The sequence below is a fragment of the Aegilops tauschii genome, chromosome 5 (assembly GCF_002575655.3).
Source record: "Aegilops tauschii subsp. strangulata cultivar AL8/78 chromosome 5, Aet v6.0, whole genome shotgun sequence".
Taxonomy (NCBI): Eukaryota; Viridiplantae; Streptophyta; class Magnoliopsida; order Poales; family Poaceae; genus Aegilops; species Aegilops tauschii.
This window is the reverse complement of record NC_053039.3, coordinates 474,798,316-474,870,404: the sequence shown is the minus strand read 5'-3', so window position 1 is coordinate 474,870,404 and position 72,089 is coordinate 474,798,316. Positions and strand designations below refer to the sequence as shown.

The window sequence follows — 72,089 nt, the reverse complement described above, 5'->3', positions numbered from 1 at the left end:
GTCGTTGCTAACGCCGTGTGCGGCCACCACTTCCTGAAGATCGTGGGCTACTCGCGCACCAAGGAGGTTCCCAACGGCGAGCGCATCGACTCTAGCCCGTTCCAGCTGGGAGGCCGCACATGGCGTGTTCGTTACTATCCCAACGGGAAAAACTCCGAGCACATCGATTACATATCTCTCTTTCTCCGCTTGGATGATACCGTTGCCGAGGCCGAGGCCGTGAATGCACAAGCCAAGTTCAGCTTACTCGACCAACATGGGAATCCTGTGCCTCCCTATATCCAGCGTACCCTCACGAACAACTACGCTGTGAATATATCTTGGGGATACGGCATACGGGAAGTTCATCAAAAGGGAGGAGTTGGAGAAATCAGAGCATCTCAAGGACGATTCCTTCACTGTCAAGGTCGACGTCGCTATGCTGGGGTTGTTCCACGGGCAGGAGACGCCATCCATCGTGGTACCACCGTCTAACTTGCATCGGCACTTAGGGGATCTCCTAACAAGCAAAGCAGGCGTTGATGTCGAATTCCTAGTGGGCGGGGAGACATTCTCGGCGCACCGGTATGTGCTCGCGGCGCGCTCTCCCGTTTTTAGAGCAGAGTTCTTTGGTTCGATGAAGGAGGGAACTACCACTGAGGCCATACGTATAGATGACATTGAGGCACATGTGTTCAGTGCTCTGCTTACTTTCATGTACTCGGACGCTTTGCCGGATATGAAGCAACAGGAAGAATATGACATGGCTCAGCATTTGCTTGTTGCAGCAGATAGGTATGGTTTGGAGAGGCTGAAGCTGATTTGTGAATATAAACTGAGCAATCATATCTATAGGAGCACCGTGGCGGCCATCTTGACATTGGCGGAGCGGCACCACTGCCATGGGCTCAAGAAAGCATGTTTGGCATTCCTTGGCTCGTCAGCGAATCTGAATGCGTTCATGGAGTCTGAAGGTTTTGAGTTTTTAACCAAGAGCTGCCCCGGTCTTGTAAAGGATCTCCTCTTATCCAAGGTTGTAGCTTGTTGACTCGGGAGAAGAAAATGAAGGGCCTGGACATGACGAGGTTTTGATGCATGTATGTATGCCAGGTGCAATTCTATCCAGAATGTTACTCAAGGCTCTGGGTGCTATCTAATACTACTCCACTATTTGTAGTCTCTTTTTTGTTTGGACAGGATGTCTTTTATGGAAAATTATTAAGGACATGCATGTGCGGATATAGTAGTTGTAGTTTGCCGATTGTATGTATGATCGCTTGTTTTTTTTTCTCGCCTACGCATATAGCTTTGGTTTATATGACTTTGCTAGTTGCCGCATGTTTTGGTGTGTGTGTGTTGTGGGCTGCGTGCATCCTAATTATACAGAGGCCGGTTGTGTGTTAATAAAATCCATCCTTTATCGAAAAATGACTCTCTCCAAAATATTACTGGAATTATTAACCAAGAACCGGGTGTGCTAATTAAATGGAAGTTAAGTTGAGAAGATACAAGTCTTCTCAGCTAGTAGCCCTCTATTTGTCTTCATTGCTTTGTACAGTTGCTCGGATCATGTACCGTCGATCTGCGCACAGATTCGGAAAATGGTTTATGTATGTAGACTGTTATGTTAGTTGTTCGTTATTGTGTGTCATGCATTCCTATATCATGTCGGTATACCTGTTCGTGTAGGGTCGGATACATGTTCTGTGGGGTTGCCTGATAGTGTAATACATATAATCGAACATAAAGACATAGCTCGGGCGAGCAAAAACGATTCATTCTTGTTTGTTCTTCTTGGTTCCTGTTTAACTTTATCTTTCTGTTTTCTCCAGTAAGAACATCCATCTTTGATCATCATTTGGATCGAAGAAAGAGAAGAGAACATCTGCTTTTCTTAAGTATCAAAGGCCTATAAAGATATCAACAAACCGTGCAGTGTATTTACTAAAAAAATCTAAAGTTTTTTTTTTCTGAAAAGGTTCGTTTTCTTGTATATTTTCCTAGCATTCCTGCTTCTTTCAGGACAACTTTTTTTTGCGGGGTAAAATGGTGTGTATTACTCAAGAGCAAACAAGTTCATCCCTACACAGACAAGGGATATAGCCGGTCTAGAACGGAGCCAAACAACAGTGCGGTTATCTGATCTACCAAAGTTTGCTAGGAGATGACTAACATTATTTTGCTCTCTAGGGACATTAGTAACTACACACTCTCTCTGACCAAGAAGACTCTTGATTTCAGAAACCACCATGGCATATATGGACCTGTTATAATCCGTAGCGGAGATCATCTCCGCCGCCACCTTGCTATCACACTCTAAAATTATTGGGAGTTCCGTCCAACGCAAGTCCTTCCATGCAACCAACAAGCTTAGCATGTAGGGCGTCGGGAGAAGACCGCAGGGAGTGACAAGCTGAGAAAATGATCGCACCATCTTGGTCATGGAAGATCATACCGACGCCCACTGATTCATCATCCAAAAACAGCGACCCGTCGACATTCAACTTGGTCCATCCTGCAAGCGAAGGCATCCACTTAGGGGCGGCTGGTTTAGGTGTTTTCACATGCGACGATGGTTGTGCCATCACTTCCTCGTTGACCACCATCTTCCCTTTAAATCTGAAGATTCAGTAAGGAGGTCACATAGCTCTGCAAAAAGCGTATGGACGCTTCCACCGGTGGTGCCGGTTTGTGAGGGGCAATTTCGTTCCTTACAAACCAGCACCTCCACATCACCATCAGCAGTCGTTGCCGGTCGCCATCAGTCAGGTCCGCCATAGTATGTAGGAGCCACTCCGGACCAGTATTGCGCATGGACTATGTTGGGTATGCACCACACCTTCTCCATAGCTTGCCAAATTTCCACCGCACGTGGACACCTACAGAAAGTGTGGAACATGTACTCGCGCTCAAGTCCACATAACGGGCACACGTCAGTTCCCTTAATATGGTGTTCGAACTTGTTAGCCGAAGTAGCCAGAGAATTAGTCGCCACACGCCAATGGAACACACACACCTTAGGAGGAGCAGAGCACCTCTATATTGATGCCCAGACGACACGTCGCCCATCCGGTGCCCTGCTCGGCACGATTGAAGAAGGATGGAGCTTGTTCTCGAGCGCCAATTGGTACACACTACGCACGGCCGAAGATACCGTTGCATTCAGGCCCTCATGCAAGGATGTCGTCGCCTAATCCCAGTGAGGCTTTAATCTTCATAATTTCTTGCACATCAACTTGGAGGAAGAACTGCCGAAGCAGCCCTCCTCCCCCCGCCACACACCATGCTGATCAAGCAACTCGTTCACACACCGGAGACGACGCCGTCCTTGGGGTGAGATAGGTGGTCGCCCTGTTGGATGAGGTATCCAAGAATCTCGCCAAATTCTGACTGAGGATCCATTACCTATGTGCCACGCAAGCCCTTTGTTTCAGAAGCTCAAGACCGTGCGCAATGGACTATCATGTTTGGAACGCATTGCTACTGAAGAGTGTGTCCTCCATGCGCCCATGCAGGAAGTAGCAAGCCGTCAACACACGAGCACAGGACTATCCGGGAACGCCATGATCCTCATGGCCTGTTGTGCGAGCATAGCTTGGTTAAATAAGCAAAAATCTTTGAACCCCATAACTCCTGAAGCTTTGGGCCAGAGTAGCTGATCCCAAGACTTTGAGTTTTCCACTTACTTCCCCCACCAATAGCTTCGAAGCATCCATCCTAGATCATCATGTGTGCAGCGAGGGAACTTGAAGACACTCATCAAAAAAGAAGGAAGAGCTTGAGCCACAGCTTGTATCAATACTTCTCTCCCTGCTTGAGACATTAGTTCACCCCACAGGATGATACGCTTTGTTAATTGTTGCTGCAAGTTCTACAACTTCCCTTTAGAGGTACGGCCACTGGGGGTTGGGAGTCTGAGATATTTCTCCTCAAAATGCACATTTGTTACATCAAGAGTTTGCATTACCGCCTGCTTGTCTTCTTCCCTACAACGATGACCAAATAAGATCGAGCACTTGGCCGGACTGATCAATTGTTCAGTATCACTAGCATAACTTTGGAGAGACTGCTTGACATAATATGCTTTATCCCCATTAGCTCGAAAAAATAATAGAGTGTCATCTGCAAACAAGAGATGTGAGATACCAGGAGCTTGAGGGCACACTCTAATCAGAGTAATTTTGTGAGCTGCAATTCCCTGTTTGAGAATAACATCTAGACCATTAGCGACAAACAAAAACAGAAATTAAGATAGAGGGTCTCCCTGTCGTAACCCGCGGGATGGTGCGAATGAATCTTAGAGGACTCCATTAAGTTTAACTAAATATCTCACCGAGGTGATACACCTCATAATCCATCCCGCCCATCGAGGAGAGAAACCCAACTGTTGCATCACTCACTCCAGAAACACCCATCCACTCTGTCATATGCTTTCGGGAGATCAAGTTTATAAGCACAGAAAATTTGCTTTGGATCTTTCTCCTACTTGATAGAATGGATACACTCGAAGGCAATCAATGCATTATCTGTAGTTTACCTGCCTGGGACAAAAGAACTCTCCTCTACGGAGACAAGATCATCAAGATAGGGTCGCGGGCGATTCACCAAACAGTTAGCAATAACCTTGTAGATGACATTGCACAAACTAATGGGGCAAAATTCCATGATCCATAAGGGGGTTATCTACCTTACGAATAAGGACGATGGTGGTCGTGTTCACCCCTTCTGGAATCACTCTTGTGACAAAGAAGAGCTCGATTGAATTAATAATATCCTCAATGAACCTGATTCTAATAATTATATAATAGGTTTATTTATTTGTTAAACTTCACAACTAATAATATCACAACAAACCTGATGTGCAATTATATTGATTAATTGGAAAATGATTCTAGTAATTGCATTTTCTTAAAACAACTGTCTTCAATCATTGGTATTGAAACTTACTTTGAAAGTGAAAAGTTTGAAACCACAATGTTTGCACATAAAGCAAAATCTATCGGGGCAAAGGATTCATTCAAGAAAAAGAAATTAATATTAAACTTTTGAAATTGTTGTAAAGAATGTAGAGTTTTCCTTACCTAGAACCATTATGCGACATATTTCGAATGGAAAGTTTAGGGATCACATAAGAGATACTTTCCCACAAATGGTAAATTTTTATTTTTATAGTTTTGAAGTTCTAATTATAGTTTATTTACATTAGAGCCTATACTATTTTTCAAGGTGAGACAGTCTGTAACTTAAGAACTTAAGTTGAGGCATGCTAAAATAATTAGTTAGTGGAATATCAAGACAGATGATATATTGAGAGAATATATTGAATTTATAGATAAAGTCTTCCCGTTGTTAAACCAATCTTGCATGTGTTGCACCAAAAGAATGTCTACCAGATGTTTGTGAAGGAAATATGCCCTAGAGACATTAAATGTTATTATTTATTTCCATGTTCATAATTATGTTTATGTTCTGTGCTATAATTGCAATGTTTCTCAAGACTGTATATCCAAGAGGCTTAGAGGAAAACTCATGCGTATGTGTGGAATAATAAATGGTAAAATAGATTCCTAGTCTTGCCTCTAAGAATAGCATTTTTTTTTCCTGATCATGAGCATAAGTTAGTGTAACAAAGGTTGCCAAAAACTTTGAGGACACAATGTTAGAAGAACACTTGTGTTGTACACACCCAATTGATTGGTATACTTTGAGATCACATCGTCACTGAGTTATAAGTATCTTTAGAGCGTTAACGTATGCATAATTCCTTAGACCATGAGAGTATTTAGTACCTTCATGTCTGACAGTGTACTTTGGGTTATGTCAAATGTCACGCGTAACAGGGTGATTATAACGGCAACTTTCAGGTGCATCGAAAAAATATGACAAGGTTCTTGATAGCTCAAGATTAGGATTTGCTCATCCGACGATGTAGAGATATTCTTAGGGCCTCTCGGTGTGACGGTATCCATCATTGTCTGGCCAAACACAACGTGATTTGATCACGGGGATGCCGGGACACGGGAACAAGAAAATAGAACAAGATCGGTAATGAGGAAACTGGTATAGTGCATGAGTTGTTGATTCACGGGGATGTCGATACATCTCACCTCGGGTTTTGTAACATATCATGAAGCAAAAGGAAGAGCATACGGTAACTACAGGTGTCGGTGTCAAAACCGGCGGATCTCGGGTAGGGGGTCCCGAACTGTGCGTCTGGGATCGATGGTAACAGGAGACGGGGGACACGATGTTTACCTGGGTTCGGGCCCTCTCTATGGAGGTAATACCCTACTTCCTGCTTGATTGATCTTGATGAATATGAGTATTACAAAAGTTGATCTACCACGAGATCGTAATGGCTAAACCCTAGAAGTCTAGCCAATGTGAATATGGTAATGTCCCTCTATCCGGACTACGCTCTCCGGTTTATATAGACACCGGAGAGATCTAGGGTTACATGGAGTCGGTTACATAAGAAGGAATCTTCATGGTTGGTCGCCAAGCTTTCCTTCCACGCCAAGGAGAGTCCAATCCGGACACGGGTACAGTCTTCGGTCTTCATGTCTTCACAGCCCATCAGTCCGGCCCAAAGGATAACAGGCCGGACGCCCGAGGACCCCTTAGTCCAGGACTCCCTCAGTAGCCCTTGAACCTGGCTTCAATGATGAGGAGTCCGGCGCGCAGATTTGTCTTCGATATTGCAAGGCGGGTTCCCTCCTTCCGAACTCCAGAATACTCTTCGGATGTAGTAAGTATATCCGGACCTGTGCATATAATTGCAGAGAATACAATATTCCACGAGTCCAATTTGCTGACAACTGTTTATGACATCGTATCACGCCTGCCCGGTTACTATTCCCAACCGTTGGCTAGCACGTCGCCCCACGTCTCGGGACACGGTTTTACTGGCACGTCTTGTCAAAGCAGAGATCGTGTCCCCTTATCCACGGGACTTTCATTAATGCAGGCGTGGGTAACCCAACTGTCCCCTGGGTACAACTCTTTGGGGATAGGTAAGTTTCGAGACCCAGGTGGAGACGCTCAGTATTTGGGGTCTTTATATAGGGACCCAGACTCGTCTTTTCCTTTTGTGCTTGCTTCTTCCTCAACCCCAGCCACGTCGAGTTCTAACCCTCGGGTTCCAATCACCACCAGCCCCAATCACGTCCGGATCCAGCCGTCCAGGCCGGTGGGTGGCTTCTTCTGTCACGCAGGAGGATATTGTGCAGCTCCGCGCGGCGAGGTATCTCACCCCGGAAATCCTTCACCGGCTTCCCGCAGAGGGGCAGGTTATTCCTACCCCCAAATCTGGCGAGAGGGTAGTATTTGTGTCCCACTTCCTCCACGGGTTAGGGTTCGCGCTTAACCCCTTCGTCCGGGGGCTCATGTTCTACTATGGGCTAGATTTTCACGATCTGGCCCCGGACTCTATTCTTCTCATCTCGACATTTATCGTCACGTGTGAGGCCTTCCTCCGGACTCCTCCTCACTTTGGTTTGTGGCTCAAGACCTTTGACGTGAGGCTGCAGGTGACAGAGGAGGAGCAGGCAGAATGCGGCAGCGTCATAATAGGCAAGCTTACCAGCGTGGTTTGGTTTGAAGGATCTTTCGCTAAGTCCTCTGACCTATGGCAGCAGGGGTGGTTTTATATCAACGAGCCGCGTGGCTCCAGGTGGGCGGCTATGCCTGCATTCCGACCCGGCCCTCCAACTCAGCTTACTTCATGGATCAATAAGGGAATGGACTGGGGATCCGTCAATGAAGTGCAGACCCTGCAAAGTCGCATCCGAAGCCTTACCGAGAAGGGCGTCAATCTTGTGAATGTCGTTCAAGTGATGCTAGTCCGCGGGACCCTGCCATGTCAGCGGTGGCCTCTCCGTATGTGGGAGTTTAATCCAGAAGGGCGGCAGACTCTTCAGCACTTCTTCCGCACCACGCACGAAGGAATGTGGAAATTATACTTCGGGGAACGAGAGCAATGGTCGGACACCACCGAAGATGTTGGCCTTGACTGCAATCATCCGGACACTTCGGTAAGTATTCAATCTCCGAATACCTTTTATTCAAGCATCTCTTGACAAGATACTGAACAATCCGTCCTTATGCAGGACTGGATAAAGAAAGCGGTATTAATCTGGTGTCCGGCGCCCCTTCCCGAAGATTCTGTGACCGCCCTGCTGGCGAGAATGCTGACTCCGACACCGTACCAGGCGTCTGCAGGGGGAGGCGAGAACAGGGAGACTAGAGGTGATCCCCGCTCTGAGGATAAATTAGACGCTGTGTTCGGGGAGACCGAAACCCTTTTGCCCAGGGGCAAAGGTGCAGCGGAAGCCCTCCACGGCAAGAAGAGGGCCGCTTCCGAAGATCAGGAGGGGAAACCTTCCAAGAGAGGAAAAACGCCATCGTCGGGCGGCTTGGGCCAGGCAGGCGATGTTGCCATAGAGCTTTATAACGAGGACAAACCTCTGGCCAAACCATAAGTGAAGCTGGGGCACTTTAAACATACCTCATTCTTTTCCTATTAGTAAAGTAATCATCCGACATATGTACATCCATGCAGGTTAAAGCCTGGTGTTTCTCAATCGTCCTCCTCCTCGGGAGACCTTCTTCCGGAGATGATGGAGAGTGACACGCCTTCTCCGGCCTCCTCGCCCAATAGGGCAGATGATTCTGAGGTATCATCCTGGAGGGCTCTTCCCGATCGACAAGTACTGCAGGAAACGAATAAGGCGTTACCCGAAGGTGGTGCCTCTGTCACTCAGGGTTCGGGAACCAAGAATGACGGCCCCGAACTATCCGGTTTACAGCCGGAGATAGTTCTGGAGGCGAGTAAGCGGATTCCTTCAAAGGAATGCCGTACTCCGGTGGCGGTTTCCGAAGACCCAAGAGCGCCGGAAATGCTGACGGACATGCTGCGACAAGCGTCCATTTCAGAGGAGCACCGTGCCTTGATGGTTATGGTGGTCGAAAAGGTTCTATCCGCGAAGAGCGGATTGAACGAGGCCTTCACGAGCCTTCTAAGAGGTTTTGAGGTTTGTGATGTAATTTTGCCAATTGAATAATATTGACAGAATGCACTTGTTGTATATGTAGTAGCCCCTGAGGCTCGGATTGCCTTCCGAAGGAAGCGATCGGAGGATCAAAAAGATATGCTCAGGTAGTAACCTTGATTTAACTTGGAATACAGGCTGCCTCCCCTCCTATGGCTGCCCGAAATACGGAAGTGGCCGAACTGCAGCGAAAGCTGGATATTGCGGAGGATGACATTGCATTGATCAACAGGCGTCTTGACGACTCGCAAGGTATATAGTTCGAGCATTCCTTACACCAATGTGCTTGACGCTGAAAAGAGTTTTATATAAAATGTGCATGAATGCAGATGGTGCTGCCGCCATTGAGGCTCTTCGGGCGGAGCTGGCCCGGGCCAAGGAGCAGGCCCGGTGTAGTAATGTGGCTGCCGAAAAGGCATCGGCTGATCTAAGAGCCGAACAAGCAGCTCGGCGCCAAAGTGAGGAGAAAATATCCGCACTGGCGCTTGAGTTGAAGAACGCTGCCGGCCGCTGTGAATATCTTGAGAAGGAGGATAAAGCCAAAATGACCGAACTTGATAAGGCCTTACGAGAGGTGAGTGAAGCTCGGTCTGAATCCAGGGCTGCTCGTGAAGAGATTCGGTAGGCTAAGGAGATAGCGGCCGGTAAGCCCTTTTTGCTTCAGACTAAGTGTGGCGACCCGGACTATGCTCAGCTGAACAAGGTCTGGAGTTCTCCGGCGGAATTTTTGGACTTGCCGAGGAGTTCTTCTGATGCGGCGCAATTTTACCAAGCACAAGAGGGGTATGCAACGGAGAAGCTTTTCCGGTCACAATTTGTTGGAAATATGCCCTAGAGGCAATAATAAATGGTTATTATTATATTTCTTTGTTCATGGTAATTGTCTATTATTCATGCTATAATTCTATTGTCCGGAAATCGTAATACATGTGTGAATACATAGACCACAACGTGTCCCTAGTAAGCCTCTAGTTGACTAGCTCGTTGATCAACAGATAGTCATGGTTTCCTGACTATGGACATTGGATGTCATTGATAACGGGATCACATCATTAGGAGAATGACGTGATGGACAAGACCCAATCCTAAGCATAGCATAAAAGATCGTGTAGTTTCGTTTGCTAGAGCTTTTCCAATGTCAAGTATCTTTTCCTTAGACCATGAGATCGTGCAACTCCCGGATACCGTAGGAGTGCTTTGGGTGTGCCAAACGTCACAACGTAACTGGGCGACTATAAAGGTGCACTACGGGTATCTCCGAAAGTGTCTGTTGGGTTGGCACGGATCGAGACTGGGATTTGTCACTCCGTGTGATGGAGAGGTATCTCTGGGCCCACTCGGTAATGCATCATCATAATGAGCTCAATGTGACTAAGGCGTTAGTCACGGGATCATGCATTGCGGTACGAGTAAAGAGACTTGCCGGTAACGAGATTGAACAAGGTATTGGGATACCGACGATCGAATCTCGGGCAAGTAACATACCGATTGACAAAGGGAATTGCATACGGGATTGATTGAATCCTCGACACCGTGGTTCATCCGATGAGATCATCATGGAACATGTGGGAGCCAACATGGGTATCCAGATCCCGCTGTTGGTTATTGACCGGAGAGGCATCTCGGTCATGTCTGCATGTCTCCCGAACCCGTAGGGTCTACACACTTAAGGTTCGGTGACGCTAGGGTTGTAGAGATATATGTATGCGGAAACCCGAAAGTTGTTTGGAGTCCCGGATGAGATCCCGGACGTCACGAGAGGTTCTGGAATGGTCCGGAGGTGAAGAATTATATATAGGAAGTCAAGTTTCGGCCACCGGGAAAGTTTCGGGGGTTACCGGTATTGTACCGGGACCACCGGAAGGGTCCCGGGGGTCCACCGGGTGGGGCCACCTATCCCGGAGGGCCCCATGGGCTGAAAGTGGAAGGGAACCAGCCCTTAGTGGGCTGGGGCGCCCCTTTGGGCCTCCCCCCATGCGCCTAGGGTTGGGAACCCTAGGGGGGAGCTTCCCCCTTGCCTTGGGGGGCAAGGCAACCCCTTCCCCCCTTGGCCGCCGCCCCCCCTTGGAGATCCCATCTCCCAGGGCCGGCGCCCCCCCAGGGGCCTATATAAAGGAGGGGGAGGGAGGGCAGCAACCTACAGCCTTGGGCGCCTCCCTCCTCCCCTGCAACACCTCTCTCTCTCTCGCAGAAGCTCGGCGAAGCCCTGCCGGAGAACCGCTACATCCACCACCACGCCGTCGTGCTGTTGGATCTCCATCAACCTCTCCTTTCCCCTTGCTGGATCAAGAAGGAGGAGATGTCGCTGCACCGTACGTGTGTTGAACGCGGAGGTGCCGTCCGTTCGGCACTCGGTCATTGGTGATTTGGATCACGGCGAGTACGACTCCGTCATCCACGTTCATTGGAACGCTTCCGCTCGCGATCTACAAGGGTATGTAGATGCACTCCCTTCCCCTCGTTGCTAGTACACTCCATAGATGCATCTTGGTGAGCATAGGAAAATTTTAAATTATGCTACGATTCCCAACAGTGGCATCATGAGCCAGGCCTATGCGTAGTTACTATGCACGAGTAGAACACAAAGCAGTTGTGGGCGTTGAGTTTCCCAATTCTTCTTGCCGCTACTAGTCGTTTCTTGTTTCGGCGGCATTGTAGGATGAAGCGGCCCGGACCGACCTTACACGTACGCTTACGTGAGACAGGTTCCACCGATTGACATGCACTAGTTGCATAAGGTGGCTAGCGGGTGTCTGTCTCTCCTACTTTAGTCGGAACGGACTCGATGAAAAGGGTCCTTATGAAGGGTAAATAGAAATTGGCAAATCACGTTGTGGTCATACGTAGCTAAGAAACGTTCTTGCTAGAAACCTACAAACCACGTAAAAACTTGCAACAACAATTAGAGGACGTCTAACTTGTTTTTGCAGCAAGTGCTATGTGATGTGATATGGCCAGAAGATGTGATGAATGATATATGTGATGTATGAGATTGATCATATTCTTGTAATAGGAATCACGACTTGCATGTCGATGAATATGACAACCGGCAGGAGCCATAGGAGTTGTCTTTATTATTTTGCATGACCTGCGTGTCATTGAATAACGCCATGTAAATTACTTTACTTTGTTGCTAAACGCGTTAGCCATAGAAGTAGAAGTAATCGTTGGCGTGACGACTTCATGAAGACACAATGATGGAGATCATGATGATGGAGCTCATGGTGTCATGCCGGTGACGAAGATGATCATGGTGCCCCGAAGATGGAGATCAAAGGAGCATGATGATATTGGCCATATCATGTCACTATTTGATTGCATGTGATGTTTATCATGTTTTTGCATCTTATTTGCTTAGAACGACGGTAGTAAGTAAGATGATCCCTTATAATAATTTCAAGAAAGTGTTCACCCTAACTGTGCACCGTTGCGAAGGTTCGTTGTTTCGAAGCACAACGTGATGATCGGGTGTGATAGATTCTAACGTTCGAATACAACGGGTGTTGACGAGCCTAGCATGTACAGACATGGCCTCGGAACACACACAATACACTTAGGTTGACTTGACGAGCCTAGCATGTACAGACATGGCCTCGGAACACGGAGGACCGAAAGGTCGAGCATGAGTCGTATAGAAGATACGATCAACATGGAGATGTTCACCGATATTGACTAGTCCGTCTCACGTGACGATCGGACACGGCCTAGTTAAACTCGGATCATGTTTCACTTAGATGACTAGAGGGATGTCTATCTGAGTGGGAGTTCATTAAATAATTTGATTAGATGAACTTAATTATCATGAACTTAGTCTAAAATCTTTACACTATGTCTTGTAGATCAAATGGCCAACGTTGTCCTCAATTTCAACGCGTTCCTAGAGAAAACCAAGCTGAAAGATGATGGCAGCAACTATACGGACTGGGTCCGGAACCTGAGGCTCATCCTCATAGTAGCCAAGAAAGATTATGTCTTAGAAGCACCCCTAGGTGAAGCACCAATCCCACAGAACCAAGACGTTATGAACGCTTGGCAATCACGTGCTGATGATTACTCCCTCGTTCAGTGCGGCATGCTTTACAGCTTAGAACCGGGTCTCCAAAAGCGTTTTGAGAAACATGGAGCATATGAGATGTTCGAGGAGCTGAAACTGGTTTTTCAAGCTCATGCCCGGGTCGAGAGATATGATGTCTCGGACAAGTTCTTCAGCTATAAAATGGAGGAGAACAGTTCTGTTAGTGAGCACATACTCAGAATGTCTGGGTTGCATAACCGCTTGTCTCAGCTGGGAGTTAATTTCCCGGATGACGCGGTCATTGATAGAATCCTCCAGTCGCTTCCACCAAGCTACAAGAGCTTTGTGATGAACTACAATATGCAGGGGATGGAAAAGACCATTCCTGAAGTATATTCAATGCTGAAATCAGCGGAAGGGGAGATCAGAAAAGAACATCAAGTGTTGATGGTGAATAAAACCAGTAAGTTCAAGAAGGGCAAGGGTAAGAAAAACTTCAAGAAGGACGGCAAGGGAGTTGCCGCGCCCGGTAAACCAGTTACCGGGAAGAAGTCAAAGAATGGACCCAAGCCCGAGACTGAGTGCTTTTATTGCAAGGGAGGTGGTCACTGGAAGCGGAACTGCCCCAAATACTTAGCGGACAAGAAGAAGGCCGGCAACACCAAAGGTATATGTGATATACATGTAATTGATGTGTACCTTACCAGTACTCGTAGTAGCTCCTGGGTATTTGATACCGGTGCGGTTGCTCATATTTGTAACTCAAAGCAGGAACTACGGAATAAACAGAGACTGGCAAAGGACGAGGTGACGATGCGCGTCGGGAATGGTTCCAAGGTCGATGTGATCGCCGTCGGCACGCTACCTCTGCATCTACCCACGGGATTAGTTTTAAACCTCAATAATTGTTATTTAGTGCCAGCTTTGAGCATGAACATTGTATCTGGATCTCGTTTAATTCGAGATGGCTACTCATTTAAATCCGAGAATAATGGTTGTTCTATTTATTTGAGAGATATGTTTTATGGTCATGCCCCGCTGGTCAATGGTTTATTTTGGATGAATCTCGAACGTGATGTTACACATGTTCATAGTGTGAATACCAAAAGATGTAAAGTTGATAACGATAGTCCCACATACTTGTGGCACTGCCGCCTTGGTCACATTGGTGTCGAGCGCATGAAGAAGCTCCATGCAGATGGACTTTTGGAGTCTCTTGATTACGAATCATTTGACATGTGCGAACCATGCCTCATGGGTAAGATGACCAAGACTCCGTTCTCCGGAACAATGGAGCAAGCAACCAACTTATTGGAAATCATACATACCGATGTGTGTGGTCCTATGAGTGTTGAGGCTCGCGGAGGATATCGTTATGTTCTCACTCTCACTGATGATTTAAGTAGATATGGGTATGTCTACCTAATGAAACACAAGTCTGAAACCTTTGAAAAGTTCAAGGAATTTCAGAGTGAAGTTGAGAATCAACGTGACAGGAAAATAAAATTCTTACGATCAGATCGTGGTGGAGAATATTTAAGTCACGAATTTGGTACACACTTAAGGAAATGTGTAATAGTTTCACAACTCACGCCGCCTGGAACACCTCAGAGAAATGGTGTGTCCGAACGTCGTAATCGCACTCTATTGGATATGGTGCGATCTATGATGTCTCTTACCGATTTACCTCTCTCATTTTGGGGCTATGCTTTAGAGACTGCCGCATTCACTTTAAATAGGGCTTCGTCGAAATCTGTTGAGACGACACCATATGAATTATGGTTTGGGAAGAAACCTAAGCTGCCGTTTCTAAAAGTTTGGGGATGCGATGCTTATGTCAAGAAACTTCAACCTGAAAAGCTCGAACCCAAGTCGGAAAAATGCGTCTTCATAGGATACCCTAAGGAAACTATTGGGTATACCTTCTACCTCAGATCCGAAGGCAAGATCTTCGTTGCCAAGAACGGGTCCTTTCTGGAGAAGGAGTTTCTCTCGAAAGAATTGAGTGGGAGGAAAGTGGAACTTGATGAGGTGATAGTCACCCCTTCCGAACCGGAAAGTAGCGCAGCGCGGGAAAATGTTCCTGTGGTGCCTACACCGACAGGGGAGGAAGTTAATGATGATGATCATGAAGCTTCAGATCAAGTTACTGAACTTCGTAGGTCCACAAGGACACGTTCCGCACCAGAGTGGTACGGCAACCCTGTCCTGGAAATCATGTTGTTAGACAACGGTGAACCTTCGAACTATGAAGAAGCGATGGCGGGCCCGGATTCCGACAAATGGCTAGAAGCCATGAAATCCGAGATAGAATCCATGTATGAAAACGAAGTATGGACTTTGACTGACTTGCCCGATGATCGGCAAGCCATAGAAAACAAATGGATCTTTAAGAAGAAGACGGACGCGGATGGTAATGTGACCATCTACAAAGCTCGACTTAAGGGGTTGACTACGATGAGACTTTCTCACCCGTAGCGAAGCTGAAGTCCGTCCAAATCATGTTAGCAATTGCCGCATACTATGATTATGAGATATGGCAGATGGACGTCAAAACGGCATTCCTTAATGGCTTCCTTAAGGAAGAGTTGTATATGATGCAGCCGGAAGGTTTTGTCGATCCTAAGAATGCTAACAAAGTATGCAAGCTCCAGCGCTCAATCTATGCGCTGGTGCAAGCATCTCGGAGTTGGAACATTCGCTTTGATGAGATGATCAAAGAGTTTGGGTTTACACAGACTTATGGAGAAGCCTGTGTTTACAAGAAAGTGAGTGGGAGCTCTGTAGCATTTCTCATATTATATGTGGATGACATATATTGATGGGAAATGATATAGAATTCTTGGAAAGTATAAAGGCCTATTTGAATAAGTGTTTTTCAATGAAGGACCTTGGAGAAGCTGCTTATATATTAGGCATCAAGATCTATAGAGATAGATCAAGACGCCTCATTGGTCTTTCACAGAGTACATACCTTGACAAGATATTGAAGAAGTTCAGTATGGATCAGTCCAAGAAGGGGTTCTTGCCTGTATTGCAAGGTGTGCAATTGAGCACGGCTCAATGCCCGACCACGGCAGAAGATATAGAAAAGATGAGTGTCATCCCCTATGCCTCGGCCATAGGGTCTATTATGTATGCCATGCTATGTACCAGACCTGATGTAAACCTTGCCGTAAGTTTGGTAGGAAGGTACCAAAGTAATCCCGGCATGGAACACTGGACAGCGGTCAAGAATATCCTGAAGTACCTGAAGAGGACTAAGGATAGGTTTCTCGTTTATGGAGGTGACGAAGAGCTCGTCGTAAAGGGTTACGTCGACGCTAGCTTCGACACAGATCTGGATGACTCGAAGTCACAGACCGGATACGTGTATATTTTGAATGGAGGAGCAGTAAGCTGGTGCAGTTGCAAGCAAAGCGTCGTGGCGGGATCTACATGTGAAGCGGAGTACATGGCAGCCTCGGAGGCAGCACAGGAAGCAGTCTGGATGAAGGAGTTCATTACCGACCTAGGGGTGATTCCCAATGCGTCGGGCCCGATGACTCTCTTCTGTGACAACACTGGAGCTATTGCCCTTGCGAAGGAGCCCAGGTTTCACAGGAAGACCAGGCATATCAAGCATCGCTTCAACTCCATTCGTGAAAGTGTTCAAAATGGCGACATAGATATTTGTAAAGTACATACGGACCTGAATGTAGCAGATCTGTTGACTAAACCTCTCCCTAGGGCAAAACATGATCAACACCAGGACGCAATAGATGTTCGATTCATCACAATGTAACTAGATTATTGACTCTAGTGCAAGTGGGAGACTGTTGGAAATATGCCCTAGAGGCAATAATAAATGGTTATTATTATATTTCTTTGTTCATGGTAATTGTCTATTATTCATGCTATAATTGTATTGTCCGGAAATCGTAATACATGTGTGAATACATAGACCACAACGTGTCCCTAGTAAGCCTCTAGTTGACTAGCTCGTTGATTAACAGATAGTCATGGTTTCCTGACTATGGACATTGGATGTAATTGATAACGGGATCACATCATTAGGAGAATGACGTGATGGACAAGACCCAATCCTAAGCATAGCATAAAAGATCGTGTAGTTTCGTTTGCTAGAGCTTTTCCAATGTCAAGTATCTTTTCCTTAGACCATGAGATCGTGCAACTCCCGGATACCGTAGGAGTGCTTTGGGTGTGCCAAACGTCACAACGTAACTGGGTGACTATAAAGGTGCACTACGGGTATCTCCGAAAGTGTCTGTTGGGTTGGCACGGATCGAGACTGGGATTTGTCACTCCGTGTGACGGAGAGGTATCTCTGGGCCCACTCGGTAATGCATCATCATAATGAGCTCAATGTGACTAAGGCGTTAGTCACGGGATCATGCATTGCGGTACGAGTAAAGAGACTTGCCGGTAACGAGATTGAACAAGGTATTGGGATACCGACGATCGAATCTCGGGCAAGTAACATACCGATTGACAAAGGGAATTGCATACGGGATTGATTGAATCCTCGACACCGTGGTTCATCCGATGAGATCATCGTGGAACATGTGGGAGCCAACATGGGTATCCAGATCCCGCTGTTGGTTATTGACCGGAGAGGCATCTCGGTCATGTCTGCATGTCTCCCGAACCCGTAGGGTCTACACACTTAAGGTTCGGTGACGCTAGGGTTGTAGAGATATATGTATGCGGAAACCCGAAAGTTGTTTGGAGTCCCGGATGAGATCCCGGACGTCACGAGAGGTTCCGGAATGGTCCGGAGGTGAAGAATTATATATAGGAAGTCAAGTTTCGGCCACCGGGAAAGTTTCGGGGGTTACCGGTATTGTACCGGGACCACCGGAAGGGTCCCGGGGGTCCACCGGGTGGGGCCACCTATCCCGGAGGGCCCCATGGGCTGAAAGTGGAAGGGAACCAGCCCTTAGTGGGCTGGGGCGCCCCCCTTGGGCCTCCCCCCATGCGCCTAGGGTTGGGAACCCTAGGGGGGAGCTTCCCCCTTGCCTTGGGGGGCAAGGCAACCCCTTCCCCCCTTGGCCGCCGCCCCCCCTTGGAGATCCCATCTCCCAGGGCCGGCGCCCCCCCAGGGGCCTATATAAAGGAGGGGGAGGGAGGGCAGCAACCTACAGCCTTGGGCGCCTCCCTCCTCCCCTGCAACACCTCTCTCTCTCTCGCAGAAGCTCGGCGAAGCCCTGCCGGAGAACCGCTACATCCACCACCACGCCGTCGTGCTGTTGGATCTCCATCAACCTCTCCTTTCCCCTTGCTGGATCAAGAAGGAGGAGATGTCGCTGCACCGTACGTGTGTTGAACGCGGAGGTGCCGTCCGTTCGGCACTCGGTCATCGGTGATTTGGATCACGGCGAGTACGACTCCGTCATCCACGTTCATTGGAACGCTTCCGCTCGCGATCTACAAGGGTATGTAGATGCACTCCCTTCCCCTCGTTGCTAGTACACTCCATAGATGCATCTTGGTGAGCGTAGGAAAATTTTAAATTATGCTACGATTCCCAACACAATTTGGCGCATCAAAGCGCCCTCTATTGCTGAATGAACAGATGTCCCAATGGGCCGTGCTTCATAGGATATCCGGTGACGCCATGAAGAACGTCATAATCCGGTTGTGGCCAAATGAGCCTGTTCCAAAGAGCTACTTTGGCCTGGTGCGGCGTCTTGTTGATGCGGTGCCGCGTATCGACGCTGTGAAGCGGTCGGCGTGCATTGAAGGTTCACGGATGGCCTTTGCCCGAGTCAAGACGTTCTGGGGGAAGATGAAGGCCGTTGATGTTGCGGCGAAGAGTCCGCCCAAGGGCAAGGACCGCTATGAGCCGGAGCATTATTTTGAAGACGTCCTGGAGGCCTCCCGCTTGATAGAGGATCAATGCTCGAAAGACATAATGTTCGAGTGATGTGTATAAGGGTTGTGACAGACATCACTATAGTTAATCTAATTTTGTGTGTTGCTCGAAAGCTTGTATTCCTTCTGTGCGGCCGTTTTAATGTAATCTGAAAGTTTTCCAGTCGTCGGCTTCAGCCCCCTCATAGGAAGTACGGGGGTGTTCGGAAAAGCATTTAATCACTCTTTATCCAACGTCTTGCTCCGTGAAGGAGGTGATAATGCGGCGAACCAGGCAATCGGACTACAGGGCGTTAACACTTTCACTTAGCCATAGGAGTTTTATGGTGGGGCTATGACATAGCCCCTGGTATGTATACGGCGTATGGTGCCTTACATATTTTGATCTAAAAAAGATCCCTCGTATGACACGGAGAATCGCTAAAGATTCGAATAAGTCATCAAGTGGTTGACCAGCTCTCACCGCATCATGACAGTCAGTTTTCGGCTTTCTCTACTGAGGTGCTCATCTGGTTTAAGCCAGGGCACAATCGCAGTAGTTCTCCCTTTACTACCCTAGCCGATAGAGTGGAACGTAGGGTAGCAAGCACAGGAGCCGGGCAACCCAACTATTGACCCAAGACAATGATTCGGAACTGATGCATATAAGGCCAAACTTGCGACGCCGAAGTACGCTATAGAGTTGTTCAGACTTTTACTGGCAACTCATTTGTTCCCATACCGAGCCCCTGGCAGACTATGCCGAGGTGCATCTGTAAAGCAGCCGTTAAGGCCGTACTCATTGTTAAAAGAGTATGGAAGATTAGTTCGGATAAAGTATACTGGGAGTGGAGCAATATGCCAATGATAAATTCATATAAAAAACCACAAACCCGGCTATTTGACATGCTCGGGGTCGGGAACGGAGGAAACAAAGCATAGTACAGGCTCAAAAATAAAGAGTACGGTCTACAAAAAGTTGTTTTGAACCTCCTGTCGCACGTCTGCGCCGCCCATCCTCGGTGAGGGGAATCCTTAACGGAAGTAGCCCCCTTAGGTGAGTGTACGGATCCGAACTTCGAGAGAGTCCGTTGTAGGTGTTGTCCTTTTCGTCACCTGTTTTTAAGAGATAATAAAGAAATAAAAAAGAAAAGCAGATAAAAAACGTTACGGGAGTGCTTGCAGGTTTTCCGTATTGTGCTTCCGCCGATGCCCATGGTATCTTGAGTGCGTAGTGATGTACGCGCGGTGTAAATCTTGCTGGTACATGAGGTGGGTGGCGGAAGCCGAACTGCTATTTCCGTTCCGGGAGTGGTCGAACTTCGGAGGGAAACTGTTTCTGGTCTCTGGTGTTTGGCTGGTGAGCCGGTCCGTCGTCTTTATCGCCTGGTGGCCTCCTCCCTTTGTGTTCGGCGTTGAGCTTGCCTGCCTGGTTGAAGACCCAACAGTTTTTGTTGGTATGATTAGCTGGCTTATCAGGGTGGCCGTGGATCTGGCAAGGTCGGTCCAATATCCTGTCAACGGTGGATGGTTCGTCTTGGTTTGCCTTCACTGGCTTCTTCTGTTGACCGGGTTTTGTATTGTTAAATCCAGCGTTGACCGCTATGTCGCGTGATCTTTCATTGTTATTGCGACTGTTGTGTTCGGTTCGTCGTGGCTTGCCGTTGCCGTCTCGGATTTCGGAAGTGCCCAGGTCACCGGCATTGTTGCTTTTACGAGCGAGCCAGTTGTCTTCTCCCGCACAAAAGCGAGTCATTAGAGCGGTAAGGGCTGTCATGGATTTGGGTCCTTCCTGGCCGAGGTGACTGATACGTCTCCAACGTATCTATAATTTTTTATTGCTCCATGCTATATTATCTACTGTTTTGGACAATATTGGGCTTTATTATCCACTTTTATATTATTTTTGGGACTAACCTATTAACCGGAGGCCCAGCCCAGAATTGCTATTTTTTACCTATTTCAGAGTTTCGCAGAAAAGGAATATCAAACGGAGTCCAAACGGAATGAAACCTTCGGGAACATGATTTTTAGGAAGAATATGATCCAGGAGACTTGGACCCTACGTCAAGAAACAAAAGAGGAGGCCACGAGGTAGGGGGCCCGCCCCCCCCCCCCAGGGCGCGCCCTCCACCCTCGTGGGCCCCCTGTTGCTCCACCGATGTACTCCTTCCTCCTATATATACCTACGTACCCCCAAACGATCAGATATGGAGCCAAAAACCTAATTCCACCGCCGCAACCTTCTGTACCCACGAGATCCCATCTTGGGGCCTATTCCGGAGCTTCGCCGGAGGGGGCATCCATCACGGAGGGCTTCTACATCAACACCATAGCCTCTCCGATGAAGTGTGAGTAGTTTACATTAGACCTTCGGGTCCATAGTTAGTAGCTAGATGGTTTCTTCTCTCTTTTTGGATCTCAATACAATGTTCTCCCCCTCTCTCGTGGAGATCTATTCGATGTAATCTTCTTTTTGCGGTGTGTTTGTTGAGACCGATGAATTGTGGGTTTATGATCAAGATTATCTATGAACAATATTTGAATCTTCTCTGAATTCTTTTATGTATGATTGGTTATCTTTGCAAGTCTCTTCGAATTATCAGTTTGGTTTGGCCTACTAGATTGATCTTTCTTGCAATGGGAGAAGTGCTTAGCTTTGGGTTCAATCTTGCGGTGTCCTTTCCCAGTGACAGTAGGGGCAGCAAGGCACGTATTGTATTGTTGCCATCGAGGATAACAAGATGGGGTTTTTTTATCATATTGCATGAATTTATCCCTCTACATCATGTCATCTTGCTTAAGGCGTTACTCTGTTTTCATGAACTTAATACTCTAGATGCATGCTGGATAGCGGTCGATGAGTGGAGTAATAGTAGTAGATGCAGGCATGAGTCGGTCTACTTGTCTCGGACGTGATGCCTATATACATGATCATACCTAGATATTCTCATAACTATGCTCAATTCTGTCAATTGCTCAACAGTAATTCGTTCACCCACCGTAAAATACTTATGCTCTTGAGAGAAGCCACTAGTGAAACCTATGGCCCCCGGGTCTATCTTCATCATATTAATCTTCCAACACTTAGTTATTTCCTTTGTTTTTACTTTGCTTTTATTTTCCTTTGCATCTTTATCACAAAAATATTATCCTATCATATCTATCAGATCTCACTCTCGTAAGTGACCGTGAAGGGATTGACAACCCCTTATCGCGTTGGTTGCGAGGATTTATTTGTTTTGTGTAGGTATGAGGGACTCGCGCGTAGCCTCCTACTGGATTGATACCTTGGTTCTCAAAAACTGAGGGAAATACTTACGCTACTTTGCTGCATCACCCTTTCCCCTTCAAGGGAAAACCAACGCAGTGCTCAAGAGGTAGCAGTGACGTGCTAGCCATTCATCCCGGATGCTTTGTTTGAAGGCCGCGAGGGCTTCCGCGTCCGGACAGTCGATGATTTGGTTCTTTTTGACTAAGAACCTAGTCCAGAGCTCCCTGGCTGACTCGCCGGGCTGCTGGACAACATGACTTAAGTCGTCGACATCTGGCGGCCGGACATATGTTCCTTGGAAGTTGTCTCGAAAGGCGTCTTCCAAATCTTCCCAGCTGCCAATAGAATTTTCTGGCAAACTGTTTAGCCAGTACCGCGCTGGCCCTTTGAGCTTGAGAGGCAGGTATTTGATGGCATGAAGGTCGTCTCCGCGAGCCAAGTGGATATGGAGGAGGAAATCCTCAATCCATACCGCGGGATCTGTTGTTCCATCGTATGATTCGATGTTGATGGGTTTAAATCCGTCTGGAAACTCATGCTCCATTACCTCATCAGTGAAGCAGAGAGGGGGTGCGGCTCCTCTATGTTGGGCCACACTGTGAAGCACCTCCGGTGGATGCCATTTGCGGCTTTCGGACCGGGCATGGTCGGGTCTGTTGTGTCCGACTAAATGACCATCATCATCGATCGGGGCATATCCCCGCGGTCTGTACGTCGATCTTGTGCATCCTGCTCTACCCTCCAGGTCTTGGTGGATGTCACGAGTGTTCCCCCGAGCTATTTTGTTCTTGTTTTTATGGCCGGATGGGGTGGTACGGTGTTCTGCTTGGGCTACTGCTTTATCCGGACCGAACTGTGGTCGTCCTACCGCGTTATTCGATGGTGATACGGGCTCCAGCGCCCCGCACTTGGGGTGGCTTTTGTCTGGGCCGCTAAGGCCGTATTCTTCGGTGGCCAGGACCTCGGTCCATCTATCATTGAGCAAATCTTGGCTCGCTTGAAGCTGCAGCTGCTTCTTCCTTAGACTCCTTGCCATGGCTATTAGCCGGCGTTTAAAGCGCTCCTGCTCGAGAGGTTCCTCGGGCACAATGAAATCCTCGTTGCCGAGGCTCTCCTCTTCCTCGGAGAGTGGGAGATAATTACTATCCTCCGAGTCTCCATATATGACCTATTCATCAGGGCTATCTTGTCCGCTTTCCTGTTCCTCCTGTTCGGATCCTACCTCAACAGGGTCTTCGTTGTCCGGAGTGTTATCATCTCCGGTGCTAGTATTGTTTTCTCTTAGCGACGTGACTGAGAGCGGCGCCTGGGGCGCCGGTGTTCGGACTGTGTGTCGGGAGGTTTATCCTTAACTGGATCCTCCTTGTCATCGTCTAGATCGTTGTTGGGTGTGTCTACCATACATACGTCGTACCAGGAAGTGGTCGTCCCGTGTCTAGCGGATGGTAAGTTCTGGCCTTGCTCCTCATCGTCGTCCATACCGTCGATGTCTTCGGAGCAGGGGTCACGCGTGTTGGTTGGGTCTTCCATAGTGGCTATGAAGTGGGTGGCGCGTGGGAAGCAAAATTCCCCATCATCCACCGTAAGTTCGAACCGAATATAGTTCGGCGGCTATTCACCTACCAGGGATAGGTTTTTTAGTGAGTTTAGTACGTCGCCCATGGGCCAGTGTTGGAAGACGTTTGCGGCACTAAACTTGAAGATCGATAACCGATCGAGTTCGGTATCCGCGGACTCGCAGGGTTCGGAATTTGTCGCCGGAGACGAGTCCGGGGTTCCGTTGATGCAGATATCATATGAAGTAAAATCTGTGTGCGGCTCCAACGCCACGGGATCAGTAGCCTCCGTCATGGGGTTGAGGTTCCCATCTTCGGATGACTCGATCTGCTCCAGATCTAAGGCCGGAGTTGTTGCAGGAGCTATCTCATGGATGGGGCCCGATGACAGGTTTAAGCCATGCTCATCGGGGCGAAGGGGAGCGGTGGCCGCGGTCTCGAATCCGTTGAAGATCAAGTCTTCACGGATGTCCGCGTGTAGTTCAAGCTTCCGAATCTGACCTGATGGCCAGGGACGTAGCTATCGATCTGCTCCAGATGGCCGAGCGAGTTGGCCCGCAGTACGAAGCCACCGAATACGAAGATCTGTCCGGGGAGGAAGGTTTCTCCCTGGACAACATCATTACTGACGATCGAAGGGGCCATCGAGCCCTTTGCCGACGGCACAGTGGAACTCTCAATGAAAGCACAATGTCGGTGTCAAAACCGGCGGATCTCGGGTAGGGGGTCCCGAACTGTGCGTCTGGGATCGATGATAACAGGAGACGGGGGACACGATGTTTACCAAGGTTCGGGCCCTCTCTATGGAGGTAATACCCTACTTCCTGCTTGATTGATCTTGATGAATATGAGTATTACAAGAGTTAATCTACCACGAGATCGTAATGGCTAAACCCTAGAAGTCTAGCCTATGTGAATATGGTAATGTCCCTCTATCCGGACTACACTCTCCGGTTTATATAGACACCGGAGAGATCTAGGGTTACATGGAGTCGGTTACATAAGAAGGAATCTTCATGGTTGGTCGCCAAGCTTTCCTTCCACGCCAAGGAGAGTCCAATCCGGACACGGGTACAGTCTTCGGTCTTCATGTCTTCATAGCCCATCAGTCCGGCCCAAAGGATAACAGGCCGGACGCCCGAGGACCCCTTAGTCCAGGACTCCCTCAACAGGTTCACTTGAATATTATTCGTGTGGGTACGAGGGTCAATATGAATGTCCACGGTTCCGCTATTGATCATTGATCGGAAAGAGTTCCAGACATGTCTATACTTCACCAAGCCCACAGGGGTCGCACGTTTAAGGGTCATCGATCTGCTGAGTACTAGGTGGTTAGGAGCTTGAGAGAAAGTCACCAACAAAAATTTTGGAGACATTGAAAATGTTTCGGAGAGAAAACCGCGCCATCGGCACCTCCCGCCGCATGTGAGAGCCATCCAGCCGCGTTCGCCGGCAAGGAGAAGGTGAGTGAAAGGCGACGGAGAGAAATGGGGAGTGAGATGTGTTGTGTGCTGCGTAAGAGGATAAGGTCGTGCTCGAAATAAGTCGTTTGCACGAGGACAATAACTGAGTGAACGATGACTTCAGCTAACGTGGCGACCCTCAACCGCTTTAGCATTCGTGTTTGCCATTAGACGGCCAGTGGGTCGTTCGTTAAGATTCGCCAAAAAACTGATGTCAGCTAGTTAACATTTTTCAAAACATTTCACCATTTATATATGGTAGAGTTGTAGACAAATTTTTCTTTGAGGAAAGTAGAGATCTAGACATTGATACTGGACATTACCCGGGACCGATCACATGGTTTTGCAGCCAGGAAAAACTTTGGTTAGAGCATCTCCAACAATAGCCCAACGTGCCGCGCGCTAAAAACTACTTTGCTGCGTGCTCATCGTCTGGTTTGACGCAGCGGGCAGTGCTGACTCTAGCAGCCGCGCTAAAATGCAGCGCGCGACCCTCGCACAAACAACATATGCGCTCCAAACACAAGAAAAAGATCAAACACAAACAAAATAAATCAACAATAAATAGTTCAATTTCGTTATTACAACTCAAACAAATAGTTTATCGTTCAATACAACAAATAGTTCAACAATACAACATCAAACACACAAAACATGATGCTCTTTGTCGGCCATTCCAAGCCCACCACTCCTCAATGAGATCCTTCTAAAGATCATCATGCGCGGCGGGACGTCGAATGGCAATGATAGGAGGCAACAAAACGGGCCACCCTTTCAGCCCTCCGCCGCACTCGCAGGGGATGTCCCAAGAGCTCATAGCCTCATACTGAGAGTAGTCTACGTCTTGGCCACGCTCATTCTCGATGATCATGTTGTGCATGATCACACAAGCGTGCATGATGTACCAAAGCATCTTTTGATCCTAAAATCTAGCCGGTCCTCTCACAATAGAAAATTGGGCTTGCAAAATCGCAAAAGCTCTCTCCACATCTTCTCTAGCCGCCGCCTGAGCATTGTGGAAATCAAGATTTTTCTTACCTTCTGGTTTTTCAACGGCTTCACAAATGTTTGCCACTTTGGGTAGATGCCATCCGCAAGATAGTAGTTGTAGTTGTATGTACGACCATTTGCTACAAACTGCACCGGTGGCAGATTGCCATTTGCAATCTTATTTATCAGTGGTGACCAGTTGACAACATTGATGTCATTCAAAGATCCATGCATTCCAAAGAAAGCATGCCAAATCCAAGTCTCTTGATCGGCCACCGCTTCAAGGATTATAGTGGAACCCTTTTTTGGCCGGGAATTGCCCATGCCATGCCTTTGGACAATTCTTCCAACTCCAATGCATGCAATCTATTGAGCCAAGCATACCTGGGAAGCCGCGAGCTTGGTTCATCTCCAATAGCCTTACGGCGTCTTCAGCATTGGGAGATCTCAAATACTCCTGGCCAAACACTTGCACAATTCCGACTGCGAAGCGCTTGACACACATGATGGCTTGGCTCTCACCCATGGCCAAGTGATCATCAACTAGATTATCCTGGATACCGTATGCCAACATACGCAAAGCGGCTGTCACCTTCTGAAAGGTGCTATGCCCGAGCTCTCCGGCGGTATTCCTCCTTTGCTGAAAAAACCGGTCATGGCTCGCTAGTTTCTCTGCAATGCGCCTGAACAACTCGGTGCTCATCCTAAACCGGGGACGAAAGTACGACTCCGGGTATGTGGGATTCTCCATAAAATAGTGCCTCATCAATCTGTTATGGGCATCGATCCTATCCCTCCAAATTTTCTGCCGACTCATAACCGAACCACCGTGCTTCGGTTTTTTATTGATGTGCATAGCTAGGATCATTGCAAGATCCTCCTCCTCTTTCATATTAAATTCTTCTTCAGAAGAATCATATGACGAACTCATCTACAATGTTCAATATAAACTAGGCTATAAAAACTACAATCAACATGCACCAAATTCATGAAGTTTGAGCAATACATACCTTGCGGGCATTTTGTCGAACACCTTGCGGGCGCCGAGCGGCAGTGAGCGGCCGGGCGCTGTTCGTCGGAGGACTGCCGCGCGCGAGGGGCAGCTGTGACTAGAGGGAGACGGATGAAGCTGCCGCGGCGCGGGGATTGGCCGGGGAAGCGCCGGAACGGTCGCCGGAATAAATGTGGTGGTGCGGGCGGTGGCGGCGCCGCGGCTAGATGGGGTAGGTGGAGTTGCGAGCGAGCGCTCGAGAGTCCAGCGCGCGGGAGCGGGCGCAGCAAATAAGCGGCGCGCGATGGCGTTTCGGTCCGCGCACTGAACTAGATATGCCGCGCGCGCGGTTTTTACGCCTCCGCTGGAATTCCCGGAGCGATAGCGCGTGCACTAAAAACACTGATTTTTCAGTGCGGCGCTTATATAGCGCGGCTGTTGGAGATGCTCTTACCTTACGACAAGTGGTGGAGTATAACACGTGTTTCTTTGTCGAAGATGGTTTTCCTTTTCTGGCACGTAGTACATGCATGGGCGTCGGATCTGCACCGTATACGCGGCCTGTGTCCGCGGCGGAGTCCACCCAAAACCCGGTCATAAAACAAAACCCTCGCCTTGACACCGTCGCCACCACGACCGGCCGAACCGATCACGCCGTACATAATGCCGACCTCCTCGCACGACGGCGGCGACGGCCTCCCCTGCGTATCCGCTTCCTCCATCGTTGCTAGCGCCGTGTGCGGCTACCACTTGCTCAAGATCTCCGGCTACTCACGCACCCAGGAGGTTCCCAACGGCGATTGGATCGACTGTTGCCCGTTCCAGGTGGGAGGCCGCAAATGGCATGTGCGTTACTATCCCAACGGGGAGACCTCCAAGGACGTCGACTATATCCCTCTTTCTCCTCTTCGATGATACCGTCGCGGAGGCGGAGGCCGTGAAGGCACAAGCCACGTTCAGCTTACTCGACCAACATGGGAATCCTGTGCCTCTCTATACCCAGCATACCCTCACGAATAATTACGCTGTGAATAAAATGTGGGGATATGATAAGTTTATCAAAAGGGAAGAATTGGAGAAATCAGAGCATCTCAAGGACGATTCCTTCACTGTCAAGGTCGACGTCGCTATGCTGGGGTCCTTCCACGGGCAGGAGACGCCATCCATCGTGGTACCATCGTCTGACTTGCATCGGCACTTGGGGGATCTCCTGACAAGCAAAGCAGGCGCCGATGTCGAATTCCTAGTGGGCGGGGAGACGTTCTCGGCGCACCGGTACGTGCTCGCGGCGCGCTCTCCTGTTTTCAGAGCAGAGTTCTTTGGTTCCATGGAGGAGAGCACCACCAAAAATGCCATACGTATAGATGACATGGAGGCACAAGTGTTCAGTGCTCTGCTTACTTTCATGTACACGGACGCGTTGCCGGATATGAAGCAGGAAGAAGAATACAACATGGCTCAGCATTTGCTTGTTGCAGCGGACAGGTATGATTTGGCGAGGCTGAAGCTTATTTGTGAACATAAACTGAGCAATCATATGAATAGGAGCTCCGTGGCGGCCATCGTGACGTTGGCGGAGCGGCACCACTGCCATGGGCTCAAGAAAGCATGTTTGGTATTCCTCAGCTCGTCAGGGAATCTGAATGCGCTCATCGAGTCTGAAGGCCTTGATTTTTTAACCAAGTACTGCCCCGGTCTTTTGAAGGATCTCCTCTTGTCCAAGATTGTAGCCTGATTCATGCCAGGTGCAATTCTGTCCAGAATCTTACTCCTATTTGTAGTCATTTTTCTCACAATGATGCGATGTACCTCAGTCTCTTTTTTGTTTGGGCACTGTGTCTTTTATGAAAAATTATTAACGGCATGACTCTGTCCAAGATGTTGCTGGAATTATTAACCAAGAACTAGGTGCGCTAATTAGATGGAAGTTCAGTTCAGAAGATACAAGTCTTTTCAGCTAGTACTCCTCTATTATAGTCCCTCTGTCCCATAATATAAGAGCATTTTTTACACTCTTGTATTATGGAACGGAGGGAGTATTTGTCTTCATTGCTTCGTAGAATTGCTGAGAGTATTGCGAGCTTTTACTGTACTGCTTCCTGACTTCTGTTCTGGCATCCTCTGTTCACTATATTTAAGCAGGTTTGGGTAGACTGGTTCTGTTGAAATGTTGGGTTGTGGTTTTGGGAACTACTGCTTATACATTTGAATTGTTTTGGCTTCATAACTCCGCTCAAGTCCATAGAGGGTATACATTTTCCTTTTCGAGTCCAGGGTTTTGTTGTATATAAAATTGGTATTCCCTCCAATCCATATTAATTGACGCAACCAATGCCAATTAATTTGGATCGGAGGGAGCATTTGAAAAATGCATATACAAATTTCTTATGGCTATAGTTACTAGTTATTACTACCTTTGTTCCTAAATATTAGAATTTTTTGCAGTTCAATAGGAATGGAGAGTGTACTCCCTCCGTCCGAAAAAGCTTGTCCCTCAAGCTTTTTCGGACGGAGGGAGTACTTGGTAGTGAAGATATTTTCACATAGTAGTCATTGCCGTAGTAGTGTTCATATGTCCAGTAAAAAAAAATGGAGTGACTATGGGGTGAGTTGCCTCCTCCTGAGACACCGGCCATCTGCAGCCTCGGTGTTGTGCCTCATCTCCTCTTTTATTTCTTCCATGAATTGACTGACCGAATTCAAAATTATGACAACTTGGGTTTAACTATTGTGTAAAACAAGAGCGACGCTGCCGTCTGCAGCCTTGGTGTTGTGCCTCGTCTCCTCTTTATTTCTTACATGAATCGACTGACCCGATTCAAAATTCAGACAACTTGGGTTTTTAGCTATTGCGTAAAACAAGAGGTAATGTTCATATGAAGCCATAACGAAGGTTAATTATGAAGTTCGCTTCCGCCAAAGCTACAATTCCAAAAGAGTTGCAGATTTTGTAACCCCAAGCTAGGTAATTATTATGGGAAAGGTGTGACAGCTCCCGGGTGCAGGGGCACCCTCATGAACAGTAACTTAAAAACAGTATGAAAAAAATCGAAACAATCTGAAATTTTGGGGGATCAAATATGATCAAACTTTTGATGTTCTTGCAAATTTTCAGCCAGAAATAACACTCAAGGAGCCCTCACAAAAAAAATGACTGCTCAAAAGTAAACATAACTTTGAACACTGATTTTGTTTTTTTTTGTGAGGGCTCCATGAATGTTTTTTGATGCTAAAACTTTTTTTTTGCGCGGGGGGGGGGGGGGGGGGGGGGGGGGGGGGGGCATATCTTTTTTTTTGCGGGGATGATGCTAAAACTTTGCATGAACGTTGAATGTTTGATCATATTTGATCCCCCAAAGTTTCAGATTTGTTTTATTCTTTTTCCATATTGTTTTGAATTTACTGTTCATGAGGGTGCCCGTGCACCCGAGGGCTGAAAGTCCAGTCTCAATTATTATTATTTTCTTATATATATTTATTATATATATCCTTCGTATCATTAGTTCTAACCCCTAAGTATAAAAAAATTGTTTGCAAAAAGATAGCTGTATGTTCTGTGTATGTGGGTCAGAAATAAGGATCCAGGACTGAAGTCATGGCAATCACACAAAGTTCAGATATATAACGACCCACAAGGCCCATTAACGAAATAGACCAACCAATAAGCCCACCATATCTTAACATCGAAAGAAGAAAAGGACCACCACATACCAGGCTTGCGATTTTACAAGTCCAAACGATTATCTCCCGGAGTACAATCAATATGTCATTCACTAATATCCATACACTACATTTACATGGGCGAAGCAAGGAGGAAGTAATAGCATTAAGTTAATCCATTCACTAATAATCCATACACTATATTTACATGAGCGAAGCAAGGAGGAAGTAATAGCATTGAGTTAATCAATTCACTAATAACCCATACACTATATTTACATGAGCAAACAAGGAGGAAATAATAGCACTAATCCATTCATCACTGATAATCCATACACTATATTTACATGAGCGAAGCAAAAAAGGACATAAATAGCACGAATCCATGTACCGGAAGAAGGAGAAGTGGAGAACCATGAAGTCCTGAACCAAGCTAAGTAGATTCTACTGTACTGACTAATGGCCGCTACGCAAGCCCGAACTTGGAGAGAATGTGGCTCAGCTTCTCCTTGGTCAGCGGCTGCATGCATGGGTGCGTGCATCAGCAAACGGTCAGAGCGAGAGTCATGGGCGTTGGGTACGCGCATCAGGATTCATTCAGGAGTAAAACACGATTGATCAGGCGGATTGGATGGACCGGCATGCACCTTGGGCGTGAAGTCGTCGGCGCCGGCGGCGATGAAGGCCTGGACGTCCGACGGGAGGCTGTCGCTCGACACGGCGACGATGGTCGTGGTCACCCCCATGGCCCGGATCTGCCTCGTCGCCTGCATGCACGCACGCACGCACGCACGCGCGTGGCCGGCGGTGCCACACCCACACGTACTCATCAGGCGGACTGGGTTGATGGCGAGGCGAACACACGCACACAGAAGCGGAAGCCATGTCGAGTGTCTGACGCGGGTGTATATACCTCGTGGCCGTCCATGATCGGCATCTGCTTGTCCGTGAGGATGAGGTCGTACGCGCCGGCGCCGGCGCCTCCGACGCGCTCCCGCACGCGCCGCACAGCCTCGGCGCCGTTCTCCGCCTCGTCCGCCTCCACGCCGGCCGCCCTCAGCACCGCTCTCGCCACAACCTGCCGTTCCAACATGTATGATCAGCTGAACAAACATCACGTACACACTACTGGACCGCCTGTCTACTCTCCGACATGAATCAGTTGAGGAACAAATTAGGATGACGTACCCTGTGGATCTCCTCGTCCTCCACCAGGAGCACCCTGATCCTCCTCCGATCCATTGTCCCTGTGTGTGTGTGTGTGTGTGTGTGTGTGTGGGCGCGCGCGCGCGCGTGTGTGTGTGCGTACAGTAACTCACTTCCCTGCAGAAACACACTACTCGATCGGAGTAGTGATTATATGACGAGTGCCGTGGGAGGTCGATGGTTGGATGGAGCACACAGATGACGGATCACGGGGTATCTCCGGGACGTTTACATTACACGGAGTTGCATGGGTTGTAAATCTACACGCCATCTGCCGGTGCCTGGCCTCTTTTCGGCAAGAATCTGTACGATCGTAACCACTACCGCCCCGCACCCGGTGTTAACTAGTCCCACGCATGCTACTACTCTCCTCACGGCCGGCCGGTAACAGTAACACTACACGTACTACGTACGTAGCTAAATGCCTGATAAAGTAAACAACAATGACCCGGCCGTACGTGCGTGTGTACTTGCGTGCAAGTGAACGGCGCGCGCTAGCTGCAATAATTGGCAGGAGCAGTCCAGGCGCGCGCACATGCATGACATGGTTGCCGATCATTGCTGTGTCCGTGAACAAACCACTTTGAGCATCGAGTGGTGTAGGGATTGGGCTCGCCGATCATTGCTTATGTGTATGTGGCTGCTCGCCCGGACTCGTGCAAAGAAGCAGCCGCTAGCTTAATTATTAATCTGCCGGGCCGATCCAGTAGCGTACGTACGTGAATTATTTCGTCGAGCAGGATATGCTCAATCTTAATTGGCTTGGGCCAACTGTCCGGACGTACTTGCGTACTGATCGTGTAGATTCGGCAGCGCACCTCGGTGTTCTCTTGATTCGAAGTAGTAAATAGCATAAAACTACTAGTTTACAGGCTAGGGTTTCAAAAAACTACTGGATTTTAATTTTTTTCAAAAAACTATCAAACGAGCGGTCGGCTGTTTCAAAAAACTCAAAACCCCAGTCACTAGCGTTTTAACCGTTTTCCTGACGTGATGGACCCACCGGTCAGGCCACGTGGCCACGCGCACTCACGGCGCAGCCGTTGACGGCCGTTAGCCCGACCGGTCGGTCGGAACAAGGGTAAATACCCCACCGTCGGTCGGGCCGCACCCTGCTCGCTCACTCTGCTCGCTCACTCTCCCACTCCCCTGCTCCAGTACGAGCTCGCCGCCGCTCGCCGTCTTCGAGGCCGGCCGCCGTCGACCTCCTTGCCGCCATGCCTTCCTGGAACGATGAGGAAAGGGGCTCTGACGATGACTGCGAGGTCGTCAGCATGGACATGGGACTTATGGTAAGTTTTTCCTTGCCACCTAGGGTTAGGGTTAGGGTTAGGGTTAAATGCTAGTAGGCCTAGGCTACAACCATGGATCTTGCTTAGTTTAGGGTTGTTGTTGTCTCTGTGATATGGTTGTTGATTAATGAGGGTGGGGGTTGGTTATAGGATTGAGCTAACTTAGGGTTCATCTATGTACAGTGTTAGGGTTCTTGCTGATTTGGTGATTTGTTGAGTGTTTAGGGTTAATGAATAGTGCAAGTTGATTGTGCTTTTGAGTGGTGATTGAAACCAGTGTTCTTTTGCGGTTTTTTGGTTGCAGGAGGAACCAGACACCATTGTGGAGCTCCTTTTCTGTGGCCAACTTGAGCTTGCTGAACCCAAGTGTATTCTGCACCACAGGAGGCCTGTTAAGCGTGTTGCTTTTGAAGGCATAATAACAGGAAGGCGTTTCTATGGCTGCCCAGTCCAGGTTAGATGTCAATTAAGTTTGTTACATATGGATGTTCACTGGCCTCACATGATGCAGCAGTTTGTTACTGATATCAACTAGTTGTTATTTCACTTATGTTTTTCTTTGTTACTTTGCAAACTTAATCATGGCATTGTAATAACTTATCATATCTCATTTATGTTATTCATTGTTAGAAAATTTCAAGTTAAGCATGGCATTGGCATTGAAATAAGCTACTACTCCACTTGTAATAACTTATCACATTTACAAATGCAGGAAAATGGTGTGAATTGTGGTGTTGAAGAGTGGGTTGATGGGCCTTGGCCTCCTGTTCTTCAGAGATGTTTGTGCAAGCTATGGGAAATGTTCCATGAGCAGAACCTATGAAGGGTACTTGACAAGGAGAAGTTTGAGAAGGAGTTGGCCAAGGTTAAGAGTGAACATGAAAGGGAGTTGGCCAAGCTTAAGATTGAAAATGACAAGCTTTGCATTGAGTACACCAAGCTTGTTGATGATGTATCCAAGATGTTTGATAGGCAGGATGGTCGGGTGGAGAAGGTGAACCAGAAACAAGTGGAGGTGGAAGAACTTGAGAAGAAGAAGAACGAGGTAGAGGAGAAAGCTAGCTTGGAGGTGCAGATGGAAAAGCTTAAACTTGCAAATGAGCAGAGGTGCATTTTGTAGAGCCAAGCTGATATCATCAAGAACACCAGGAAGGCTATGAAGGATGTTGAAGTTAACAAAGATCTTCTTAAGTAGAAGTCAAAGCTTGAGCAAGTTGTTGCTGAGCTGCTGAAAGATGGGTATGGCAGCAAGGAGAAGTTGGAGCAAATCAAGGTCATCCTTGAGTCATGAAGTTGCTGTGAAATGTTGGTGAAGTACATCCAAGGCCTATATATAAGGATGTGGCCTAACTGTCTCAAGTGATTATATGGGTGTACATTTTCGGGAAATGTGAAGTTAACCTAGGGTTTGGCACTTCATTTGAACTTTAGTGTCTTATGTAAGAACCATATTTGCTATGTTCTTAAGTATGTTGTAATGGATCTCCAATGCTATGGTATTAAGTAGTAAGTGTTGTAATGGATCTTATATGCTGTTGGCCACTTGTCTCTATTAATCTTCTATGTTATCTGTATATTTATGTATAGTGGTGTTGGGCTCAGTGGGCGCAGGTAGAGGGAAGAGGTGGCCGCCCAGGATGAGCAGGAGCAAGAGTACAACCGCCGGCTCTCCGATAAGGTGCTGGAGAAGTGCAATGATGAAGAGCTTGAGCTTGTTTTCCCTGGTGGCAGGGGAAGGAGCTTCATGCAGATCATTGCTTGGGCGAGGAGAAGAGTAGTCATGGCTCCTCATCCAGCTACTAGGGCAAAGTGGGCTCGTTTCTTCCAGCGTTATGACTGATCTGTTTTCTCTATGTATCTATCTATCTATCTATCTTCCTATCTATCTATAAGTGGTGTTCTTTGTAAGATCTGGATCAGAATCAATATGTATGGTACTATGTGCTACTCTGAATTTATTTATGAATATCTCTATGTATGCTACTCTGAATCTGTGTGTGCTACTCTGAATCAATATGAATATGAATATCTCTGAATCAAATGAACTCAAGTTCACACTTCACAGTTCAAATGATTGAATATCTCTGAAAGCATAGCAGTTCAAATGAACTCAAGTTCAAACACAAACAAATAGCAGTTCAAATGAACTCAAGTTCAGACACAGACAAGCACATATGACAGTATAGTTATTACAAACCATAGCAGTTCAACCTAAAGACACAAACAGTCTTTCCAGCAATATTTGTTCAGATACAGACATGCTAGCTAGTTACCACTAGCATAAAAATAGTCTTTCAGCCTCCCACTTGGCTTCCTGATCCTCTTTGACCCAAGCTGGACAACAGTTGAAGTTGATTGCCTTCGTGCAATGAAAGTTCTTCTCTGGGCACTTGCAGACCTGGTGTTCTTTGTTGGATATGTTGTAGATGATATGGTCTTCTTAGCAGGAGAAGAAGTGTTGCTGCTTTTCTTTCTACCTGATGTTGTTGCTGGTGCTGGAGAAGTGTTAGTCCTGCTCCTCTTAGCTGGTCCTTGTGCTGTTGCTGTTGCTGGTGCCACCCTTTTATTTGACCTAGGAGTAGCAACTGGACCTGGTGAAGGTGCAGAAGTTGTAACTCTTGCTGGTGGGTACTCTTGGAGGCCTCTGAGCATTTGTAGCCATAGAAGAACCGGCTTGAGAGTAATTTTCTCTATTTTCCTACACAATTAAGAAACATTGTAAGAAATGATACAATAAACAATGAAATGAAAGAATGAAATGAAACGTTGCCTCAAATGACCTGGTGCTTGTTCATCCTCATCTGAAACTTAGGCTTCAAAGGGTCACCACAATTGTTGAACCTATGGCCTTGCTTCTTGCAGTTGCTACATGTCACAGTACCAATTCTTGAGGTGTCCTTTTTTGCTGGCACCTCAAATATACCTTTCCTCCTGGCAGTTTGCTTTTTCCCCTTCTTTTCTTTGAACATTGGTGGAGATATGTCATCTCCAGGTGTATGAGGCCAGTGGTCAGGACCTGGAACTGGGAAAATGATATGCTTGTATGTTTCACAGTACATGGGCTTTTTAAAGAAATCATTGACAAAGTCTTCAGGATGTAGCTTCGCTTTCTGCATTGCAGCTATGGCATGACTGCAAGGCACAGCTGTCATGTCCCACCTCCTACAGTCACATGTATAGTTGTTCAAGCTAACACAATATGTGTTCTCAGAACTACTAGTCACTTGCGAGATGCCTAGACCTGCCATGTATGCTTCACAATACTTAGCCCACTTCTTGCCTTCTTTTAAAATTTCTGAGTAGGTTGGTGTGATCTCCCATATGCATGACTCTATTTTCTCTCTGATTTTCTAAAACTTGATCATCAACTTTGTTCTTATGCCCTCCAACATAGTCCTGATTGACTTGTTCCTAACATCCAATATCATCCTGTTGGAAACTTCACTTAGGTTGTTAACAACCAAGTCAGTTTTGCAAATAGTATCCATTTTATATCTTGCCCATGTATGGTATGGTATCTGTGACAACCACTGCCAAGCCTCAAAACTTTCTTTCTTCAAATTTTCCATCCTTTTATCATGACCATTCTTAGTGAAGAATAGGCAGCTTGATCTAAGTGTTTCTTGAGTTCCTCCCCTCTAAAACCAGCAGATTGCAAGTTGGCATATATATGTCTAAGACAAAACCTCTGTGGGGAGTCAGGGAATACATCATTGATTGCATTCAACAATCCTTGTTAAGCATGATGGCTTAGAATGATGGGTATGTATGATGGTAAGTTTAAAGTGTGGTGGTCATGAGTAGTGGAGCACATACCTTTTGCATGTCAGACATAATTGTGTACTTGCCAAACTTGTTCCCACTTCCAATAATAGTTCTCAGCTGTGTGAGAAACCATGTCCAGCTATCTGTCTCTTCCTTATCAACAACACCAAAGGCTATGGGGAAGATGTTGTTCTTCCCATCCCTCCCTGTAGCTGCCAATATCTGATGTCCAGTGCTGAGCTTGATGAAGCAACCATCTAAACCTGAAGATATGATCACATTAGTTGTAAATAACATGAATGCAACAATCTTAGATATATGTGTAAGGACCATGTACCTATAAATGGCCTGCATCCATTTAGAAAGCCCTCATTGCATGCAAAAAGATAGTAGAACATGTAGTGAAACCTGGGGGTAGGAGCTGGATTTTCTAGGTCTTCTTTTGTTGTCACTATGCATCTACTGCCTGGATTAGTATCTAGCACACACTGTAGATAGTCCCTTAGTCTGTGATATTAGAGTTTGTGATCTGCTTGCACAACTTCAACTGCTTGCTTCCTTGCCCTATATGCCAAGCTTTTAGGCACATGAACGCCAAATGTTTTCTTTGTGTATGTCATAATTGTCTCAACACCAGCTCCAGGGTTTGATCTAATGGTATCCTCACAAACCTTGGCAACCCAATTGACTGTAACCTTGGTGCTCTCTCCACTTGCTCCACAAGTGTGATCCAAATTCATCTTCTTGATGCTGAAAGTTGACTCATTAGCTATTCTAGAGGCCACTATGTAAAACTCACAACCTTGCTTTCTATCAGAGCACCAATCAATAACCCTAGTTGGTTCATTTCTGTGATACTCAAAATTCCTAAGTGTCCTTACATGGAAATTTCTTAGTGCTTCTTTGAACTCCACAACATTTAGGAAGCACAAATGCAATGCAAAATGCTCATGTGCATTAGGGAGTGATGGATCATACCATCTCCTCTCCTTCCTCTTCTTCAACCTTCTCTTCCTACCAGAAGGCAACCTTGGAACTTACTCTTCATCACTAAGGCCAAAATCACCTGGAAAGCAGTATTCATCAGGTTCAGGCACAAAATCTTCAAACTTGGTGTGTTCAGGCTCACTGTGTGACTTGCTAGTTGGGCCTGGTTTTCTGACAGGCTTAAGCTTCTTTGCTCCTTTCTTTGGTACAACTGAAGGTTCTTCATGTTCAGAAAGGATTTGGTCTTCCTCCCAAAACTCAGAAGGTTCTGAGTTTGCTCCACAATAGTGCTCTGCAGTACCTTCCTCTTCCCTATGCTTATGGCTTGTCCCTATGCCAGCCTCATCTTCACCCCTAGACCAAGCTTGGTATGATATTTTCTGCCCTCTGTAATCACCCCTAAAAAAACTCAAAATCTGAAGAAGATTTGTCCATCTCATCTTCATCTTCATCTTCATCATCTTCTACTTCTACTTCTACATCTTCTTCTTCTTCCACAACATTTTTCCCTTTGTTGAAATTACAACTCTGTTGTGTGTTAAGATAGGGCTCCTCAGGGATTACTGGTGGCAAAGTTGCATTATGGAGTGGATACAGCACACCTTCTTGGGAAACACTATAAACAACTTGCTCACCAACATTACTAATGGGAATCTGTTCCTCAAGCGAGATGTGCTCCATATTAACATCTGCTGGGCTTGGATCAGTAGCTTTTCTGACAGTGATGTTCAGGAGCTTCTTATCAACAAAAAAGTCAAGCATTTCCTCTAATGCCCCTCCAAGCCCTTTCCCTCTTCCTTTACATAAGTCAGAAAAGCATCCATTCCATACCCCTCCAACTCAACTAGTGCTAATATGGTCAGATAACTGATATCTGAAGAAATTGAATACTTTCTCTCCATATTATCTGTTCCTTGAAAATGTAGCCTCATGTCCCAAATCCCATCATCTAAGCTGTAGGAGATTAAATTTACTAACAATTATTTTTCAAATAACTGAAACTTAAAGCAATAACCAAATGCACTGAACATTACTAAAAAGGAACTAATTACATTGACATATACAAAAAAATGCAGTAGCATGCCAAGAAACAATTACACTGCTCATTCGCAATACTGCACTATCTTCTAACCCTAATTAAAGTACTTGTTTCCTAACAAAAACTATCATCTTCTAACCCTAAATTGGAACTAAAAGCATGAATGGTACTGAAATTTCTTACCTCACTCCACCAAACGACGACGCCCACCTGTGGACGCCATCTGGATCCGTGTGGATGCACTTCGCCACTGCCCTAGCCGTGCGGACTGCCGAATCTACCTGAGCCTCGGGCGGTGATGGCCGCGGCAACCGCTGTGTCGGGTAGCTCGTGTTGGGGAACGTAGTAATTTCAAAAAAATCCTACGCACATGCAAGATCATGGTGATGCATAGCAACGAGAGGGAAGAGTGTTGTCCACGTACCCTCGTAGACCGAAAGCGGAAGCGTTAGCACAACGCGGTTGATGTAGTCGTACGTCTTCACGATCCGACCGATCAAGTACCAAACGCACGGCACCTCCGAGTTCAGCACATGTTCAGCCCGATGACGTCCCTCGAACTCCGATCCAGCCGAGTGTTGAGGGAGAGTTTCGTCAGCACGACGGTGTGGTGACGATGAAGATGTTCTACCGACGCAGGGCTTCGCCTAAGCACCGCTACAGTATTATCGAGGTGGACTATGGTGGAGGGGGGCACCGCACACGGCTAAAAGATCAAACGATCAATTGTTGTGTCTCTAGGGTACCCCCCTGCCCCCGTATATAAAGGAGCAAGGGGGAGAGGTGCGGCCGGCCAGGAGGGGCGCGCCAGGAGGAGTCCTACTCCCACCGGGAGTACGACTCCCTCCCTTTTCCTTGTTGGACTAGGAGTGGAGGGGGACAGAGGAGGGAAAGAGGAAGGAAAGGGGGGACGCCGCCCCCCTCTCCTTGTCCTATTCGGACTAGGGGGGAGGGGCGCGCGGCCCTGCCCTGGCCGCCTCTCCTCTCTTCCACTAAGGCCCACTATGGCCCATTAAGCCCCCGGGGGGTTCCGGTAACCTCCCGGTACTCCGGTAAAATCCCGATTTCACCCGGAACACTTCCGATATCCAAACATAGGCTTCCAATATATCGATCTTCATGTCTCGACCATTTCGAGACTCCTCGTCATGTACGTGATCACATGCGGGACTCCGAACAACCTTCGGTACATCAAAACATATTAACTCATAATATAACTGTCATCGAAACTTTAAGCGTGCGGACCCTACGGGTTCGAGAACTATGTAGACATGACCGAGACACGTCTCTGGTCAACAACCAATAGCGGAACCAGGATGCTCATATTGGCTCCCACATATTCTACGAAGATCTTTATCGGTCAGACCGCATAACAACATACCTTGTTCCCTTTGTCATCGGTATGTTACTTGCCCGAGATTCGATCGTCGGTATCTCAATACCTAGTTCAATCTCGTTATCGGCAAGTCTTTTTACTCGTTCCGTAATACATCATACCGCAACAAACTCATTAGTTGCAATGCTTGCAAGGCTTAAGTGATGTGCATTACCGAGAGGGCCCAGAGATACCTCTCCGACAATCGGAGTGACAAATCCTAATCTCGAAATACGCCAACCCAACAAGTACCTTCGGAGACACCTGTAGAGCACCTTTATAATCACCCAGTTACGTTGTGACGTTTGGTAGCACACAAAGTGTTCCTCCGGTAAACGGAAGTTGCATAATCTCATAGTCATAGGAACATGTATAAGTCATGAAGAAAGCAATAGCAACATACTAAACGATCGAGTGCTAAGCTAACGGAATGGGTCAAGTCAATCACATCATTCTCCTAATGATGTGATCCCGTTAATCAAATGACAACCCATGTCAATGGCTAGGAAACTTAACCATCTTTGATCAACGAGCTAGTCAAGTAGAGGCATACTAGTGACACTCTGTTTGTCTATGTATTCACACATGTATTATGTTTCCGGTTAATACAATTCTAGCATGAATAATAAACATTTATCATGATATAAGGAAATAAATAATAACTTTATTATTGCCTCTAGGGCATATTTCCTTCAGTCTCCCACTTGCACTAGAGTCAATAATCTAGTTCACATCGCCATGTGATTTAACACCAATAGTTCACATCGTCATGTGACCAACACCCAAAGGGTTTACTAGAGTCAATAATCTAGTTCACATCGCTATGTGATTAACACCCAAAGAGTACTAAGGTGTGATCATGTTTTGCTTGTGAGAGAAGTTTAGTCAACGGGTCTGCCACATTCAGATCCGTATGTATTTTGCAAATTCCTATGTCTACAATGCTCTGCACGGAGCTACTTTAGCTAATTGCTCCCACTTTCAATATGCATCCAGATGAAGACTTAGAGTCATCTGGATCAGTGCCAAAACTTGTATCGACGTAACCCTTTACGACGAACCTTTTGTCACCTCCATAATCGAGAAACATATCCTTATTCCACTAAGGATAATTTTGACCGTTGTCCTGATCTACTCCTAGATCACTATTGTACTCCCTTGCCAAAAACAATGTAGGGTATACAATAGATCTGGTACATAGCATGGCATACTTTATAGAACCTATGGCTAAGGCATAGGGAATGACTTTCATTCTCTTTCTATCTTCTGTCGTGGTCGGGCTTTGAGTCTTACTCAATTTCACACCTTGTAACACAGGAAGAACTCTTTCTTTGACTATTCCATTTTGAACTACTTCAAAATCTTGTCAAGGTATGTACTCATTGAAAAACTTATCAAGCGTCTTGATCTATCTCTATAGATCTTGATGCTCAATATGTAAGCAGCTTCACCGAGGTCTTTCTTTGAAAAACTCCTTTCAAACACTCCTTTATGCTTTGCAGAATAATTCTACATTATTTTCGATCAACAATATGTCATTCACATATACTTATCAGAAATGCTGTAGTGCTCCCACTCACTTTCTTGTAAATACAGGCTTCACCGCAAGTCTGTATAAAACTATATCCTTTGATCAACTTATCAAATCGTATATTCCAACTCCGAGATGCTTGCACCAGTCTATAGATGAATCGCTGGAGCTTGCATATTTTGTTAGCACCTTTAGGATTGACAAAACCTTCTGGTTGCATCATATACAACTCTTCTTTAATAAATCCATTAAGGAATGCAGTTTTGTTTATCCATTTGCCAGATTTCATAAAATGCGGCAATCGCTAACATGATTCGGACGGACTTAAGCATAGATACGAGTGAGAAACTCTCATCGTAGTCAACACCTTGAACTTGTTGAAAACCTTTTTGCGAGAATTCTAGCTTTGTAGATAGTAACACTACTATCAGCGTCCGTCTTCCTCTTGAAGATCCATTTAATCTCAATGGCTCACCGATCATTGGGCAAGTCAATCAAAGTCCATACTTTGTTCTCATACATGGATCTCATCTCAGATTTCATGGCCTCAAGCCATTTCGCGGAATCTGGGCTCACCATCGCTTCTTCGTAGTTCGTAGGTTCGTCATGGTCTAGTAACATAACCTCCAGAACAAGATTACCGTACCACTCTGGTGTGGATCTTACTCTGGTTGACCTATGAGGTTCAGTAACAACTTGATCTGAAGTTTCATGATCATCATCATTAACTTCCTCACTAATTGGTGTAGGTATCACAGGAACAAATTTCTGTGATGAACTACTTTCCAATAAAGGAGCAGGTACAGTTACCTGATCAAGTTCTACTTTCCTCCCACTCACTTCTTTCAAGAGAAACTCCTTCTCTAGAAAGGATCCATTCTCAGCAATGAATATCTTGCCTTCGGATCTGTGATAGAAGGTGTACCCAATTGTCTCCTTTGGGTATCCTATGAAGACACATTTCTTCGATTTGGGTTTGAGCTTATCAGGATGAAACTTTTTCTTATAAGCATCGCAACCCCAAACTTTAAGAAATGACAACTTTGGTTTCTTGCCAAACCACAGTTCATACGGTGTCGTCTCAAACGTATTTAGATGGTGCCCTTTTTTTACGTGAATGCAACTGTCTCTAATGCATAACCCCAAAACTATAGTGGTAAATCGGTAAGAAACATCATAGATTACACTATATCCAATAAAGTACGGTTATGACGTTCGGACACACCATTATGCTGTGGTGTTCCAGGTGGCACGAATTTGTGAAACTATTCCACATTGTTTTAATTGAAGACCAAACTCGTAACTCAAATATTTGTCTCCGCGATCAGATCGTAGAAACCTTATTTTCTTGTCACGATGATTTTCCATTTCACTCTGAAATTCTTTGAACTTTTCAAATGCTTCAGACTTATGTTTCATCAAGTAGATATACCCATATCTTCTCAAATCATCTGTGAAGGTCAGAAAATAACGATACCTGCCGCAAGCCTCAACACTCATCGGATCGCATACATCAGTATGTATTATTTCCAATAAGTCAGTTGCTCGCTCCATTGTTCCGGAGAACGGAGTCTTAGTCATCTTGCCCATAAGGCATGGTTCGCAAGCATCAAGTGATTCATAATCAAGTGATTCAAAAAGCCCATCAGCATGGAGTTTCTTCATGCGCTTTACACCAATATGACCTAAACGGCAGTGACACAAATAAGTTGCACTATCATCATTAACTTTGCATCTTTTGGCTTCAATATTATGAATATGTGTATCACTACGATCGAGATCCAACGAACCATTTTCATTGGGTGTGTAACCATATAAGGTTTTATTCATGTAAACAGAACAACAGTTATTCTCTAACTTAAATGAATAACCGCATTGCAATAAACATGATCAAATCATATTCATGCTCAACGCAAACACCAAATAACACTTATTTAGGTTCAACACAAATCCCGAAAGTATAGGGAGTGTGCGATGATGATCATATCAATCTTGGAACCACTTCCAATACACATCGTCACTTCATCCTTAACTAGTTTCTGTTCATTATGCAACTCCCGTTTCGAGTTACTACTCTTTAGCAACTGAACCAGTATCAAATACCGAGGGGTTGCTACGAACACTAGTAAAATACACATCAATAATCTGTATATCAAATATACCTTTGTTCACTTTGCCATCCTTCTTATCCACCAAATACTTGGGGCAGTTCCACTTCCAGTGACCAGTCCCTTTGCAGTACAAGCACTTAGTCTCAGGCTTAGGTCCAGACTTGGGCTTCTTCACTTGAGCAGCAACTTGCTTGCCATTCTTCTTGAAGTTCCCCTTATATCCCTTTGCCCTTTTCTTGAAACTAGTGGTCTTGTTAACCATCAACACTTGATGCTCTTTCTTGATTTCTACCTTTGTCGATTTCAGCATCGCGAAGAGCTCGGGAATTACTTTCGTCATCCCTTGCATACTATAGTTCATCACGAAGTTCTACTAACTTGGTGATGGTGACTAGAGAATTCTGTCAATCACTATTTTATCTGGAAGATTAACTCCCACTTGATTCAAGCGATTGTAGTACCCAGACAATCTGAGCACATGCTCACTGCTTGAGCTATTCTCCTCCATCTTTTAGCTATAGAACTTGTTGGAGACTTCATATCTCTCAACTCGGGTATTTGCTTGAAATATTAACTTCAACTCCTGGAACATCTCATATGGTCCATGACGTTCAAAACGTCTTTGAAGTCCCGATTCTAAGCCGTTAAGCATGGTGCACTAAACTATAAAGTAGTCATCATATTGAGCTAGGCAAACGTTCATAACGTCTGCATCTGCTCCTGCAATAGGTCTGTCACCTAGCGGTGCATCAAGGACATAATTCTTCTGTGCAGCAATGAGGATAATCCTCAGATCACGGATCCAATCCGCATCATTGCTACGAACATCTTTCAACATAATTTTTCTCTAGGAACATATCAAAATAAACATAGGGAAGCAACAACGCGAGCTATTGATCTACAACATAATTTGCAAAATACTTTCAGGACTAAGTTCATGATAAATTTAAGTTCAATTAATCATATTACTTAAGAACTCCCACTTAGATAGACATCCCTCTAATCTTCTAAGTGATCACGTGATCCATATCAACTAAACCATGTCCGATCATCACGTGAGTGGAGTAGTTTCAATGGTGAACATCACTATGTTGATCATATCTACTATATGATTCACGCTCGACCTTTTGGTCTCCGTGTTCCGAGGCCATATCTGTTATATGCTAGGCTCGTCAAGTTTAACCTGAGTATTCCGCGTGTGCAACTGTTTTGTACCCATTGTATTTGAACGTAGAGCCTATCACACCCGATCATCACGTGGTGTCTCAGCACGAAGAACTTTCGCAACGGTGCATACTCAGGGAGAACACTTATACCTTGATAATTTAGTGAGAGATCATCTTATAATGCTACCGTCAATCAAAGCAAGATAAGATGTATAAAAGATAAACATCACATGCAATCATAATATGTGACATGATATGGCCATCATCATCTTGTGCCTTTGATCTCCATCTCCAAAGCATCGTCATGATCTCCATCGTCACCGGCATGACACCATGATCTCCATCATCTTGATCTATATCAATGTGTCGTCACATGGTCGTCTCGCCAACTATTGCTCTTGCAACTATTGCTATCGCATAGCGATAAAGTAAAGCAATTATTTGGCGCTTGCATCTTATGCAATAAAGAGACAACCATAAGGCTTCTGCCAGTTGCCGATAACTTCAACAAAACATGATCATCTCATACAACAACTTATATCTCATCACGTCTTGACCATATCACATCAAAACATGCCCTGCAAAAACAAGTTAGACATCCTCTACTTTGTTGTTGCAAGTTTTACGTGGCTGCTACGGGCTCAGCAAGAACCGTTCTTACCTACGCACCAAAACCACAACGATAGTTCGTCAAGTTACTGCTATTTTAACCTTCTCAAGGACCGGGCGTAGCCACACTCGGTTCAACTAAAGTTGGAGAAACTGACACTCACCAGCCACCTGTGTGCAAAGCACGTCAGTAGAACCAGTCTCGCGTAAGCGTACGCGTAATGTCGGTCTGGGCCGCTTCATCCAACAATACCGCCGAACCAAAGTATGACATGCTGGTAAGCAGTATGACTTATATCGCCCACAACTCACTTGTGTTCTACTCGTGCATATGACATCTACGCATAAAACCAGGCTCTGATGCCACTGTTGGGGAACGTAGTAATTTCAAAAAAATTCCTACGCACACGCAAGATCATGGTGATGCATAGCAACGAGAGGGAAGAGTGTTGTCCACGTACCCTCGTAGACCGAAAGCGAAAGCGTTAGCACAACGCGGTTGATGTAGTCGTACGTCTTCACGATCCGACCGATCAAGTACCGAATGCACGACACCTCCGAGTTCAGCACACGTTCAGCCCGATGACGTCCCTCGAACTCCGATCCAGCCGAGTGTTGAGGGAGAGTTTTGTCAGCACGACGGCGTGGTGACGATGATGATGTTCTACCGACGCAGGGCCTCGCCTAAGCACCGCTACAGTATTATCGAGGTGGACTATGGTGGAGGGGGGCACCGCACACGGCTAAAAGATCAAACGATAAATTGTTGTGTCTCTAGGGTACCCCCTGCCCCCGTATATAAAGGAGCAAGATGGAGAGGTGCGGCCGGCCAGGAGGGGCACGCCAGGAGGAGTCCTACTCCCACCGGGAGTAGGACTCCCTCCCTTTTCCTTGTTGGACTAGGAGTGGAGGGGGAAAGAGGAGGGAGAGAGGAAGGAAGGGGGGGCGCCGCCCCCCCCTCTCCTTGTCCTATTCGGACTAGGGGGAGGGGCGCGCGGCCCTGCCCTGGCCGCCTCTCCTCTCTTCCACTAAGGCCCACTATGGCCCATTAAGGCCCCGGGGGGTTCCGGTAACCTCCCAGTACTCCGGTAAAATCCCGATTTCACCCGGAACACTTCCGATATCCAAACATAGGCTTCCAATATATCAATTTTCATGTCTCGACCATTTCGAGACTCCTCGTCATGTCCGTGATCACATCCAGGACTCCGAAGAACCTTCGGTACATCAAAACATATAAACTCATAATATAACTATCATCGAAACTTTAAGCGTGCGGACCCTACGGGTTCGAGAACTCTGTAGACATGACCGAGACACGTCTCTGGTCAATAACCAATAGCGGAACCTGGATGCTCATATTGGCTCCCACATATTCTACGAAGATCTTTATCGGTCAGACCGCATAACAACATACGTTGTTCCCTTTGTCATCGGTATGTTACTTGCCCGAGATTCGATCGTCGGTATCTCAATACCTAGTTCAATCTCGTTACCGGCAAGTCTCTTTACTCGTTCCGTAATACATCATCCCGCAACAAACTCATTAGTTGCAATGCTTGCAAGGCTTAAGTGACGGCATTTGGCTGCGGCGCCGCCATCGCCCACCTAGGTCACTGCGGGGGAGAGGAGGGGAGAGTGAGAGGGAGTGCGACCCGACCGGCTCCTTTGGTTCCGACCGGACCGGTCGGGCTAACGGCCATCAACGGCTGCACCGTGAGCGCGCGTGGCCACGTGGCCGGACCGGTGGGTCCAGCACATCAGGAAAATGGTTAAAATGCTAGTAACTAAGGTTTTGTGTTTTTTGAAACAGCCGAGCGCTCGTTTGGTAGTTTTTTGAGAAAAAATAAAATCCGGTAGTTTTTTCGAACCCTAGCCTATAAAGTAGTAGCTTTATGCTATTTACTCCTTGATTCAGTTTCATTTTGAGGTTTGCGGCGACTTCATCAATATAAAGCTATGTGGTCTTAACCTTATGTAAGTACTGTTTTAGTGTGTGACCAATGTTGGTCATGGTGTGTGTTTGTGTATGTGCTTATTGTGCACGTCTATCCTGTATTCATCCGGCATGAGGGCAACACGCTCTTCTTCGACCGTCCGGAGCATGTCCACAACTGCTCCATGATGCTGTCCGAGGACATAAAGGAGATCGAGGCCATCGACTACCACTAGTAGAAAATAGGGCTTTGGTTGAGGCCTCGGTAAGGGCATTAATCCCGGTTCACTCACGAACCGAGACCAAAGGGGGCATCAGTCCCGGTTCGTGAGGCCAGGGCGCCGGCTGGGCCTCGGGGGCCATTGGCCCCAGTTCGTCTGACACCTTTGGTCCCGGTTCCAGACATGAACCGGGACCAATGGCCCTCGCTCCTAGCCCACCACCTTTAGTCCCGATTGGTGGCTGGAACCGGGACCAAATGTGAGTCTTCTATCCCGGTTCTAGCCACCAACCGGGACTAAAGAGACCCCTATATATACCCCCGCCCCAGAGCCATCGCTCTGTTTTTTTGGCCGGCCGTGGGAGATCTTTGTGGTGCTATAGCTCACCTCCTATGCACATGATGTTGGGGAACGTAGCAGAAATTCAAAATTTTCTACGCATCACCAAGATCAATCTATGGAGTACTCTAGCAACGAGGGGAAGGGGAGTGGATCTACATACCCTTGTAGATCGCGATGCAGAAGCATTGCAAGAACGCGGATGAAGGAGTCGTACTCGTAGCGATTCAGATCGCGGTTGATTCCGATCTAAGCACCGAAGAACGGTGCCTCCGCGTTCAACACACGTGCAGCCCGGTGACGTCTCCCACGCCTTGATCCAGCAAGGAGAGAGGGAGAGGTTGGGGAAGACTCCATCCAGCAGCAGCACGACGGCATGGTGGTGATGGAGGAGCGTGGCAATCCCGCAGGGCTTCGCCAAGCACCGCGGGAGAGGAGGAAGAGGAGGTAGGGCTGCACCAGGGAGAGAAAAACTCATGTGTTTGCAGCCCCCAATACCTCAACTATATATAGGGGAGAGGGAGGGGGCTGCACCCCCTCTAGGGTTTCCACCCCAAGGGGTGCGGCAGCCCCAAAACCCATCTAGGGCGGCGGCTAAGGGGGGGAAAGGGGAAACTTGCCCCCCAAGCAAGGTGGAGGTGCCCCTTCCCCAAACCCTAAGCACCTTGGGCCCATGGTGGGGGGCGCACCAGCCCACCTGGGGCTGGTCCCCTCCCACACTTGGCCCATGCTGCCCTCTGGGGCCGGTGGCCCCACTTGGTGGACCCCCGGGACCCTCCCGGTGGTCCCGGTACATTACCGATATCACCCGAAACTTTTCCGGTGACCAAAACAGGACTTCCCATATATAAATCTTTACCTCCGGACCATTCCGGAACTCCTCGTGACGTCCGGGATCTCATCCGGGACTCCGAACAACATTCAATAACCACGTACATACTTTCCCTATAACCCTAGCGTCATCGAACCTTAAGTGTGTAGACCCTACGGGTTCGGGAACCATGCAGACATGACCGAGACGTTCTCCGGTCAATAACCAACAGCGGGATCTGGATACCCATGTTGGCTCCCACATGTTCCATGATGATCTCATCGGATGAACCACGATGTCGGGGATTCAATCAATCCCGTATACAATTCCCTTTGTCTATCGGTATGTTACTTGCCCGAGATTCGATCGTCGGTATCCCGATACCTTGTTCAATCTCGTTACCGGCAAGTCTCTTTACTCGTTCCGTAACTCACATCATCCCGTGATCAACTCCTTGGTCACATTGTGCACATTATGATGATGTCCTACCGAGTGGGCCCAGAGATACCTCTCCGTTTACACGGAGCGACAAATCCCAGTCTCGATTCGTGCCAACCCAACAGACACTTTCGGAGATACCTGTAGTGCACCTTTATAGCCACCCAGTTACGTTGTGACGTTTGGTACACCCAAAGCATTCCTACGGTATCCGGGAGTTGCACAATCTCATGGTCTAAGGAACTGATACTTGACATTAGAAAAGCTCTGAGCAAACGAACTACACGATCTTGTGCTAGGCTTAGGATTGGGTCTTGTCCATCACATCATTCTCCTAATGATGTGATCCCGTTATCAACGACATCCAATGTCCATGGTCAGGAAACCGTAACCATCTATTGATCAACGAGCTAGTCAACTAGAGGCTTACTAGGGATATGGTGTTGTCTATGTATCCACACATGTATCTGAGTTTCCTATCGATATAATTCTAGCATGGATAATAAACGATTATCATGAACAAGGAAATATAATAATAACCAATTTATTATTGCCTCTAGGGCATATTTCCAACAGTCTCCCACTTGCACTAGAGTCAATAATCTAGTTCACATCACCATGTGATTAACACTCACAGGTCACATCACCATGTGACCAACATCCAAAGAGTTTACTAGAGTCAACAATCTAGTTCACATCACTATGTGATTAACACTCAATGAGTTCTGGTTTGATCATGTTATGCTTGTGAGAGAGGTTATTAGTCAACGGGTCTGAACCTTTCAGATCCGTGTGTGCTTTACGAATATCTATGTCATCTCGTGGATGCTACCACGCGCTATTTGGAGCCATTTCAAATAACTGCTCTACTATACGAATCCGGTCTACTACTCAGAGTCATCTGTATTAGTGTCAAAGTTCGCATCGACGTAACCCTTTACGATGAACTCCTTTTCACCTCCATAATCGAGAAAATTCCTTAGTCCACTAGATACTAAGGATAAGTTCGACCGCTGTCATGTGATCCATTCCCGGATCACTATTGTACCCCTTGACCAACTCATGGCAAGGCACACTTCATGTGCGGTACACAGCATAGCATACTGTAGAGCCTACGTCTAAAGCATAGGGGACGACCTTCGTCCTTTCTCTCTCTTCTGCTGTGGTCAGGTCTTGAGTCTTACTCAATACTCACACCTTGTAACACAGCCAAGAACTCCTTCTTTGCTGATCTATTTTGAACTCTTTCAAAATCATGTCCAAGTGTGCGTTCTTTGAAAGTATCATCAGACGTCTTGATCTATCTCTATAGATCTTGATGCCCAATACGTAAGCAGCTTTTATCCAGGTCTTCCTTTGAAAAACTCCTTTCAAACAACCCTTTATGCTTTCCAGAAATTTTACATCATTTCGGATCAACAATAGGTCATTCACATATACTTATCAGAAATGTTGCAGCGCTCCCACTCACTTTCTTGTAAATACAAGTTTCTAACAAACTTTGTATAAACCCAAAAACTTTGATCACTCCATCAAAGCGTATATTCTGACTCCGAGATGCTTGCTCTAGTCCATGGAAGGATCGCTGGAGCTAGCATACCTTTTAGCATCCTTAGGATCGACAAAACCTTTCTGATTGTATCACATACAACCTTTCCTTACGAAAACTGGTAAGGAAACTTGTTTTGACATCCATCTGCCAGATTTCATAAATGCAGCTAATGCTAACATGATTCCGACGGACTTAAGCATCGCTACGGATGAGAAAATCTCATCGTAGTCAACTCCTTGAACTTGTGGAAATACTCTTTGCCACAAGTCGAGCTTCATAGACGGTAACATTACCGTCCATGTCCGTCTTCTTCTTAAAGATCCATTTATCTCGGATTTCATGGCTTCTAACCATTTGTCGGAATATGGGCCCACCATCACTTCTCCATAGCTCATAGGTTCATCGTTGTCCAACAACATGACTCCCAAGACAGAATTACGCATTACTCTGAAGTAGTACGCATCCTCGTCGTCCTACGAGGTTTGGTAGTGACTTGACTCGAAGTTTCATGATCACTATCATAAGCTTCCACTTCAATTGGTGTAGGTGCCACAGGAAACAACTTCTTGTGCCCTGCTATACACTAGTCGAAGTGACGGTTCAATAACCTTATCAAGTCTCCACCATCCTCCCACTCAATTCTTTCGAGAGAAACTTTTCCTCGAGAAAGGATCCGTTTCTAGAAGCAATTACTTTTGCTTCCAGATCTGAAATAGGAGGTATATCCAACTGTTTTGGGTATTCTATGAAGACACATTTATCCGCTTTGGGTTCGAGCTTATTAGCCTGAAACTTTTTCACATAAGCATCGCAGCCCCAAACTTTTGAGAAACGACAACCTAGGTTTCTCTAAACGGTGTCGTCTCAACGGAATCGCGTGGTGCCCCTTTTAAAGTGAATGCGGTTGTCTCTAATGCCTAACCCATAAACGATAGTGGTAATTCGATAAGAGACATCATGGTATGCACCATATCCAATAGGGTGCAGTTATGATGTTCGGACACACCATCACACTATGGTGTTCCAGGCGGTATTAATTGTGAAACACTTTCCACAATGTCTTAATTGTGTGCTAAACTCGTAACTCAGATATCTCTATGATCATATCATAGACATTTTATCCTCTTGTCACGACGATCTTCAACTTCACTCTGAAATTACTTGAACCTTTCAATAATTCAGACTTGTGTTTCATCAAGTAAATATTCTCAGCATCTACTCAAATCATCTGTGAAGTAAGAACATAACGATATCCACTGCATGCCTCAGCATTCATTGGACTGCATACATCAAAATGTATTACTTCCAATAAATTGCTCTCTTGTTCCATCTTACTGAAAACGAGGCCTTTCAGTCATCTTGCCCATGTGGTATGATTTGCATGTCTCAAGTGATTCAAAATCAAGTGAGTCCAAACGATCCATCTGCATGGAGTTTCTTCATGCATATATACCAATAGACATGGTTCGCATGTCTCAATCTTTTCAAAAAAACGAGTGAGTCCAAAGATCCATCTACATGGAGCTTCTTCATGCGTTCTATAGCAATATGACTCAAATTGCAGTGCCACAAGTATGTGGTACTATCATTACTATTTTATATCTTTTGGCACGAACATGTGTATCACTACGATCGAGATTCATTTTAGGTGCAAGACCATTGAAGGTATTATTCAAATAAACAGAGTAACCATTATTCTCCTTAAATGAATAACCATATTGCGATAAACATAATCCAATCATGTTCAACGCAAACACCAAATCTTGATAGTAGAGGGAGCATGCGATGCTTGATCACATCAACCTTGGAAACACTCCCAATGCACATCGTCATCTCACCTTTATCCAGTCTCCATTTATTCCGCAGCTTTTATTTCGAGTTACTAACACTTAGCAACCGAACCGGTATCTAATACCCTGGTGCTGCTAGGAGTACTAGTAAAGTACACATTCATATAATGTATATCCAATATACTTCTGTCGACCTTGCCTGCCTTCTCATCTACCAAGTATCTAGGGTAGTACTGCTTCAGTGACCGTTTCCCTCATTACAGAAGCACTCAGTCTCGGGTTTGGGTTTAACCTTGGGATTCTTCACTAGAGCAGCAAACGATTTGCTGTTTTATGAAGTATCCCTTTTGCCCTTGCCCTTCTAGAAACTAGTGGTTTTACTAACCATCAACAATTGATGCTCCTTCTTGATTTCTACTTTCGCGGTGTCAAACATCGCGAGTTGCTCAAGGATCATCATGTCTATCCCTGATATGTTATAGTTCATCACGAAGCTCTACTAGCTTGGTGACAGTGACTATGGAGAACCATCACTATCTCATCTGGAAGATCAACTCCCACTCGATTCAAGCGATTGCGGTACTCAGACAATCTGAGCACATGCTCAACGATTGAGCTTTTCTCCCTTTAGTTTGCAGGCTTAAGAAACTTGTCAGAGGTCTCATACCTCTTGACGTGGGCACTAGTCTGAAATCCCAATTTCAGTTTTCGGAACATCTCATATGTTCTGCGACGTTTCAAAAATGTCTTTGGTACCACAATTCTAAACCGTTAGCATTACGCACTGAACTATCACGTAGTCATCAAAACGTGTATGTCAGATGTTTCGCAACATCTACAGACGACGTTGAGGTTCAGCACATCGAGCGGTGCATTAAGGACATAAGCCTTCTGTGCAGCAATGAGGACAATCCTCACGGACCCAGTCCGCATAATTGCTACTATCAACTTTCAACTAAATTTTCTCTAGGAACATATCTTAAACAGTAGAACTAAAGCGTATGACATAATTTGCAAAGGCCTTTTGACTATGTTCATGATAATGAAGTTCATCTGATTATGAACTCCCACTCAGACAGACATCCCTCTAGTCATCTAAGTGATACATGATCCGAGTCCAACTAGGCCGTGTCCGATCATCACGTGAGACGGACTAGTCATCATCGGTGAACATCTCCATGTTGATCGTATCTACTATACGACTCATGTTCGACCTTTCGGTCTCTTGTGTTCCGAGGCCATGTCTGTACATGCTAGGCTCGTCAAGTCAACCTAAGTGTTTCGCATGTGTTCCGAGGCCATGTCTGTACATGCTAGGCTCGTCAACACCCGTTGTATTCGAACGTTAGAATCTATCACACCCGATCATCACGTGGTGCTTCGAAACAACGAACCTTCGCAACGGTGCACAGTTAGGGGGAACACGTCTCTTGAAATTTTAGTGAGGGATCATCTTACTTACTACCGTCGTCCTAAGCAAATAAGATGCATAACATGATAAACATCACATGCAATCAAATAGTGACATGATATGGCCAATATCATTTTGCTCCTTTGATCTCCATCTTCGGGGCGTCATGATCATCTTTGTCACCGGCATGACACCATGATCTCCATCATCATGATCTCCATCATTGTGTCTTTATGAAGTTGTCACGCCAACGATTACTTCTACTTCTATGGCTAACGCGCTTAGCAATAAAGTAAAGTAATTTACATGGCGTTATTCAATGACACGCGGGTCATACAAAAAATAAAGACAACTCCTATGGCTCCTGCCGGTTGTCATACTCATCGACATGCAAGTCGTGATTCCTATTACAAGAATATGATCAATTTCATACATCACATATATCATTCATCATATCTTCTGGCCATATCACATCACATAGCACATGCTGCAAAAACAAGTTAGACGTCCTCTAATTGTTGTTGCAAGTTTTTACGTGGCTTGTATAGGTTTCTAGCAAGAACGTTTCTTACCTACGTAAAACCACAACGTGATATGCCAATTTCTATTTACCCTTCATAAGGACCCTTTTCATCGAATCCGATCCGACTAAAGTGGGAGAGACAGACACCCGCTAGCCACCTTATGCAACTAGTGCATGTCAGTCGGTGGAACCTGTCTCACGTAAGAGTACGTGTAAGGTCGGTCCGGGCCGCTTCATCCCACGATGCCGCCGAATCAAGATAAGACTAGTAACGGCAAGTAAATTGACAAAATCGACGCCCACAACTACTTTGTGTTCTACTCGTGCATAGAAACTACGCATAGACCTAGCTCTGATACCACTGTTGGGGAACGTAGCAGAAATTCAAAAATTTCTACGCATCACCAAGATCAATCTATGGAGTACTCCAGCAACGAGGGGAAGGGGAGTGGATCTACATACCCTTGTAGATCGCGATGCGGAAGCGTTGCAAGAACGCGGATGAAGGAGTCGTACTCATAGCGATTCAGATCGCGGTTGATTCCGATCTAAGCACCGAAGAACGGTGCCTCCGCGTTCAACACACGTGCAGCCCGGTGACGTCTCCCACGCCTTGATCCAGCAAGGAGAGAGGAGAGGTTGGGGAAGACTCCATCCAGCAGCAGCACGACGACATGGTGGTGATGGAGGAGCGTGGCAATCCCGCAGGGCTTCGCTAAGCACCGCGGGAGAGGAGGAAGAGGAGGTAGGGCTGCACCAGGGAGAGAAAAACTCATGTGTTTGTAGCCCCCAATACCTCAACTATATATAGGGGAGAGGGAGGGGGCTGCGCCCCCTCTAGGGTTTCCACCCCAAGGGGTGCGGCAGCCCCAAAACCCATCTAGGGCGGCGGCCAAGGGGGGAGAGGGGAAACTTGCCCCCCAAGCAAGGTGGAGGTGCCCCCTCCCCAAACCCTAGGCGCCTTGGGCCCATGGTGGGGGGGCGCACCAGCCCACCTGGGGCTGGTCCCCTCCCACACTTGGCCCATGCTGCCCTCTGGGGCCGGTGGCCCCACTTGGTGGACCCCCGGGACCCTCCCGGTGGTCCCGGTACATTACCGATATCACTCGAAACTTTTCCGGTGACCAAAACAGGACTTCCCATATATAAATCTTTACCTCCGGACCATTCCGGAACTCCTCGTGATGTCCGGGATCTCATCCGGGACTCCGAACAACATTCGGTAACCACGTACATACTTTCCCTATAACCCTAGCGTCATCGAACCTTAAGTGTGTAGACCCTACGGGTTCGGGAACCATGCAGACATGACCGAGACGTTCTCCGGTCAATAACCAACAGCGGGATCTGGATACCCATGTTGGCTCCCACATGTTCCACGATGATCTCATCGGATGAACCACGATGTCGGGGATGCAATCAATCCCGTATACAATTCCCTTTGTCTATCGGTATGTTACTTGCCCGAGATTCGATCGTCGGTATCCCGATACCTTGTTCAATCTCGTTACCGGCAAGTCTCTTTACTCGTTCCGTAACTCACATCATCCCATGATCAACTCCTTGGTCACATTGTGCACATTATGATGATGTCCTACCGAGTGGGCCCAGAGATACCTCTCCGTTTACACGGAGCGACAAATCCCAGTCTCGATTCGTGCCAACCCAACAGACACTTTCGGAGATACCTATAGTGCACCTTTATAGCCACCCAGTTACGTTGTGACGTTTGGTACACCCAAAGCATTCCTACGGTATCCGGGAGTTGCACAATCTCATGGTCTAAGGAACTGATACTTGACATTAGAAAAGCTCTGAGCAAACGAACTACACGATCTTGTGCTAGGCTTAGGATTGGGTCTTGTCCATCACATCATTCTCCTAATGATGTGATCCCGTTATCAACGACATCCAATGTCCATGGTCAGGAAACCGTAACCATCTATTGATCAACGAGCTAGTCAACTAGAGGCTTACTAGGGACATGGTGTTGTCTATGTATCCACACATGTATCTGAGTTTCCTATCGATACAATTCTAGCATGGATAATAAACGATTATCATGAACAAGGAAATATAATAATAACCAATTTATTATTGCCTCTAGGGCATATTTCCAACACATGAGGTGTTCGATTGAATGCCCGAGCCACACTTAAGCTTTCTCCTCTCGAAGCTTCTTGTCCAAGCTCCATTTTCCTCAAGATTTGTCTAGGTTTGGCGGTCCGTCTTGTCCTGTCCCCGTCCTCACCGCCGTCGATCCCCCGCGCCGATCTCGTCGCCGGCACCACCTTGGTGAGCCTCTTGTTCTTATCTTCTTTCTAAAAGAAAGAAGTTCTTACTTGTAGTATGATTTAGATAGATACTTGTATAATTTTCTTACTTTTATTATTGTTTTTTATTATATAGTGCGATGGTTTTGGTATCCGCCTCCGTCGGCCCTCGTCATGTCTATGATTCGGATGTGGTATATATTATCTTTTATAACTATTTGGTTCATTTAGTGTTTATGAAAATTATGCTGACCAACATGACATAGATGTTTTTATCTAGGAGGTATGTGAACCGGAAATTCCAACCGACCCTATTGTCGAGAGGTTAAATTTAGTTGAAAAAGAAAACAATTACTTGAAGAAAAAATTGAAAAGAATTGAGGAGGAGAAGATGAGATTGGAGTTGCATGTTGCGGATGTCGTCGATGATCACAAGATCAAGATGGATGCAATGCGCTTGAAGATTAGAAAGATTAGAAAATATGCCATTCATACTGAGGCTTGGTATCATTATGCCGTTGGATCAATTGTTACCTTAGTTGCGATTATGATCGCATTTGTTGTTGCATTGAAATATTTTACATAGTTTCAATGTATGGTTTAATTAGATGCTCTAGAGAGCTATATGTTGTTCAATGAGAACTATATATGTATAAACTTTATGTATTTATTTTTTCAGTAATAACATTTGATCACTATTGTACTTTGGTTTTAATGTGATGATGAACTTCTATTAATTTGGTCACTTCTCTATTCATGATGTTCTGTAATGGTTTTTGACACACTTAATTATATATAATGCATGCAGATGAACCGGCAATGGACGTACGGTGACAGACGTACCTCCGAGTACATTAAGGGTGTGCAATATTTTGTCGAAGTGGCCGAGGCAAACAAGCAGAATGGTTTTATGTGTTGTCCATGCCCTAGATGTGAGAATACGTAGTCTTACTCTAACCGGAAAACCCTTCACACCCACCTGCTTGAGAAGGGTTTCATGTCATACTATAATGTTTGGACCAAGCACGAAGAAAGAGGGGTTATGATGGAAGACAACGAAGAAGAAGAGGATGATGACAACTATGTACCCCCTGAATACGGTGATGCTACAACGGGATAAGCTCGAGATCAAGAGGAACTAGACGATGTGCCCGATGATGATCTTCGCCGGATCATTGTTGATGCAAAGACACAATGCGAAAGTGAAAAGGAGAAGTTGAAGTTCGATCGCATGTTAGAGGATCACAAAAAAGGGTTGTACCCCAATTTCGAAGATGGCAACACAAAGCTCGGTACCACACTGGAATTGCTGCAGTGGAAGGCAGACAATGGTGTATCTGACAACGAATTTGAGAAGCTACTGAAAATATTGAAGAAGAAGCTTCCAAAGGATAACGAATTGCCCGACAGTATGTATGGAGCTAAGAAGGTTCTATGCCCTCTAGGATTGGAGGTGCAGAAGATACATGCATGCCCGAATGACTGCCTCCTCTACCGCGGTGCGTACGAGGATTTGAACGTATGCTCGGTATGCGGTGCATTGCGGTATAAGATCAGACGAGATGACCCTGGTGATGTTGAGGGTGAGCGGCCCAGGAAGAGGGTTCCTGCAAAGGTGATGTCGTATGCTCCTATAATACCACAGTTGAAATGTCTATTCAGAAACAAAGAGCATGCCAAATTGATGCGATGGCACAAAGAGGACCGTAAGAAAAACGGGAAGTTGAGAGCACCCGCTGATGGGTCGCAGTGGAGAAAAATCGAGAGAAAGTGGGGGGGACTTTGCAGGTGACGCAAGGAACGTATGGTTTGGTTTAAGCGCGGATGGCATTAATCCTTTTGGGGAGCAGAGCAACAATCATAGCACCTGGCCCATGACTCTATGTATCTATAACCTTCCTCCTTGGCTGTGCATGAAGCGGAAGTTCATTATGATGCTAGTTCTCATCCAAGGCCCTAAGCAACCCGACAACGACATTGATGTGTACCTAAGGCCATTAGTTGAAGAACTTTCACAGTTGTTATTGAAAGGACATATAAGGAAGCGCAGCGGTGGGGAAGTACTTCCAGTGATGCAAGATTAGCACAACGAAGAAGTGGGAAAACAATTTCCCAGCTCGGCAAACAAGCGAAGCAATCGTGCCCCCCGCTCAGGTTGTCTAGCAATATCATCGCTAATCATCCGAGGCTAGTGTCCGATACCAATCCTGCTGATTACCTAAGCGATGATGTAGAGTTTGAAATAATGGAGGTGGACATCTTCAGATACGAGTACGGGAAGCCTCTCGTCAAACCTGATCATCCTCCTCTAACAACGATGATGCGAAGATTGCATGAATGGTACATGGATACCTTCAATTCTGGGATTGGGAAGGATAGTTTGATGCTGGGAATTAAACAGGAGCACGACCTCGTTGGAACTGAGGTGTTGCCTGTTCAATTTCTGGAGTTATTCCAGTTATACAATCAAGAAGCCCTCGACAAACAACTCATACTTGCTACTGTCTGTAAGTATTACTTTTGTAATTAAGTCTCTATAGCTTAGCTCTTTCATTGCATGTATATATAATTATCCTCACTATATTATGCAAATTGAAGATTGTCGAATTCAAAAAAGCACAAATCTATGACATTGGGTTCATTAACCCAAATACCATAAATGAATGATCGGTTAAAAAGAGAGTCAAAGATACTGAGAACAACTTGCTACAATCATTACTTCGAAATCAAAACAAAGTGAAACTACTCTTTCCTTACAACTTCAAGTGAGTGTTACTGTCTTGTGCATATTCGGTTTCGTTTACTCGAGGTTATAGTAATGTAATTGATGAGTTATGCATGCGTGCGCAGTTTCCACTTTATTCTGCTAGAGATTAAGCTTGACCGGGGAGTAGTAACTGCCTTAGACTTGAGACAAAAAGATCCCTAGGACTATGCGGACATGACTGCAATGCTCCAGAAGTAAGTTCAATCGATCATTATCGCACCATATCGGCAACTCTATTCATTTCCTGATATATCAAGTAATTATTATTTTTGTCTGACAGGGTTTGGAAATAGTTCACCGGAATAGTTCCGGGACTGCTGAGGGAGTTGCGGTTTACACACCCGAAAGTAAGTAGTACTAGCTAGTTCCGCCCATCTCCCTCTATTCTAATTTCATCAATACCATTTATCATGCTTGATTATCAGTCTGACTGAACTCTATTTCTTGTAAAGGTCTTGTGGCAGGAAGGCGGGAATAATTTATGTGGATACTACGTTTGCGAGTTCATCTACAACGCGACCTCTCAGCGGGGCTACTCTAAAAAACAATATGAAGTACGTAAACAATAATATTCACAATTTTATTTTATTACCATCATTTGTGTTGAGTTTCATTCATATATATATATATATATATATATATATATATATATATATATATATATATATATATATATATCCCCTTCTTTAAATTAGATGTGGCAGATGCGGGATGAACTCCTACCACATGATCGCATACGAGCAATTCAAGAGGAATTGGCGGGATTCTTTCTTGACCGCGTCATAAATGCGAAGGGAGAATACCATCTGGAAATTGAAATGGATTTTAGATGTTAGGGATTGTAAGAGATGTTATATATTGTATATATGTAATAGCGTTGGATGGATATATGAAAACTTGTTGTTCGACCAATCTCTCGGATAAAGAAAGGTCACTTCTCTCTGTATATGTTCATAACGATCTTGTGTAATTAATGGTTCCTTCATTTGCTTACTAGCTAGCGTGTCGAGTTCTCTCTATATGTATAATAGCTAGCGTCGACCAAGCACGGAGAAAGAGAGGTCACTTCTCTATATTAGCTAGCTAACACAACGTGAAACCCCTAAATTAACCCTCTGAAACCCCTAAACCCCCTCCCCTTTAAAAAAACAAAAAACCCCAACGCCAGTGAGCTGCTAACGCGTGGCAGTCTTTTGGTCCCGGTTGGTGCTACCAACCGGGACTAAAGGTACTCCTGCCTGGGCGCCCGGCAGCGGCCACGTGGAGCCTCTTTTGTCCCGGTTCGTAAGCAAACCTGGACTAAAGGTTTTGAACTTTTCCGACCCTTTAATCCCTCCAGAACCGGGGCTAAAGGGCGTGTGAAACCGAGATAAATGGACCGTTTTCTATTAGCGTACCTCGACGCGCTCGAGGCCGGCAACACTAGCGTGCGCGCGCTCGTCATGGTGGCGCGCGGCTCCACGCTCCCTGCCCGCTTGGTGGTGCTGCGCAGCTCCCCGACAATGACGTCGTCGTACGTGGTCAAGCTCAAGCAACCGGCGCACCTCGCGCACGGCATCGGCTCTGGCGATCCCTCTCCATTCTCCACTGATGACAGCGATGACTCGTCCGATGGCGCCCTTGCTTCGCTGGAACAGTCGCCGCTCCGAAATGATCTCTGGCGTCGTCAAAGCAAGGACAACGCACGCGTCGCGGAACGTGAGCAGCCTTTCTACTCACCCATGACTGCATATGTGGTTTGTGCCAAGGCGAAAAAGCTTGATCTCTCCTGCATCCAAGGACCTCGCCGATGCTCTCGTGGACACCAAGCTCTGTCACAAGGATGGCATCATCATCAACGTGGAAGACCTCGGCCCTGCATCTCTCTCTGCCCTAGTGGCCAATAATATTGCGTTGGCCTGCGGAGCAGCTAAGGACACCACCAGTATCATGTCCTCCTCCAGTGTTGCTTAATTAGTCTCCATGATCTCTCCTGACCCGGGACATGACTGCCTCTTGTTCGGTGTTGGAGGCCTCCCCATCATGGGTCGTTTTGGTGCTCGCTCCCTGCATGTAATTGTTGCTTTTGCATGCCGGCCCTTCATGCCTATCCAGATATTTTGATGTGGACTATATACGGATTTATATAAACATATTTTAGAGTGTAGATTCATTCATTTTGCTACATATGTAATCCATATTGAAATCTCTAAAAGGGCTTCTATATTTAGGAACAAAGGGAGTAGTTGATAGGTGGTGTGCAATCCTCATGCTAGGCTTCCCTATCAGTAGTTTGTTCAGGATGTGCGACTGCTCTGTCAGCTGTAATGGGTGCAATGTAGCCCTACCATGAAGAGAAATTCCTTTTCAATTATGTCATGGAACGTAAGAGGCCTTGGTGATAACGCTAAATGTGCCGAGGTACTCTTGAAAATCATATCCATCAAACCAAATTTTGTCGTTCTACAAGAAGCGAAATTCGCGGATCCCTTCATGCCCAAAATAAAATCCTTCCTGCCCAGGCACCTTGACCAAACATTTCAACTGCCGGCAAATGGAACGTCTGGCAGAACACTCTTTGCTTTTAATAAAAAAAAAGCTTCCAATTTTTATCCAGCTCACGCGCACAATTCTCCTCCTCCCTTGCAACTAGGGGCAGAACTGGAGCAAATGTTCCCTCAATGCATCACTTTAACAAGGCATGAATTTTTAATCAACGATGTATTGAGTAAAGCTAATTTTTTTAAATAATACATTTTTTTATTAAATTACAGAAATATTACGCTGAAAAAAGAATTTTCAAAATAATACACCGTCGGCCCGCTGCAGGCCGACTGAGCCTAGTCAGCCCACAGCAGGCCGACTGGTGGCCCATCAGCTTGCTGCTGGCCGATTGGGCTGTCGGCCACCAGATCAAGCCCAGTCGGCCTGCAGTTGGCCGACAGGGTCCAGTCGGCCTGCAGTTGGCCGATAGGCCTGCAGTGGGCCGACTAGGCTCAGTTGGCCTGCTGTGGGCCGACTGGTGCATGCCACCATTTTTTTCCGAATGATCCCTGGTTTTTTTTGTAAAACTATGACGTATTCCGCACAACCCTTTCCCGCCATCTGTTCGCGCCAACTATTTCCCGCCACCCGTTTCCCGCCACCCATTTCCCGCCACCCATTTCCCGCCCACCCATTTCCCGCCACCCGTTTCCCGCCACCCGTTTCCCGCCACCCATTTCCCGCCACCCGTTTCCCGCCATCCATTTCCCGCCATACCGCAGTCGTTCTTTCCCGCCATTTTCTCCTCTCTACCTATAAAACCCCCTTCAGACGGAGGTGGATAAGCATTGCAGTGTAGTGTAGTTGAGATGTCCCATTATCCTTTCGATCGTAGTTTTCACCCTGGGATGAGCAGGACTCTTCTGAGGCTAGCTACCGATTTCAGGATCGATAATAGGATAGTTCCATGGGACGAACTCACCGGTAGTGACACCATAATGAATGAGTTGGCTCACCAATTACGTAGGTCTGGGTGGCCTGAAAGGACCTATGAGGAGGTACGTAAAGAACTTCTTAGGTTGCATGACAGGTGGAAGAAGGTAGTGGTGCCGAAGAGTGAAACTTTCAGAAGGATTGCAGCAAATAATCCATGTTTATGGACTGAGGAGAGCGAGGACGAAGATGATATCTTCATGCCGCCGCTTCCGGGTTCTGCATCGTCGAAGGGCAAGAGTTCTTCATCATCGAAGGGCAAGGTTTCTGCATCGTCGAAGGGCAAGAGTTCTTCATCGTCGAAGGGCAAGAGTTCTGCATCGATCGAGGATGAAGATGATGACTTCATGTAGTTTTTATGCTGTATGTTGTGAGTTCAGTTACGTACCATTTAATTTAGATGTAGTTCTATCTAGTTGTTTGTAATGTCTCATTGTATGAATATTATGTTCTATCTAAATATGATCTTGTAGTTCCGATAACAGAGTACTAAAATAGAGTAGGCATATGTCTCGTACATAAGTACATAGTCATTTGTCTCATACATAGAATAGACATAAGTCTCACACAGAAATAGATGATAATGTCTCTACTGATAGATAGAAGCGTCAGTGACGACGTCTGGCCTGGCGGAGAGGCGGATCTCGAATGACAAATTCATCACATATAACTCGGTTTCCTGTAGCAATGCAACTCAACAACCCTTTTCCATTCCCATTCGCTCAGCATTTCTTGAATCTTGCCATCATCAGTTATGTCAATCAATTTTCTTTCCCCAGGGCCATCTGACTACTTCCTGCTGACGTAGTACACAAAATCGTCTTCCTTCAACCCTTGCTTCAACATGAATTTAGTCTTCAACCAATCAAAAGTGAGGTCCACTTCACTAACTTGCACAACAGTTGGAGAAAAGCCTTGGACATGAACAATAGGGCTAAGCACCCACTGAGTACCCTTAGCCATCTGCAACTACAAATATTTACAGATTAATATATTTGACTGGACTGCCTATATTACGGACCTTTTTTCTGGACTACTACATATACTGACACTCCTAAATACTTGACATCCACATATAGTACGGATTATTACCGGAGCAACTACACATTTTTACACAACTAATTAGTTGACATCTAAACATATTAACAAATACTACTGGAGCACCTACGAAAAATAAAATGTGGGCTGAAATATACCCTTGAAGCGTGCGTGCGAAAGAAGAACGACGAACGGCGGCCACCAAACTGCCGGTGTTCCGCCTCCAACGAAGAACGACGAACAACAGCTTCACCTCCACCACACTGCCCCAACTTCACCGCCACCACACTGCAATGCTTATCCACCTCCGTCTGAAGGGGGTTTTATAGGTAGAGAGGAGAAAATGGCGGGAAAGAACGACTGCGGTATGGCGGGAAAGGGTTGGCGGGAAATGGGAGGCGGTAAACGGGTGGCGGGAAATAGGAGGAGGGAAACCGGTGGCGGGAAATGGGTGGCGGGAAATGGGAGGAGGGAAACGGGTGGTTTTTATGCTGTATCGTCGAAGGGCAAGAGTTCTTCATCGTCGAAGGGCAAGAGTTCTGCATCGATCGAGGATGACGATGATGACTTCATGTAGTTTTTATGTTGTATGTTCTGAGTTCAGTTACGTACCATTTAATTTAGATGTAGTTCTATCTAGTTGTTTGTAATGTCTCGTTGTATGAATATTATGTTCTATCTAAATATGATCTTGTAGTTCCGATAACAGAGTACTAAAATAGAGTAGGCATATGTCTCGTACATAAGTACATAGTCATTTGTCTCATACATAGAATAGACATAAGTCTCACACAGAAATAGATGGTAATGTCTCTACTGATAGATAGAAGCATCAGTGACGACGTCTGGCCTGGCGGGGAGGCGGATCTGGAAGCGGGGACCATCCCAACCTGTTGGGTGCCCTAATGTGACGAGGAGGAATCTCAGACTCTCCCTGGTCATGCTGTGTATCCTGTGTGGGGCCTGGTGGAGGAGTCGAAAACATGTTCATCCACTGGGTGTGCTGCGACATCTGAGCCTGTATGTTCTCCTCGGGATGTTGATCACTCTCCCACGTATCATGTGATGCCGACATAGACGCCTGATATCCATAGGCTCCTACGCAATGGAACGTTTCATCATGAAGAATGAGGTCGCGTCAATTAATATTGAAAACAATAAATATGAAGACACATACCTGCTGGCTGTGACGTCTGCTCTGGCTCAAACACGAAACTGGACGAGGGACCGTGTTGCTGTGGCTGTGGAGATAACACGAAGCTCGACGAGGGACCGTGTTGTTGTGGCTGTGGAGAAAACATGAAGCTCGACGTGGGACCATAGTGCTGCGGGTGCCACGTAGAACTGCCAGGTTGGTCAGGACGGGGTGGCCTGGTTGTCGGCTGATGTGCTAGACGTGGACGTGGTTGATGTCGGTGCATGGAGTGACGCGGCTGCTCCTGCTGGTGCTGAACAACATCGGTTCTCCGGGTGCACGTGATAGCCTCGTACACAGTCCGTATCTTATTCTGAATTCTTTCCAAGAAGGGTTGTACCACTGGACGATGATGAACAAGAGGTCCAGACGATAGTGATCGTCCAAAGGTGGTCACGTCGTCGTAGAGTTCGCGTGTCAAGGTAGCCTGCAAATTTTCATGACGATTAATAATGTCTGTCTCTTGCACGTCAAAGTATGTGACAACATTACATAAAGAAAATATATCTTACCGCGTACTGCCTAGAGCCCGAAGTATCATAGCTCGGGTACATATCCGACGGAGTAGGATCCGGTATCTCCTCTGGGTGGGAGTACTCAACAATGCGTAACCGTGTTCCGATCATGTAGCGCCGCAAATAGAGATTGAATTCATCGAGATCGAAATTGTGATTCTCGTGCCATAGATTTGTGTTTGCTGTCTCCCATTCTATAACGTACGGCTCTAGTCTAACTAGCCAGTCAGCAGTTGTCCTGTTCATGCCCTTCCTCGTCGTCCTAAAATTGTGGTGTGTGTTCAACAATTACCTAAAGCTTCGAATAGAGTACTATGAAAGATAATGCGACATTGAAAAACTGGTTAATACCCGTGGATGTGTGCTGGCAGCGGGTTCTCTATAGGGGGAGGTAGCTCCAACTGCAGAAGACCAAATTGCCTCATAACCCTCTGTTGTGCCATCTCCTCGACGAAGACATCGAAGATGATCTTAGATTTTGTCATCCAGTAATCTCGGTCCCTTGTGCATAGCACAGACATACCAACAGGGTATCTCGCTTGTATGGCTGCTTCCGTGTAGGGCTGCCAGATGACCCCGGTGTACGCATCGAACTGCTCGTTCAATGCTGTGTATGCCTTCCTGGTCTGATCACTAGCAAAGCATCTCTGCAGAGAAGAAAAGTTAGTAGCCGCTAGCATCGAACTATCTCTTGTGCAGATAAAAGTTGCATTAAACTACAACACGGTGCATACCTCGCGACGAGTCCAACATAGACCGAAAGTAGGCATGTCGATGCCGTCAACATCAAACATGGCGTCTATAGGCTCATGAACACGTACATCTGGTCGCCCTATAGAGAACCTTTCCCACGACCACAGCTGTAGGAATAGAGGGCATCCAAGATGGGCTGGCTTTCTTGATGTAAGCTGGCAACCGTTGCACATACCTCGGTATGTAGCCGCTAAGACCGCCGAACCCCAACTCCTCTGTCTGATCTGATCCGCCGTCTGAGCGCTCGCTATCTCGAGTGCCATAGGGATGTAGAGGGCGCTAATAGTGGTGACATGGTTCTCCGTGAACATCACCTTGCCGAAAAGCCACAGTAAGTAGGCCTCCAGGCTCCGAGTGATCTGTTCCGCAGTCAACGGCGCCCGGAAGTTCTGGATCTGCATTAAGCGAAGAGAAAGTTTTAGTAAGCCGCAATTATTTTCTGTAAAACTTTATGCACGATAACTTGAAGATAATAGGTAGGGAAATTACCCGGAAATTTAGCAACCACTCATACTTAGGTCCGTGATGCTCCCATACCGGATCCGGAGCATCCGGAAAAACACCATGAAAACGTTGTGTAAGAGCTCGCTCCCAACCAGCCGGTGCGTCCAACGGTCCTACGGCATGACCTGCCAACGGTAGTCCGAGCAAAAGTGACACATCCTCCAGAGTAGGAGCCATCTCTCCCCATCTGAAGTGAAACGTGTGGGTCTCTGGCCTCCAACGGTCCACTAAGCAGCTCAGCAAAGACCCATCGATGGCGAGGCGTTTCTCACCCGGGATAGACTCAACCAGACGCGCGAAAGGTAAAAGGCCGGCCCATTTCAACCTTCATCAGAGAACTTTTCAGTTAGTGTCTCTCATTTCAACCATTAATATGCATGTCAGTGTGCAAATTAATAAAGCACGTACCGCTGAAGCCATCCTGAGTGTATCTTCCAGTTTTCCTTAGGAGTGCGAGTGACCAGAGGCTCAAGCTTGCGCTCATACCATATCGCAGCACGATGACCCCTATCAATGTCCCCATTCAGCAACCACAATCCCGACATTCCTGCACATACAAAATTCAGAACATAGTGTCACACTTAATAAAAATTCAGAACATAGTGTCACACTTATTACAAATTCAGAACATAGTGCCACACTTAATAAAAATTCAGAACATAGTGCCACACTTAATACAAATTCAGAACATAGTGTCACACTTATTACAAATTCAGAACATAGTGCCACACTTAATAAAAATTCAGAACATAGTGTCACACTTATTACAAATTCAGAACATAGTGCCACACTTAATAAAAATTCAGAACATAGTGCCACACTTAATACAAATTCAGAACATAGTGCCACACCACACTTAATACAAATTCAGAACATACTACTGCTAGCTTAGCTTCTTCCTCTCGCCCTTACTCCTCTACTGCCTCTACCTCCTCTTCTTCCCCGGTTGCCTCGTCCACGCCCAGTGACGAAAGTGGGACAATTAGTGTCCCTATGGCCAAATTCATTGCATAGAATGCATTGCCTAGTCGGACCTCCTGCTTCAGATTCATCCATATCATTTCGGATGCGCTGACACTGCCGTCTGCCTCTACTTGTACGCATATGCTCTGGGTTTGGAATGTAACGCCTTTCGGCGGGGTTGACGCTGTTGAAATTACCCATTGATCGAAAACCCATCAGCTCACCTGTCCAGGTATTGAGGACAGACTCTTTCAGAAAATATGGAGACACAAACGACATTGCGTCCATTCCAAGCTGCCCGCAAGCAGCAAGTACATGTGAGCAAGGTAGGTGAAGCAATTTCGGTTTATTGCATGTGCACTCACACGTTGGCCAGGCTTCATTGCCAATTTTCACCTCATGCGTCCTCAACTCATTTGCACATCCGAATTTGTTGTTGGCTAAGCGGGCCTCAAACCTTCTTTCTTGATTACCGATGGCGACTACAGTGTGTGACCTAGCGTTTTGCATCTTGTTGTCCATGTACTTCGTGACTCTTTCACAGTACCGTGTATTTGGGTTGTTCAAGATATGCTGCTCTGCTATTTGACGTCTGTCTCTGAAATACTTGACGGTGCCATAGAAAATACCCTCAACGATGGCTGTAAGTGGCAATGCCCGGTTTCCTCTGAGGACAAAGTTGTATGTTTCCGCGAGGTTGGTTGTCATGACACCATACCTTGCTCCATGTGTGTCATGTAGCAAAGACCACCTCTCCAGAGGCTCATGCTCTATCCACTGCTCGAAGGTTTTAATCGACCTCCCGAGCCTTCTCCTAGTACCAGGTGGGTCAAAGCCTGGCAGGTCACATAGCCCAACAGGCTCCTCCTCCACGGCCGCTGTTCCTGTTGCCAACTGTGCAGCTACTGCTTCAACATGTGCCCTCACCGCTGCATCTCTTGCAGCTTTCCTATCCCTCACGTGTCTCTGCGTGCACACATTAAGTCTGTCGCGTATCAAATTGTACTTCCATAACTGGTTCTGCTTGCAGAGTTTCTTGAACAGATTCATCAGGTTCTTATTTCTAAACTGTGAGAAGAAATTAGCCCCCAGATGGCGCATGCACCAACGGCTCTGCAAGTCCTGCCATGGAACTTGTTCCTCAGGGCCTGGGTTTGTCAGTGTCCTTATCGCACTGAGTATACCTGCATGCCTGTCATGAAGGATGCACACATTGGGCTTCTCCTTCACAACTGATATTTTCAACTGCCTGAAGAACCATGTCCAACTTTCAATGTTCTCACTCTCCACAAAAGCAAATGCCAGTGGGACGACTTGATTTTGGCTGTCTTGACCTATGGCTGTCAGGATCTGACCCTTGTACTTGCCTGTGAGAAAAGTACCGTCAACACATATCACCGGTCGGCAATGCCTGAAAGCTTCGATGCATACATCGAAAGAGAAGAAGAGACGATGCAACACCCTCACAGTTGGGAACTCTGGCATGAACATGTCTTGGATATCGATATAGGTGCCTAGATTCCGCTGCTGCAGGGTGTGGAGGAGGTGGACAACAGAGTCATATGCATCAAAATAAGAACCAAATCTCCTCTCAAGCGCCGCATGCTTAGCCCTCCAAGCCTTGCCATAAGAAATTCTGTACTTGAACCTGGCGAAGACTTTTGTCTGGACTGCCTTCACTTCCATAGCTTTGCCCTGCACTATCTCATCGTAAAACAATCGAGCAATAAGCATGGATGAAAGGTTGGCATGATCTTGAGGGATGCAGGGAATAAGACAAGTGTGATTAACTAAGTCACTTATCACCCAACTTGTGCCATACTTAGGGAGAAAGCCGTGCACCCTGGCGGGACAATCTGCGTTCTTGCATACCATTGTCAGGAATTTCTGACTGGACACCTGAGCTGTGAAAACCCTTTGCGTGGACATTGCCCAATTAATTATTGCATCCTTCAGGGCTTGCTTGTTCGGATACATAGCACCTGTCGCAATATTGTTCTGATGATATTGCCAGGCTCAATCATGTCCATCATTCACGGTCATTGCAGATGATAAGTCATGATTCCACCATGCAGGATTCGGGACCTCCTCTGCATTTTCTTCTTCATCTGACTCGTCAGAATCATCGGCATGACCCCTTTCAACATCGGTGTCTTCTTCTTCCATCTGGTTCTGCATGTGCCCATCTACCTCGTCAGCGTCCACCTCGCCATTGTAATCACCATCGGCATTTCCTCCTTCTACCTGACTACTCTGCCCTGGTTCATAACCATAAGCATTCCCTCCTTCTACCTGACTGCTCTGTCCTTGTTCGTAACCATAAGCATTTCCTCCTTCTACCTGACTGCTCTGTCCTTCGTAGCCACCCTCGCCTTCATGTGCAGTGACCTCCTTCACGACGGGAAGCACTAAAGCAACAGGATTGCATCCCCTTCGTTCACAACCTTGTAACCACCGCACCCAATCGGAGTCTCCCTCTATTGGCCTCAAATAAAAGTAAATTTTTGAACTTGACCGTGTCCACAATGCATGAACACCGACGGTGTGTGTTTCAGTATCAAGACCTAAACTTGCCGCAATCCATTCTTTCAACTGACTGACAGACCATGTTTGTGGTGCGCTCATTGGCACCTCTATGTGAGTAAATTCACTCAGATATGCTCCCAACTCAGTTGTTTGGACAGTACCAGGACCGTAGTAAAATCTGAACTTCACTACAACGGACATCTCGACTCACCTATTTTTTTTCAACAACGAAATACAAGTATTAAGAAACAACTTAATATCCCAACTAACAAATATTAGACATGTCTATATATTACCTAGCTATATATTACAGAATATTAACGGAGCAACTAATACAATTCACACACCTACAAGTATATTACGAATATTTGCCGTAGCAACTACAAATATTGACACATTAATATATTTGACTGGACTGCCTATATTACGGACCTTTTTTTCGGAACTACTACAAATACTGACACTCCTAAATACTTCACATCCACATATAGTACGGAATATTACCGGAGCAACTACACATTTTTACACAACTAATTAGTTGACATCTAAATATATTTACGTATACTACCGGGGCAAATAACAATAATCGCACACCTAATTTATTTCACATCGAAACATATTAACAAATACTACCGGAGCACCTATGAAAAATAAAATGTGGGCTGAAATATACCCTTGAAGCGTGCGTGCGAACGAAGAACGACGAACGGCGGCCATCAAACTGCCGGTGCTCCGCCTCCAACGAAGAACGACGAACAACAGCTTCACCTCCACCACACTGCCCCAACTTCACCACCACCACACTGCCCAAACTTCACCACCACCACCTCCACCAAAATGCTCACCACGACCACCACGAGCTACCCCATCAGTAGATCGAGACCTATTTTGGCTGCCCTAACTGAGTTGAATCCATTCACGGTGCCAAAATCGCGAAAAACTTGCTCATTTAGGTGTATAAATTGGTGGCATTTTTGTGTAGAGAGAGGAGAAGGTAAGAACACAAAAGAACAGAAGAAGAAGGGAGGAAGGGGAGAAGAAGAAGGGAGGAAGGGGAGGATAAGGCACTGCCGGCCAGCTGCGCGAGGTGGCAGGACCCTGTCGGCCAGCAGCTGGCCGATCGGCCCGCGGTAGGCCGACAGGGGCGCACCCACGCCGACAGCCAA

The 72,089-nt window shown here is 46.3% G+C and overlaps 2 protein-coding genes, 1 long non-coding RNA gene and 2 pseudogenes across 3 annotated transcripts; 3 read left to right on the top strand and 2 right to left on the bottom strand.

Moving 5' to 3' along the window:
- LOC109743822 (BTB/POZ and MATH domain-containing protein 1-like) overlaps positions 1-1,027 on the top strand; it is a 4,155-nt pseudogene extending 3,128 nt beyond the window's left edge.
- A 26,807-nt stretch (positions 1,028-27,834) lies between these two features.
- Positions 27,835-29,233, top strand: LOC109743823 (BTB/POZ and MATH domain-containing protein 2-like; annotated as a pseudogene).
- Positions 29,234-30,989: 1,756 nt separating this feature from the next.
- LOC109743824 (two-component response regulator ORR41-like) lies at positions 30,990-32,172 on the bottom strand. The gene is made up of 4 exons (XM_020302909.4): positions 32,020-32,172; positions 31,745-31,909; positions 31,479-31,598; positions 30,990-31,351 (listed from the first exon to the last, which is right to left on the bottom strand). Exons 1-4 carry the CDS (start codon positions 32,071-32,073, stop codon positions 31,298-31,300), a joined length of 393 nt encoding a protein of 130 aa, XP_020158498.1. The 5' UTR covers positions 32,074-32,172; the 3' UTR covers positions 30,990-31,297.
- A 1,082-nt stretch (positions 32,173-33,254) lies between these two features.
- On the top strand, positions 33,255-34,449 carry LOC109743825 (uncharacterized). The gene is made up of 4 exons (XM_020302910.1): positions 33,255-33,329; positions 33,634-33,783; positions 34,042-34,070; positions 34,155-34,449. The coding sequence occupies exons 1-4, from the start codon at positions 33,255-33,257 to the stop codon at positions 34,447-34,449; spliced, it is 549 nt and encodes a 182-aa protein (XP_020158499.1).
- Positions 34,450-67,091: 32,642 nt separating this feature from the next.
- Positions 67,092-68,096, bottom strand: LOC141022432 (uncharacterized). Its single transcript, XR_012183740.1, has 3 exons — positions 67,843-68,096; positions 67,420-67,759; positions 67,092-67,325 (listed from the first exon to the last, which is right to left on the bottom strand). It is a non-coding gene; the product is annotated as an uncharacterized lncRNA (long non-coding RNA).
- Positions 68,097-72,089: the final 3,993 nt, after the last annotated feature.

Coding starts and splice junctions, on each gene's coding strand:
- LOC109743824 (XM_020302909.4), bottom strand. CDS start 32,073: ATGGATCGGAGGAGGATCAGGGTGCTCCTGGTGGAGGACGAGGAGATC. Junction 31,910..32,019: donor AGGACGAGGAGATCCACAGG/GTACGTCATCCT, acceptor TTGGAACGGCAG/GTTGTGGCGAGAGCGGTGCT. Junction 31,352..31,478: donor CCGACGACTTCACGCCCAAG/GTGCATGCCGGT, acceptor CCATGCATGCAG/CCGCTGACCAAGGAGAAGCT.
- LOC109743825 (XM_020302910.1), top strand. CDS start 33,255: ATGCCTTCCTGGAACGATGAGGAAAGGGGCTCTGACGATGACTGCGAG. Junction 33,784..34,041: donor TCTATGGCTGCCCAGTCCAG/GTTAGATGTCAA, acceptor TTACAAATGCAG/GAAAATGGTGTGAATTGTGG. Junction 34,071..34,154: donor GTGAATTGTGGTGTTGAAGA/GTGGGTTGATGG, acceptor GAACCTATGAAG/GGTACTTGACAAGGAGAAGT.